Source organism: Plecotus auritus (assembly GCF_963455305.1).
Source record: "Plecotus auritus genome assembly, chromosome: 7".
Lineage (NCBI taxonomy): Eukaryota > Metazoa > Chordata > Mammalia > Chiroptera > Vespertilionidae > Plecotus > Plecotus auritus.
In genome coordinates, this window is record NC_137774.1 from 171,629,292 (window position 1) to 171,692,876 (window position 63,585).

The window sequence follows — 63,585 nt, forward strand, 5'->3', positions numbered from 1 at the left end:
GAGGGTGTTTAGGGCAGTGAAGACACTGTGTGATGTCATAAAGATGGACACACGCCATTGCACATTTATCCAGGTCTACAGACCACGCAACACCAGCATGAACTGCGACATAAACCGTGGGCTTTGGGTGATGATACTACATCAGTGTAGATGCATCCATTGAAACAAGTACTCCCCTCTGGTGGGGGTGCTGGGAAAGGGGGAGCTTATGCATGTGTTGAAATAGGGGGTATATGCAAAATCTCTATGCCTTTTCCTCAATTTTGTTGTGAACCTAAAACTGCTCTAAAAAGAATTCTTCATTTAAAAAAAATCAACGTTCAAAATTATCATCTCATTAGAGTTATACAAATCCTAATAAAAATGACAACATATTGACTTTTTCAATAATAATAATCAAGGTGTTCATTTACAGTAGGTGGGAGTGTATATTGGCATATTCCTCGGGACAGTAATTTTGGCAAGATATATAATGAGCCTTTTGAAGAGTTCATGACCATATGTGCATAAAACATTTCTAAAAGATTATACAGTAAAGGGGTAACTGCTTTTTTAAAAAAAAAAAAATGAAGATTAGATCAATTCAAAATCCACGTCAAAGAAAGAAAACTTGTTTTCATGGCCCATGAGGCCTTTCCTTGTGGGGCAGCGTGGCCTGAACATCAATGAGTAGGGAGCATCCTACAGAGTTGCCTCAAATGCTCCCCACGATCCCAAACATCTCCCCCTCTTATACCCTTGTGTTATTGACCCCTCGGGGGTGGGGGAAGCAAAAACCCACTGGTTCACGTTGCCCAGGGAGCCTTAGAGGCCTGGTGGAAGGTGACCCTGATGCATGGAAATGGACAGAGGCCATAGGGTGGGTCTGCATGGTTCCTGGGGACCCGGTGGCAATGTGACCAAGGGCAATAGTAGATGCTCGAGGTAATGACAGTAAACTTTCGTTATGGAAAATTTCCTCAAGAGCCAGTACTTCCTGTTCTAAAAAAAATAATCTGGAGTAAAGAGATGACTTATTCCATGGGAAATCACCACATCTTAATTCTTTTCACATGTTGATGTGTTCTTAAAGATCCGTGATTCGAAGCACTGCTTTCACTTTTATTCCATTGCCCGATAAACACAAACTTGCTCTCCTCAACAAGCCCACTTGGTTGGCATTTGAAGGGTATTGACTTACTAGGGTCTGATCGCCCTAATTACAGTGGAACTTCCAAAAGCAAGGAACTCTGCTGATGCAAATAATCCCGCCCTAATATTTCCCTTCCGACTGGGCACCAGTGCATGGGAAACACATTTCCGGTGCAATCCTGCAAGGGCTCTTTTCGTTCTTATCGCATTAATCTTGCCGTCTTAACTTTTCCACTGGAAAGTCCGTTTCTTCTAGAAGTCCTTTTCTTAAAGCATTTTGGGAATGGCCTGAGATGCCTCATCAATGAGAAGGCCCAGAGCAGATGTGGGAGGAAGGAGGAGGAATCAATGACAATCGTCAACATTTGTTCTTTAATGACAAGCAGCATGACCCTCCTGCATAGAGCATTTGAATGAACTCCTCACTCCTGAAGCTGATGGGAATCATTCTGTCTGAAACAGAAGTCTTCATTATAATGTGGTTTTCATGAGCTGATATTGCCAGGGTGGGAGTGTGTGGAGGGGAGGGACTGGGAGATGTCAAAACACGGCATCAAACCTAACATTTTAAAGCCTAGAAAACTCATACGGCTTCAAGGTGGAGTCAGTCCCAATTCCCAGTATAACACAGAGACACTTCACAGATGGTCTGCATCACCCGTGTGATGCCCTCATGCACTGGGACCAGTTACTTCTGGCCTCTGAGTATCACTCCTCTTCCACACAAAGAAAAGGCTGAACTAAGGGACCTCTACGTCCATCACAACCTATCCCATTCTCGAATCCATACCTTGGTTCTCCCCTAGTGCTCATGCTTTGTCTCGGTGCCTTAATTCTCTGTGACATCACTCTTCCCAAGACTCCTCAAGGATATGTACTGTGATTTATTAAAAAAAAACACACAACCAAGTCTGAAATGCCAAGAGAGCACCTCTTCAGGTGCATGTTAAGGGTGGTTCATGGAGAGCAGTTGGTAAAGGCCTACTGTCTGCTGAAGGTGCCTTCTAAACACCATGTATGCAGAATGGCCCAGACCTGGGGAGTGATTTTGCCCCTCAGGGTACACCGGGCAATGTCTGGAGACATTTTTGTCACACTTGGGTGGGGAGGGATCAGGATATGATTTTGGCATCGAGTGGGTAGAAGCCAGAGAAGCTACTAGACATCCTACAATGCACAGGACAGCCACTGACAACAAAGACTTATCAGGCCCAAAGTGCCCACATGCCAAGGTTGAGAACCCCTAGTCCCCAGAATCAGTGGTGTGGTGCAGCCAGCTCCCACCAGCCCTTAAAGTCCACGTGTGCATCTCTTTCCAGTTCCCCATTCACAACGTGATTTGGTGGCTTGAAATTAGCCACTGTGGGAGTACTTACACCTGACAGTTAGCACAACCTACAGATGAAGGCAATATTATCTCTGAGAGCCTGGTGTTAAACATTTACCAACACACCACTACTCAGAACGCACACCTAAAAAAACTGATTCAAAACTCAAAAGTGCTTTCATCAAGAGGCTGAGCTAGAGATGACTGTACCCAGGGGCAAGGAGTCCAACCTCATAGCATCGCCATGACAACAATGACTAAGAGGAAAGGAACAGTACGAGGGGCCCTGTGGGCAGATGTTTGAAGACGCTCATGCCTTGTTATTCTGTTTGCTTACTCCTATATACCCCACTTTCTTCCAAGGAGTATTTGCAGGGACAATTTAAGAAACAAGCAACAGGCTTGTTTATTAGACTCCTCCGAGGAAAAGTATAATATAATAATAAATTAAATACATTTTATTTTGAAAATTAATCATACAAAACTAAAAATCAACACACAACGGGTGCAAGGCCTGAGGAGTACGTTTGTCAGTCCTTCTGCACCGGGCACGGCCAACTGTCAGATGCATTTCCTGATGGGAATGAAGTAAGCAAAGCTGCACTCCCCCTGCTCCCCCACGAGGAACCGCAGAGCCAGCTCTCGCCTTCCAGGGCTCTGCACAGACCATGGATGCCCTACAGAAGCTGAAGCCACATTGCAGGGAAACCCATGCCCCAGGTTTCCTAATGCTTTCTTGATATTTGCCTCTGGTTGCTATGACAAAATGTGGTGTTGAAATTTTTCTGGAAACAAATAGGAAATAGTTGTGGGGGGAGGTTCAAGACCCTACGCACATTTAGGTTTGGTTATAAACACTCCTAGCAAAATAAAGCATTGACTCATTAATACCAAAACAAACCCAAAAGATATTTTTTTAATCCCCATTCAAAAACTCTTGGTTTGTTCCAGAAGTGACCAGCTAGAAAGCTATTAGTTCTTGTGGACAAGATCACCAGCAAAGTGAATGAACAGGGTGGAGTACTGAGCAGTGGGGTACTGATCACCTTGTGCCAACTCACCCTCTGCCTTTGGTGTGTCTGATTTCTGGAGCTGGAAGTGCTAACCCCTCACAGCAGAGGTCTTCCACTTGTTAGAGCTGCTGATTCTGTCCAGCCTCACTGGAGAGAGAACCAGAGACGTGGCCATTGAAACTCTGGCTCCCAGGGTCTGGAAAATCTTACTAGGGCATGCAGGCCCGTGACACATCTCAGGCCCAGATGTGCTGGGGTGCCTCTTTGTTTTTGTCTATCTTCCCCTGAGGCCCTATGTCTGAATATTAGTTCCTGAGTCTCCACCTTCCACCTAAATCCCAATTAATCTCTCAGTTCACATCCACTGACTTGTCTTCTAGGGAGGACATAAAGCAGCTGCCACCTTTATGGAGTGACTTGAAGAGAGTGACTCTCTGTGGGCTGGCCAGTGTGAGCACATGTCCACAGCATGGAAGGCTGTTGTCTAACACAAAAGCTCTGAGGAGGAGAATTGGAGAAGTAGCCTATGGATCCTTCAAATGACCATCTGGCTCCAAGCCATTTCCCCCATCCTCTCCCCTAATGCTCTCTCACAAATACCTCCACTCCGGGCAGACTCGACCTCACTATCTCTTGCATTCACCATAAATACTCAGAAACCATGATAAAGACACATTACTACACACAGCAGTTTTCATCTCTCAGAACTCCACTCAAAAAAGAACAGATTTGCTTAGAGGAAATAGTTAGAAAAGCCACTTGGGGAGGAGAAGCAACAACTCAAAGGCTGTTCAAAGAGCAAACAGTAGTCACTGAACCACTATTCATATAATAAGGAAAAGAGGAAAAAGCAAAAGGCAGCAGGAGGCGGGGCCTGTGGGGAAGAGACTACACAGGTAATAACTATAAGATGAACTGCTTATCTAGTGCGTCCCTCTACTTGGCACTGTTCCAATCTCTTTACATATGTCAGCTCATTTAACTCTTACAACAACCCTAGGAAGCAGTTAGTAATAGTTATCCCCATTTCAAGAGGGAAACAAAGGCCAAGAGTGATTCAGTAATTTGTTCAAGGTCACTTGGCCAGTGAAGGGCAGAGCTAGTGAGCAATGGGCTGACTCTGGAATCTGTGCCTCAAACCACTCTCCTCGGTGACCTCAGTGGGGAAGCCTCTGGTGACAGCTGAGAAGGACAGCAAAGCAGAGGCTACAAGGGTTTCGTCAACTATAAGAAGGTGTCACTGTAAGACACACCATTATTTTACGTGCTGCTACAGATGTGCTGCCAATTATACGTATGCTGTGACACACCATTCCAGTAAGCCAGATTCTGGTTCAGAGGTAGCAGCTATCCTTGGGGCAGTGAACATACAACATAGTGTACAGAGGATGTGTTGTGGAATTGTGCACCTGAAACCTATATGATTTTGTTAACCAGTGTCATCCCAATTAAACCAATAAAAATTGAGGGGGAAACATAAAAATAGATAGCAAATATTCAAATGAAAATATGTGCATCTTAGAAATGATGAAATACAGTATTGAAGGGGGATTGTGAACCTGTTTGCTGTGGAGGGTGCAATGAACACTTCTTCATCTCACCTGGGAAATCCGCAGTCAAGTCTACATTTCTTACTAATGATCTGTGGGTACAGGTTCTTGGGGGGAAGAGGGGGAAAACTTATAGAAGTGCTATTTGTGTGTGTGTGTGTGTGTGTGTGTGTGTGCACGCATGTAGGCCTGGATGAACAGACACAAGAGAAATGCAGCTTCCTTATTTTCTATAATCGACCTAATCTTTCTCCTGAGCCCTTCACCTTACTATGTAGAGACGGAAAATCAAATGTCATTCAATCCAATCACTTAAACTTCCCCTGATATTTCCATCTTACCGTTTTCCTCGCCCACATTTCCATTCCTCTCCAACACGGCCCCTGGGGAAGAGTTCACTTTGCCTGGTGCTGGCCTGGAAGGGGCGGGAGGTCCTTGATGCACAGGATTCCTATGTGCAGGTCCGTGTGCCATCCCCCAAGTCCTGGGTCCACTCTGAAGGCCTCAGTGCTGAACCTGCGGCTGAGCAAGGTCCGCCATGAGCTCTCTGGGCATGGCCAGGCCCTGCTGTCTGAGCTCCAATTGGCCCTCCCAGGAGCCACAGACCCTGAGGTCTGGCTGTTTCCTACTTGATCTCTGTCCTGGGCAGTCCCCACGGCGGCAGCAACCGATGGTAAGTTCATCAGCTGGGTTTGCTCATGGCACTCTGGCTCAATGAGCCTGGCTGTGACCGCAGAACCCTCCCCATCAGTGTCCTACCAGCCACTGCACCAAAGTCAGCATTTTAAATAAGTTAATGTGATTCTCTAAGAGGCACACCTGCCGGCAGTTACCTGCGCCCAGAAGACCATAATCACCTGCAGAGGAACACAGGTGATTATGGTAGCATGCGTTCTAGCAAACACGGGCACACCTCGTTTTATTGCGCTTCATATTATTGTGCTTCAGAGATGTTGTATGTTTTATAAATTGAAGGCAAGACCCTCCAGCAGCAAAAAGATTATGATTTGCTCCATTGTGGTGATCTGGGACTGAACCTGCAACATCTCCAAGATGTGCCTGTATTAAGCCTTCATCTTCCACTGGCATGAACGTGTGCTATTCGGGTCAGACCATCTCTCTGACTCCCCCAGGATAATCTGGCCCAGCAGGCAAGCCTTGTGTCTGGGCGTGTCTCAGGAGTTTATCCAACACTTTGGTTATCGTGGCTAGAGAAGCAAATAGGAAGCGGAGCTGAAATCTCATCCATGTATAAAAGTCTGGGATGAGTCCATGAAGCTCTCAAGACTGAGCCTGGGGAGTCTATCTTCCTCTGTGGACTAGAGCTGCTGAGTGTGGAGAAGTGTGCCCATGCCTTCTCCACAAGCATGGTCCCGAGCCAATGCCAGGGCCTTCCCCAGGCAGCTTCTCTCAAGAGCTGGCCACAGCCTCAGTATGCACACCCCGAAGTCCAAATCATCGACCTACTCTTTCTTCGTGTGCAGGGACGGAGCTTGATGTGCAGGCTGGATGTCACACGTGTGTGTGCACCGCCCCTCCCGCGTGGGACTGCCAGGGAAGGCAGAGGTGGGGACAGGCGGCCTGGGCTGGGAGTCCACACTCCCCGAGCCACCACCTTCCTGCATGGCCCCCCAGGAGGCCACAGATGCTTAACTCAAACCTGCCTTCCGTGCAGGGATAGTTGCCGAGGCAGGAGAGTGAAGTATATTTTATTTAACAGTTTAGCAGCTTGATTTATAACTTCTAAATATTTAGGCATGGCATATGAGCCTCCCTTTATACACTTGCCAGAGCCCCACAAAAGTCAGGGGACAGCCTGGGGAAGGGAAAATGGTTTTTAAGGCGAGGATCGGGGCACTCTTGGGATCAAAAAGGATCAAATTGTTTCTTTGCTGTGTGGTGCTTAAAGCAGCATCTGGCGCATGTAAGTGCTCGAATATTTTTTGAGGGAGGGAGGGAGGTACGGGAAGGGAAGAAGGAGGGAGGGAGGGAGGGAGGAACAGAGGGAAGGATGGAGGGAGGGAGGGAAGGAGAAGGGAGGGAAGGAAAGAATGGAGAAAACAGACAGGGAAGGTCTGTGTTAAACCTTTTGTACTTTCAGCAGTCTGTGATATGGAGTCAGAAAGGCCAATCAAATCCTGTCTCTACCATCCCTCACCTGTGTGTCCTTGAGCAAGTTATTCAACACCTCTAACCCTCAGTTTCCTCATCTGGAAAATGGGGAGTCCATGGCTATCATACAGTGATATAAAAATAAGTAATAGTCCTAGCCAGTTTGGCTCAGTGGATAGATCATCGGCCTGTGGACTGAAAGGTCCTGGGATTGATTCCGGTCAAGAGCACATGCCCAGATTGGTGGCTCAGTCCCCAGTAAGGAGGCAGCCGATCAATGATTCTCTCTCATCATTGATGTTTCTCTTTCTCTCTCTCTCCCTCCCCCTCTAAAATCAATAAAAATATTTTAATAAAATAAAATAAGTAATAACTGCTTTCATTATTCTCATGGTCATCATCATTTTCATTATATACTGCACCCCCTCACTCCCATTTAACTGATGTCATATTCTGAGGACCAATTCGTTCCAAACAATCTCAGGAAGGCTGATGTGCCCAGTGCAGAGAGAGAAACACTTCATGGTCTCCATTTCAGTACCACTGACATTTCAAATGTCCCCCTAACCACCCTAGCAGGTGCTAGAGGCGCCCCACCCACACCCCTGGGTATCAGTACCCTGCAGGCTGACCTCCAATTGCCAAGAAGCAGCATCTCTTTGCATAAGGGCATCCTCAGTCCTCCAGAGGACTCTGCCCCTTGACTGGCAGGGCAGAAGTGCCGGAGAATTCATGCCCAGGAAGCAGCCTGCAGCTGGCGTCAGGGGGAGTGGGTATGAATACCCAGTGCTCTCGCTCCCAGGACACGAGAACTCCCAGGAGCATGTTCTACACTAAGTCCCAGCAAGGTCGCACTCCAGCTGCCCTCAGGGATGACTCGCTGGATGAGGACCCCTTTGGCTGCACACAGGCTGCAGGGGTGTGGCCACGCCAGTCACTGTGGCCACGCCAGTCACTGTGGCCGGTGCCTGCTCCTCCTCATCGCTCAGTGTCCATCCATGCCTCGCTATTGATAAATATTTCAGAAGCCACCCTTCATATTTAACCAATAAGTTGCTCCCACAAGTGCTTCTTGAGAAACACCAATATTCTATAAAACTAGGTGAACAGCAATGTCACCCAATAAACTAATAAGCATTATTTTTCCCTCCTTCTTCCGGCAATGTGTGGCATTAAACGTCAGTGGTTAAGTGGCAGAGAATAGAAAATAGAAGATCATTCAATGCCTCCACCACATCCAGAAACCAGAAAACACCATGGGTTGTTTTGTTTTTGTTGGACAATTTCCCATATGTTGAAGGGAGGGGCCATGACCCCACACAGTGTATCAAATAGAGCAGGGGTCGGCAAACTCCTTAGTCAACAGAGCCCAATATCAACAGGACAACGATTGAAATTTCTTTGGAGAGCCACATTTTTTAAACTTAAACTTCTTCTAACGCCACTCCTTCAAAATAGACTCACCCAGGCCGTGGTATTTGGTGGAAGAGCCACACTCAAGGGGCCAAAGAGCCGCATGTGGCTCGCGAGCCACGGTTTGCCGACCACTGAAATAGGGTATCAGTACCTGGCAGTGACCTCAGGGTCTGACAAGCATGTCGTTCATGTTTTATTCAATATCTCATACTCCTCTGGATGGCGGCACATTCTGAAACTCTAACAAACACGTTACCATCCCAACATGAACACAACGTAACCAGAAACGATGCCCAGCTCAGAGCGGGTGAACGCCAAGGCAAACAGAGGCGGCGCTGGGCAGCTGTTTGCAGTTGGGTCCAATTAGCACGCTGGAAGCACGGCGCGGCGGGAAGCCTCTTTGAAGTGTGTGCTCCGTGACGGTTTTTTTGGAAAGGGGTTTCCTGACGGGAAGCAGTCATAATCCACGGCTGAACCACCGACTTCCTAGGCGGACTTGTGTCCCAGGGAGTTACTGCGCAGCGTTAATTCGCTTCCCCCAGGTGGGTGTGCAAAGACTTCAAGCACGCCATGGAAAAGAACACGTGTAAAGCCGGGAGGAGGGGAGCAGGGGCGAGGCTCCGGGCTCTCATTTGCATCCTGTGGGGTTGCCAGTCTCTGCTGGAAGGGTAGACGGTAAAACCATGTCTGTGTTCAGGACGCATGTGGAGCATTGGCCACGCTGAGAGGAAAGCTCCATGCCGCGGTGCCCTGGCCTGGCCCGGCTGGCCTGCAGGAGACGCAGCTGGATGAAGGAGCAGGTGAATGTTTCTTTCTTTTTTTTTTTTTTTAATATATTTTATTGATATTTTACAGAGAGGAAGGGAGAGGGATAGAGAGCCAGAAACATCAATGAGAGAGAAACATCGATCAGCTGCCTCCTGCACACCCCCCACTGGGAATGTGCCCGCAACCAAGGTACATGCCCTTGACCGGAATCGAACCTGGGACCCTTCAGTCCGCAGGCCGACACTCTATCCACTGAGCCAAACCGGTTTCGGCAGGGGTGAATGTTTCTTGAACGAATAAGCACATGAATCAAGAAAGGGATAAATTATACGTGCATGGAAGACACAGGCTAACGTCCCTCGCCTACATATGTGTGTGTAGCACCAAGGCACTAAGTGGGACTTCACCTCAGCTCCCTCTTTGCAGTTCGACCAGCAGAGGAGGGGGGCAGCCAGCCTGGGGCCTGGCACTTAGTAAGCACTTAGGAAATACCTGAGGACAGAGGATGCCAAACTGCCTAGTCCCTGGCCAGAGGGGATCCAACACCTGTGCTCCCCAAGGTGTGTCTTTCCTGGCCTGTTCCCCGAATTCCTGCAGGCCCCTCTGTTCGCAGGCACTGGGCCCCGCCACACCCGGGGGTGTTGGGAGACGAGGCGGGCGAGGTCTTCCCTCCCCGGGCCGGTCCTGGCTCCTCTCTGGGTCCCAGGCTCTGCTGCAGGTGGGGAAGGTGGGAGCGCCCTCCAGTCAGGGGGTGATGCCTCAGGAGCCAGGGGTCCTCAGGCTGGGGCGCCCATTGAAAGGCGGGTCCCGGGCTCCCAGCCCCCACAGGCTCTGCTTCGGTGAGTCTGGGAGGTACAGGAAGCTGCTGAGGAGCTACCGCCCTGGTGACTGGGATTCGGATGATAAACTGTTGGCGACACTGGGCTGCAGGAAGAGTGTTCTAGAAGCAGAAATCGTTTCAGTCAGAGTACCTCCAGGGCAGCCATTTCCGCAGTGAGACACATACATTTCCAGCCCGGGACTCATCAGGGGGGGATCCTCAAGCACTCTCTAAACAACACTTCCACTTACTTTAATTTAAAAGAGAAACATAGTCCTGGCGGCTGGCTCAGTTGGTTGGAGCATCGTCCCGTACACCAAAAGGTTTGGGGTTTGATCCCCACTTGGGGCACGTCGGGGAGGCATCCAGCGTTGTTTCTCTCTCCCTTCCTCTCTCTCTGAAAATCAGTAAAAACATATCCTCAGTGGGGATTTGTTTAAAAAGAGGAGAAAAATACAGCACCTATTCTTTCTTTTCTGTGGTGGTAGGAGCCACACACACACACAGACACACACAGACACACACACACAGCCCAGCACCAAAGTGGGTTAGCTCCTGGAAAGACGGAAAACGAAAAACATCCTTGAGCACAATTTGGGAAGCGATCCACTTCTCCTGCCCCGAGGACCCACTTTCCCTTCAGGGCCAACCCGGTCCGGATGCATCCCGGAAACAGAAAGAAAGAAAGATAACGGCTGACGCTCAAGAAAAGCAATGGAGAGCAGCAGAGGCTGTGAGACCCGAAGCTCTGGGGAACTTGCCCAGGGACGTGTCAGGACAGAGGGAGGGAGACAGAGCTGGACCCATTAGCCTGGGGGTGACACGCTCCCGCGGCAGATCACGGCGAGACCTGCAGCGCCTCTGTCCACACGAGCCGATTGCAGGGCTGGTGGTGGCCTCCTTGAAGACAACCTGGACACCTGGAAAACCCAAGACGAACGGTCTGTTAGCATAAAGGACCCCGATGGTGTCACCCCCGATCCATGGCCGGCAGGGAAGGCTCCCCTGTGAGCACAGGAGCAGCACCACACGGCCCTGCATCAGACCTGTTCAGCTTGTTTAAAGGGGCGTGATCTTCCACGGGGCATGTGGTTTCTTCACAATCACACACACACACGCACACAGACACACACACGCTCACACACTCCCTGCCTGTGTGTGCACATGGCAGAATACTCTTAGAGCAGGTCCTCGAGTAATAACGGGCCTGGCCCTTCTAAGCTGAAAGCTACAGGCCAGACCGACACTTCGGCAGCATCAACCGGTCCACCTTCCATCTCTCTGGCGGCCGTCACTGTCCCTCCCCTTCCCAGCGCCTTCCCCCACCCCTGCACCCAGCCTGTTTGTCCTCAAAACTCTCTGAGTAAACTTATTTTTTGCTTATTTTTTGTTTACTTGCCATCGTAGGGTTTTTCGAGAACTAAATGGTAACTGTATATAAGCCTTTTATGTCCATGATGTAACATACAGAGATTCAAACCCATTTCTCTCGACTCCCCAGCATTAGGGTCAGGGCAAAGGCCGGGTGACTTCATGGATGGGTCTGGGTTAGTCACCCATACATGTCAGGAGGAGGGCGAGAGGAGAGGTCTGGCTTCCAGAACAAGCTGGTTTATGCTGTGGGAGCAGACACGGCCAGAATCTCAAAGGGGGAAAGGCACCTTTCTTGCTCCACCACCTCTCCAGCCTAGGAGCCAGCCACGGGGGAGAGCGAGAGCTCGCACAGCCTGCACCAGCGAGCGCAGGCTTGATCTGGTGCTGACACGTCACCTCCGCTCACAACTTATTCCCCAGAACTGGTCACCCAATTACAAGGGGGCCGGGAAGTGAAATCCTACCCTGTGCCCGGAAGGCAGAGAGCCAGAAAGATTTGGGGACCAGCACTAATGACCACCAAGACAGGAGGCGGGAGGAAGAAGAACGCAGCACGTGACTGCTGCTGAGGAGGACACCCCGCGAATCTCACCCACTGCACTGGCTGACCCTGGTCCTGAGCCTCCAGCATCTACCGTTGCCTAGGAAACCCTGCAGAGCAGAGAGTGTGTCCCAGACGTTTAAAGAAATAGCCATGCCCTTCTCTAAGATGAGGTTTTGGCAGCAGATAGGTGTTGCCTCATAAATATCCTAAATAATAAAAGGCTAATATGCAAATTGTTCCCAGGGGCGGGAGTTCGACCAACCGGGAGTTAGACTTGCGCTGACCACCAGGGGGTGGCATGGAACATGGCGGGTGTCGGCAACACAGCGCTGGCAGCGGGCAGCAGTGGAGGCCCTGCTGGCCCTGATGGACCCCAACAAGAACCAGACCGCGGTGGGATGGTGGAGCAGGTGAGGGGGTGGTGCTAGGCCAAGGCGGGTGCGAGCGGGGGCCCTGATCGCTCTGCCGGTTGGCCCACAGGTTGGTCCTGATCACCTGCCAGGCCTAAGGACCCTACCCGTGCACAAATTTCATGCACCAGGCCTCTAGTTTTTTATAGAGTTTTATTTTGTTTTATACATTTTTTGAAAGTTTCATTTGCCATGAAATAGGTATTGTCATACATTAAGTTTAGTTACAAAGTTGGTTGGGTCTTTCTGCAACGTTGCCATGTGTAAAAAGAATATTTTTAAAAAGATCATTATCCTTTGACTCTAACTCTACATCTAGAAATTGATACCAAGGAAATAAGCAGAAATGAAGATAAAGATTTCTGTACAAGGATATTTTCTACAGCATTACTGTTCATGCTTCACACTGTGCATTACATGACTGCCCAGTGAGAGGGGATTAGTCAATAAAGTCTAATACAGCCCAGCTGGTGTGGCTCAGTGGTTGAGCACTGACCCATGAACCAAGAGGTCATCGGATAGAGTCCCAGTCAGGGTACATGCCCAGGTTGTGGGCTTGATCCCCAGTAAGGAGTGTGCAGGAGGCAACCGATCAATGATTCTCTCTCATCATTGATATTTCTATTTCTCTCTCCTTCTCCTTTCCTCTCTGAAATCAATAAAAACATATTTAAAAATAAAGAAGTGAAAATAAAGTCTGCTCCATCCATGCTCTGGATTATCATCACATTAGGTGAGAGGGCGCAGCAAGCTGGTGTGTTAATAGACAGACTACTATGTTGACATTAGGAATCACAATTAGGAGGGTTACCTAGAAAGGTGGAAATAGCCACGTGAAGTAATAAACACAGGACAACACAGAACTCTTAGCAACAGAGACCTTACAGGGGTCCTCAAACTACAGCCCGCGGGCCACATGCGGCCCGCCGGGTGCCGCTGCCTGTCCTGCTTAGCAGCCGACTCATCCCGGGCCCGCAGTGTGCATAGGAATTTGTTCATAGTTCTTTTTTGAAACGATAGTCCGGCCCTCCAACGGTCTGAGGGACAGTGAACTGGCCCCAAGTTGGAGGACCCCTGCTTGATGATATAGGAGATAAATCGGGCCTCTCGTCAATTCAGAAGGGACTAGGGAACGGAAGATGTCTTGGGGCGGCGGGGCAGGGGGGTGAGCTTTTCTGGTGATTTCAAATTTATGTTCAGAGGTTTTGTTCAACTCTTGTTCAGCTGCAGAAAGGAGAAAAGCAAGGAGGAGGGGAGGAGGAGGAAAGGGAGAGGAAGCAGGAAAAGGGGAGAAAGTGGACATAGAAGTAGGAAGGGCAGCAAAGGGAGAGGAAGATGACTTAGAAAGCTCAGCGCAGCCACCACCTGTGTCCCCACCACCCGAGGAGGCTCCCCTGGGAGCTCCACACAGCGTGAGCCGAGTCCGGCGAAAGGTATAGGTGTTCGCTGTTTATTAAATACACGGGAAGGGTAGGAAAGACCCTCCCTACGTCCACGTCGCCCTCACCGACATTTGCCCGCAGGGGAAGGAGCCTCGGCAGCTAGGCAGTGTGGCCCCGGGGAAGGCCCACCGGCTCCCCGGGAACCGGCTGGTGTTTCTGCGGAATATGGTGCTTGGTGCGGCCAATGCCCAGCGGATACTGCCGTGGAGCCAGGCTGAGTGACAAGGGTGGGTCTGACTTCGTCAAACGTTTTGTGCTCTGTCCTTGAGGGTGAAACAGAGGACCTAGATACAGGAGTGGGCAAACTTTTTGACTCGAGGGCCACAATGGGTTCTTAAACTGGACCGGAGGGCCGGAACAAAAGCATGGATGGAGTGTTTGTGTGAACTAATATAAATTCAAAGTAAAGGAGCGGAGGGGAGAGCAAGAGAACCGGATAGAACAGCCGGATCCGGCCCGCGGGCCGTAGTTTGCCCACGGCTGAGTCCTAGAAGCTAGTGGTGAACATTTTCAAACAAGCAAGAAACTTTTTGCGGCTCAGTAGGCTGCAGCACTGAGCTACCAGCACACGCCCCGGGATGGGTTCAGGTAAAGACTCAGTGTCAGTGCCCGTGTTAGTACCACGGGGAGCCCTGGAACCTCACCTCACACGTGCCAGGGACCGTGGAAGATGGTGCGGCCACTGTGCAAAGCTGGCCCCTTTTCATGTGCGTCTGCTCCTAGGATCTGTTTAAAAGAAAGACATGCATATGCCCAGGAAAGAACTTGCACAAGAATGTGCATTACAGCCCTAACCGGTGTGGCTCAGTGGATAGAGCGTCGGCCTGGGGACTGAAGGGTCCCAGGTTCAATTCCGGTCAAGGGCATGTACCTTGGTTGCGGGCACATCCCCAATAGGGGGTGTGCAGGAGGCAGCTGATCGATGTTTCTCTCTCATCGGTGTTTCTAACTCTCTATCCCTCTCCCTTCCTCTCTGTAAAAAAGTCAATAAAATATATTAAAAAAAAAAAAAAAAGAATGTGCATTACAGTTTTCCTGACTCTGGGATAACTGAACGCCCACGACCTGTTTTCTCACGGCAGCATCCAGGAGCACACGAGAACACAGGACACTTCCATGCCTCTTGAAGTCCCACCCAGCGCTGACACGCGGTCACTTCTGTCCTCTTCCTGTTGGCCAAAGACACGTGGCAAAGCGTTCACGAGCATTTACTACAGGCCCGACTTTCTTCTGATGCATTTTCATCTTCACAAGCATGCAGGGAGGTGGTTACAACTATTATCCCCTTTTACAGGTGAGGAAACTGAGGCTTAGGGAGGTCAAACCGTTTTTCCAAGTTCACAAGGCAAGTAGATAGCAAGGCTTTGAGTGCAAACGCCGAAGCCCCTTGCACTGACCGGGAGTGAGAAGATCCTGGACCAGCTCGTGTGCTCCTTGCACGGCCATCGCGAAGCCCGTGGAGGCCGTTGGGGCATCACTTTTTAAGTTGCTTGAAAAAGTCACTTAACCCATCTGGCTTTCAATTTCTTCTTATGTGAAATGAGAATTATATTGGATCTCTAAACTCATTCCAGGTATAAATTTAACGCCAAGATTATGTGAACTCCGCGGAACATTTACCGTTAACCTGACAGCAGCCGTAAGTGGAAATTTGCCAATCACTGACAGCGAGCCCGGCTTCAGTGCGGGCAACCACCGCCTCGGAGGTCGCAGAGACGGCACAGTCTCTTGTGCAGAATAGATACCACTTTAATCGCCACTTTTTTAACATTGAATTTTGCTTTTCGGTTGATCCTAAAAGCACTAAAAAAAAAAGTAATTCGTTCTAAAATTAGATAAATTCCCCTGTTAATGCAGGCTTTTGCTTCAATTTTAACTGCAAATTGCAGTTCCCATGGAAGCAGTGTGCGGCTGCTGGCACACCGTCTCATCCTCTGCGCTCTGCGCCTTCTCCCCGGGAAGAAGCGAGGTCGGTACCGGGGGAGCTAGCGCTGGGTGTGCACTCAGGCAAATCCCATTCCAGGAAGAGCAGGAGGAAGGGCTGGAATTGCCTCACACCCGTTATTACTTAAACCTCCTACCATTTTCTGAGGGTTTTTAAAAACATGCACTTCCCTAGTCTCCCCAGGTGGACTTGCAGACTTAGGAAGCAGAGGCTATTTCTACTTGTTTGCAACCATGTGATCACTTGGTCTTGTAAAACAGGATGGATGGATGGATGGATGGATGGATGGATGGATGGATGGATGGATGGAAGGATGGATGGATGGATGGATGGATGGAAGGAAGGAAGGATGGATGGATGGATGGATGGATGGATGGATGGATGGATGGATGGAAGGATGGATGGATGGATGGATGGATGGATGGATGGAAGGAAGGAAGGATGGATGGATGGATGGATGGATGGATGGATGGATGGATGGCAGACGGGTGAATGCACACACTGTACTGTTAGAAATGCTCTTTCCATTCCACTCTGCCTTTCACCCATTAACTCTATCCACACATTGGTTCTCGGGTCAAGCACTGCTTCCTCCTAGAAGCCTTCCCTGATCCCCAGCACAGTCAGGTTCCTTCATTTCCTTTCACGGGACAGTTTGCCTTTCTTCAGAGCACTAATCTGTGTGTAGTTATGCATCAGTATAATCACATAGATGCTTACATTGCTCTCCTCATTCTAAGCTGTGAACTTCATGAGAGCAAAAACCAGGTATGAGCTTTGAAAAAAAAAAGAATAAACAAATAAATGAATGGATGGATAGGTGAATGTACAAACAGCTGGCTATGAGCTTAGAACTTGGTTAAAAAGACACTAGAGGCCCGGTGCATGACATTCATGCACTGGGGAGGGGGGTCCCTCAGCCCAGCCTGCACCCTCTCGCAGTCTGGGACCCCTCAGGGGATGTCCAACTGCCGGCTTAGGCCTGCTCTCCACCTAAGCCAGCAGTTGGACATCCCCCAAGGGGTCCTTAGCGCTGCTGTGGAGGCAGGAGAGGCTCCCACCACCTCCGCTGCGCTCACCAGCCGTGAGCCCGGCTTCTGGCTGAGCAGCACTCCTGCTGTGGGAGCGCTCTGACCACCAGGGGGAAGCTCCTGCATTGAGCGTCTGCCCCCTTGTGGTCAGTGCGCATCATAGCAACCGGTCGTTCCACCGTTTGATTGATTTGCATATAAGCCTTTTATTATATAGAATTTCTAATCATGGAAGTGCAGTATTAAGAAAAGAAGAGACCTTCAAGGTCAAAAGGTCCTCATAGAATGAAATATTCTTAGAGTTTTGAGGGAGCTCCGGTCAACCCCCCACACAATGTAGGAATCTCTGCCTTGTACTGAGATTTGACCTGTTTGTACAGAGGGTATAATTTGTATAAGCTTTTCTTCTTGGAGTAGGCATTTAATTTCTTGGGAAATGTCATTTATTCTAGCACCCTACAACTCTGAGATGTTTAATTTAGTGCACATCAGTGACAATGCATTCTAAAGAATTACCTTCCTCATGCTTTTTCAATCAATTTACATCTCTACCTAGTTCAGTGTAATGCAACAAGGGGTGTGTGTGTTTATGTGTGTGTGTGTGTGTGTAAGCCCATACATTAATTCTGTGAAAATCATATTTTCATCATTGAAATAATTTAAAGTATACCAAAGTATTTCACTATTAGAAGAGATTTTAAGGTAAATTCTTCTACAAAATGAAGAATATTTCAAACCTTAGGTATTGACTCCTAATTTGTATTTTGTGAGACTACATTTTTAAACTGAGCTTTTCGGAAATGAGACACACCTACAAAGGTACCTCTAGGACTGGGTTTTACAATAAAGAGATTCCTCAGAAAAATGACTGTGGAGCATGTTATCATAATACATTATAATAGATGAGGATTAAACTGGTTCTCTCGAGCATGTCCCAGAAGCCCTACGGAGGTGACCTTCAGGTTCCTCCCCTTTTTTGCTTCCTTCTCAGGTTAGTGCAGGTGAGTATGGAAATTCTGTCTCAACTCATAGCCAGACCCTGCCCACTCACTACAATGGCTTTTGTCTCTATGTGCCTCTGGGAACAGCTTGGATGGCACCTGAAAGCTTCATCCCTGAGCATTCCCAGGGGATTAGTTCATCAGCTACTCCCCCAGCCTGCCAGCCACACAATGTATAGTACAGAAAAAGAATGTGGCGGACACCATTCATTGCCAGCAGAACCCTGACTGTCCAGGCAGCATTGTACCACTTCCAGAAGCTGAGTCATGCTTGGTCTACAAGCCGAGCACATCTATCCTCTTCCCTTTTTCCAGTGGTGGGGCCAGGATGGGCAAGTGAACCAGTTCTGATCAGTGAGAGGTGAAGGGAAGGCTGCTGGAGGGGGGTTAGCAGAGACATAAGGGGGGGGGCTGGGAGAAGGCCCCTGTTCTCTCTGTTCCCATATTCCTCCCTTGGGACACTGTCGTGTGAGAACGTGAAGTTATGGCCCCATTGCACATTGGTCTTGAATGACATCATGGAGCCACTGTCCCAATCTTGGGACCTTATACATCCAGGTAAGTGAACAATAAATGTCTTTATGAGTTTAAGCCAGCCGTGAGCAAACTACGGCCCGTGGGCCGGATCCGGCCCATTCGGCTGTTCTATCCAGCCCGCGGAGCCGAAAGAGCGGAGGGTTCTCTTGCTCTCCCCTCCGCTCCTTTACTTTGAATTTATATTAGTTCACACAAACACTCCATCCATGCTTTTGATCCGGCCCTCCGGTCCAGTTTAAGAACCCATTGTGGCCCTCGAGTCAAAAAGTTTGCCCACCCCTGGTTTAAGCCAATGTTAATCCAGTTCTAGGCCTCCTTCAATTAAACACATTCTTTTTTTTTTTTTTTTTTTTTTTAAATATATTTTATTGATATTTTACAGAGAGGAAGGGAGAGGGATAGAGAGCTAGAAACATCGATGAGAGAGAAACATCGATCAGCTGCCTCCTGCACACCTCCCACTGGGGATGTGCCCGCAACCAATGTACATGCCCTTGACCGGAATCGAACCCGGGACCCTTCAGTCCGCAGGCCGACGCTCTATCCACTGAGCCAAACCGGTTTTGGCAATTAAACACATTCTTGATATAAATCACATCATCAGTATCTTACTTGAGCATAGCATTTCACTCTTCAAAATACTTTTCTATCCATTACTTCATTTAATCCTGCCAATGGTCCTAGGAAGACATGGTGCAACTACTATTATCCCTTATTTTACAAACATAGAAACTAAGACTTAAAAAGAATGAGTCTTGTATTTTTTAAAAAGAACCAGGACCAAAACTGATTCAAGATTCACTGTCAAGGGTGGCAAATTATTGGTCCATGAGGCAAATACACATCTGGCAAACTGAGAATTTCTTTTCATTTTTAAATGGCTGGATGAAAATTGAAAGGACGATAATGACATTTGAATTCCAATGTCCCACAAAGCCTAAAATATTTACTAGCTGGCCATTTACCGAAAAAATACGCTGACCCCTGTGTTATTCCTATCACGGACACTCAAGGAAACCATTGTTCCAGTCAAAACCAGGTAGAGTGACCAGACACCGTATTTCACACCCGAGCAGAGTGATCTGAGGTTGGGTTTGCTGTCATCTTTTTCATCATCTGGATTGAGCCTACTGACAGCTTCATGAACCCCAGACTGCCCAGAGAGGCGCAGGGCAACATCCTGACTAGCTGCTAATTAATCAGCCTGGCTTAAATTCTCCCTCAGTCAACACCAGGACACATCTGTTGGAAGCCATGTTTTGATGAAACAGTCCCTCGATCATAAAGAAAAAGCTGACATCCCAGGCCTGCCACGCTGCAGGAGTTTTTCATCTCTGAGCGTGGCCATCCCATGCGTGGGAATGAATCATGCAAAATCTGGTGCAAAGTGGGCAGACGACAAGATGCTGAGCAACCGCGTCATGCAAACCCAGACTCTGCAAACGGGGACGCGCAGCTGTAAAACACACACGTCGCCGAGCGTCCCAGTTGTCTTCTTGTTTTGATCTGTGTAACATCGCACTGTTCAATGAACGATAGATTTCACTGGGTGAGAAATTATACGGATGAACATTTAAAGCAGTACTTCGTACATACTTTGTTGAACTTGAAATGCCATGAATCGTGAGGAGGAATACTTTTAAACCATTTAATTATTAAAATGGATTTTTTGAAAAGTATGCATCTTTAACACAAACGCTAGGCCTCCGCAATGTACTGAAATTCATCTGAACATGCATTTTTCCTCATTTTTGTGGCTTTGGTTTAAACCACTTCATAGAAATATGCCTTAAAAGACACAATGCCAGCTTTATTGCAGCCAACACGGTTATGCCAACATGGCTTTGCCCGTTTACACATCTTTGCGTTGCTCTAAAGCAGAAACCACATGCTGGTTTGTAAAGATCCCTTTTAAGAGTTTTACATTAAAATTATGCTCACCTTACTGTCATCACACAGAGGCATGCGTTCTCCATGATGACAGGTTCTTTTGGGGGCTTCTGAACTGTGGGCTCCCTGGCACCAGGGAACCCAGTGTTTTGAGGTTATCTGCTCCCTCTGGTCCCGTGGTAATTACCCAGCCCCCGGAGCAGGGCTGACATCCGTGTTGGAAGCACACAGGCAAAGAAGTAAACATAAACAGCTGCGTTGATTCCAGCAGGAGCAGACCTAGCACAGGCTGAGGGAAAGTTCCTGAATCAGAAAGAAACAATCTCCGGGGCGGGGGGGTTGGGGGGACAGCTCACCCAACATTCTAGCAAAGAACCTAAGGGCTACATGCAAGAGACCCAACCTCTTAGATACAAAAGAAAATGGGCTATAAAATGTGCAGATTTTAAAAATATAATGGCTGGAAATGTTCTTTCTTTCCTAGCCAAAACTTTATTTTAAGGACTGCACATTCTCTGGAAGAATTGATAGGAATTCACTAGTTGTGTTACCAGGGAAGTGGATGGCTTGACAATAGCATGAGAGAAAAGGGATCACCGATCACTGAAAATACCTTTGCTTCTTTTGAAACACATGCGTGTATAATCTAGTCATTACGTTTTCAAGATTACATATTACACACCAAATACATGTTGTTGAGTAGACCAAAGTTGCTAAAAGCACACAATGCAAGTTACAGCTTCTAATGAAATTCTTCACTTTCCCTCACTTAACAAATACCATTTATGAATTAGATGCTAAAGATGCAAAAATAAAAGAAGTGGCTCCTGCCCTTGCAGAGCATTTGGGATGCATACAATGGGCATAAAGTACAGTAGGAACAGAGGAAGGGTGCCCAGGAAACACTGACACATACAGTCCTAAATGATTGTCACAGCCTCCCGGCCGTCACCTAGAGACAACCCTTGTTCTGGGAATGTTGTGCTTGTTCAATGTTGGGAGTTCCTCTTTTAGAATTTCGTTTACAAGCTGTGTCAGTTATCTACTGCCAGAACTGTGCTGCATAACACGAAGTCCCAGCAGCACACGAGACGTATACACTGCTCATCTCTCAGGAGGGGGGGCGGGGGGGCGAGGGGGGAAGGCAACTCTGCTGGTCTTCCCAGGCTCACCTGCATGTCTGAAGTGATGGTGGTGGTGCGGGGGTGGTCAGCTGGCTCTCTGCTGATCGAGGCTGGCCTTGGCTGTGACCAATGGAGCACTCCTCTGCACCATGTGCCTCTCATCCTTGGTCAGGCTAGCCCAAGCGTATCCTAATCATAATGGCAGAAGTTTCAGAGAGAAAATGGAAACATGTTAGCCTCCTGGGTCACAGGTACAAAAGCAGCACATCCTCACAGTCACTGCCTCCCACTGGCCAAGACAAGTCACGGTGCCCGTTCACATTAGAGGGATGAGGACATGGACACCACCTTTTTAGTAAGAGGACATGCAAAGTCACATGCCAAGAGCATGGATGCAGAGAAGGGGTAAGCACTGAGCCCATTATTGCAATTTACCCAGCCACACCAGAAGGGTAGTCTCTCAACGACCTTCCCTTGGTTTTTACCCACTTCTTTCACTAGATTTATTTCAGACTAGAGGCCGGATGCACGAAGATTCGTGCAAGAATAGGTCTTCCTTCCCCTGACTGCCAGCACCGCCTTCGGTCTGGCCAGAGCCACCTTCCACCTCTTGCCTTGTCACGTCAATTTGCATATTCCCTCCTTATTGGCTGTGGGCGCCGCCATCTTTGTCGTGGAGTTATGGTCAATTTGCATATTCCATCTTTATTAGATAGGATTGTTTGGTCTTTGCTCAAATGTAAATCCATCCAGACAATTGCCAGGACTGAATATAGGGATGCTATCTCATGCCTTTCTGGCCCTTGACAATGGCCAACACAGGACCTTATGAAGGGAGATGCCTACATGATATCTGTCGAATGAATGAACAAGTCCAGTCACACATCACAAGAGCGTTTGGAGCAATAGCTGCATATTATGGCATTCAGATAGTCTCCTCAGGCAGCCACTTGGATACTTTTGAATATGCATGTGCTCCTGTGTTTGTTTAAAAAACAAACTGATCCATAATATTAAGTTACATTCCTACTGTTCAACCTTGCAAAGCAGACACTTTATTACATTTACCTTACTTTTAGCTTTTGTGGGGTTTTTTTTACTAAGATTTCTAAAATGTACTTCCCAATCTTTCACCCATTTGTTCTCAAATGGTGAAGTCATCCTACAGGCATGCTACTCCCTAACCCCACGTTGGGTATGTCATGCACTGACCTCCCATTGGCTAGCGGATGATTGTGCAAAGGGTAACCACGACCCACCTGACTGAACTATTCTGGGGAAATGTGCACGAAGGATTCCTTGAGGAATGGCCTGCAAATGCGCCCTTTGTGATCTTAATTCCTTACATTTCTAGAGCTGACTTTCTCTCAAAGAGCTCCAAGCACTCCACATATGGTCAGCCAGGTCCTGTCCGAGTGTAAATTACGCCCCAGGAGTAAGTGAATTGCTTGGAGGAAGGCATTAACTCTTTCAGGTCACTGGGGTCCCACTTAAAGCACTGCAGGAGGCCAGTAATTTAGCAAATAGGACCCTGGTGGCCGGGAAGTATACGTGCAATATAAATGAGTCCCAGGGAGTAATTTATGAACTCAGAAAACCTGGTTTATTATCTCATCTATTCACACGGTATCCCAGTGCGGGAGAGAAAAAGCAAGAAGAGGAAAATAAGTGAGGCTGGGGATGCTAGAAATTTCCCAAGCTCCCATGGCTTGTCAAGGCCAGAGCACTAAATAGATTTTTTTTTCCTTCTTAAAAAGCCACAGATTGGCTTTTAGACATCCAATAGACAGGATGTGATCACAAAGGCACAAGGATATGATGGGGGGGGGGGGGGGCAAGAGAAAGAGAGAGGCTCAAGTTGCCTGATCATGGACATGATAATTTCCTAATTAGTGGATCAGGATTTGGGGCCTCAGTTTTCTCTCCAGTAGAATGAGGAGACTGGACTAAAAGCCTCGGGAATCTTCCAGGTCTGGAATGTCATAATTCTAGAACTGGTACATCTCCTGTAAGCTGCAACTTTCACCCGCTAGAACCAGCAAACCATAGCCAAGTCCTGCCTACCTTTGTATGGGCCACGAGCTAAGAGAGCTAAGAATGGTTTTCACATTTTTTAATGTTGGCGGGGGGGGGGGGGGAGGGATCAAAAGAATAGTATTTCATGACAGGTGAAAATTAAAGAAAACTAAAATTTCGTGTCCATAAATAAAGTTTTATGGGAGCACAGCCGCATCCAACAATTTATCTATCTGTGGCTGCTTCTGCAATGCAAGTGTAGAGCTCAGTGGTTATGACAGAGACGTATGGCCTGCAAAGCCGAAAGCATGTCCTGTTTGTGCAGAAAATGCTTGCCCTTCACAGGAAGCTTGCCGACCCCAGATCTCAGCGCAGGGGTGGGCAAACTTTTTGACTCTAGGGCCACAATGGGTTCTTAAACTGGACCGGAGGGCCGGAACAAAAGCATGGATGGAGTGTTTGTGTGAACTAATATAAATTCAAAGTAAAGGAGCGGAGGGGAGACCAAAAGAACCGGATAGAACAGCCGGATCCGGCCCGCGGGCCGTAGTTTGCCCACGGCTGTCTCAGCCTCTAGAACATCTGCATAGCAACAGAGTCTGGTGTTGTTTCCGCCTTACTGGATTAAAGTTTCCTTTCTGGGGAAAAAACAAACAAACAAAAAAAAGGAATCTCATAAAGTTATGTCAAAAACCAAACACAAAACGAATGGATAATTAGCCAATCTGATCCTCATAAAAGAAAGTGCTGGAAATCACTGATAAACCTACCATGTCAATGTCAGAATCAATTTCTCACGAGAAAACAATTTATTCCAAAAAAATGTGTCTCTTACTGCCACTTTGCAAAGGGGCCCTGCAGTCCACCACCCAGCACCCCCTTTCTCCCTCTTTCTTGGAGCGCTCTGAGGACAGCGCATTTGTCTTTCCTCTGTAATAGTATGACTGGTGAAAATGACTGTTAACGGGCGAGCAAGCATGAAACAAATCCCGGCCCAATAAAGTGGTGACTTTGAAAAGGAAATTGCCCTGCCCAAGTGATGGATTCTGTTTCAGCCGTCATGACCCAGGTTATGAGGGAGTCCAGGGACCCGAGTCCTGGCCCTTATCGGCAAAGCAGCTGCAAAGCCCCACTGGGAGGCGTGAGGGGCTCTGGGAATGACACAGGCTGACCCACAGCCCCACCGCCCTGCAGGCTGCAGCACTCAGCGTGGAGTCTGCGGAGACACTTTCCACCTAGCCTGGAACGCCCCCACGTGACCCGCCCCTCTGCTTACCTACCCAAACAAGGCCGTATTTGAGTTCCAAAAACTGTAATAGGTACTCAAGGCTCCTAGCCCATTCCTGTATTATTTTTCTCATTTTATACTTGTGTTTTCTCTTCGCCGGGACCCCAAGATCCTCAAGCACAGAGAGCACCCATCGTGTAGACATTCTTCCGTTAGAGACCCACAACAAATTCCAGGGGAGACGAAGATAACGGGAAATGAGTCACGTTTTGATCCTTTTTTCTGAAAGAGGAGATGAAATGCTTGAACAAGGCTTACTTCTCTCTTTCCGGTTCTCAGGCAGGGTTTACAGAGGAAGGGCTGAGGCCCAGGGATGATGTGTGTTGCTACTTGACCGCAGGACCATCTACCTATTCAGAACAGAAATGCTGCTGCCGGCTGTCCTCTCTGGACTTCACGGAGGGACACTTTCAAACCAAACATACCTTCCTTTCCTCGGGAAAAGAGGAGGCAGAGCCATGGGGCTACAGCGGTCCCAACTTTCAGCTTTGGGGGTGGGGGGCGCCTTTGAGATTGTGATCCAGCCGTCCCCTGTCCCCAGGACATCCAATACTTCCTTCCTGGCATCACTTCGGGAGAAACTTTGCTGTTCATTGTCTGTAAAGGCGGATCTGAGCAGATGTTTGTCAATATCGATTACAGTCATTTAAATGTTGGGCTCTGTAGGCGGGGAGCTTGAGCATTTCAGATCTTTTCCCCTTTTCTGCAGCCACTGGCATGTTGTAAAAATGCAAATAAGTGTTCTTTCAGAACTAGCAGTATTTGCTTTATCTCTAAATTAACATTTCCATTTTCCTTTTTATTACTGTTTCAGGATAATTAGTAGTATTTCAAAAGGAATTTTCTATTTTGGAACAGTCGGTCCTAGAACCTATCAAAATAAGTGCATTTTTTAGTTTTGCTCTGAAAAAGAATCATAAGGTGATCATGATCATTGACAATAAACCAAGTTACTTGACACCTCAACTCTGTTGTTACGTGGAACAACCTGGGGGACGTTTCAACGTTTTAAAAGTACCAACCCCTGGGCTCCAGTGCCCAAGAGATCCGCATTTAGTCACTGAGGCTCAGGGCTGAGACGTGGGTATATTTTGTCCTCTCCCCAGGGTTTTGCTGACCGTATGGAGATTAACCCTGAGCCGCTCATACAGACCTTTATTAGACTATTTCTCATGTCATCCTATGCCCATTGTGTACATGGCTTTCTCTCTTTACAGACAGTCAGCTTATTTTAGAGCCGCCAGGAGCTGTATCTTAGTCATCCTTGAGTCTTGTAAGAGACAGAAGTTTGTGAAACTCCAAGTGCCTGCCATGGGGGCACAAATCCTGTGCAAGGAAGACAAGGAGGAGCCCTCGGAAGTGTCTTAAGCAAAGATGTCCAGGCTCTGTACCCTGTGACCGGACAATGTGGACCTGGGTGATTAGATAGCCCTGACCAAGGTCTACGGGGTGTCCCAGGACCCATAGGAGGCCTGACACAAAAGCTCAGTCCAACTCTAGCACTGGTTAGTGCCCAGCAGGGCCCATTAGGTCCTTCCACTACAGGCGTTTAAATGTGAGATCCACAGAGAGCTGAGCAGTTGGTAGCAGGAGCAGAAGCCAAGAGACACCCGGAGAAAAACAGCAAGCGAGAGAGAGAGGAGCTCAATCACCTGGCGGCTAAGCCTGTCAGGCGGCATCGGAGGCAGGCGCCTGCTGCTTCGGGGCAGCAGATAACCCAGGCACAGACCTGTATCCTGAATGACCTTCCAGTTCCTGAACTTCAATCCAGTTTTCGTGAGGCCTGGCCGGGTGGCCTGGCCGGAAGGCTTTTCGGAGGCACGTGGCCGAGTGGTGGAGATTCCGGTCAGCCTTGCTTCCACAGCAAACTCCCGTGACTTGGGGTAAACTCGGGGCTCTCTGCTCTTCGCAGCCCCAAGCAGCACAGTCCGCAGGGGCTAGCGCTTTGCCTGGCACGGAACCAGCGCCAGATCACTGCAGGTGTTTGGATGGCATGGCCATCCCCAGTGAAAACCTTTGTGAAAATGAAAGCATTCGCGGTTAGAACACTCATGAGTGTGGCCTGCGCATTCCAGAAACCATGCTAAACTAGGATAAATGGATTAAGCTTTATTCCGCCCTCCCGATTCCAAATCCATCTGCACTCCTGCCATGAGTCTACCAAAGGACACGCGCCTTCTGCAGAGCCCTGTCGAAGGCTGCCCCATCCTCCTGTCAGCCACGGTGCGTTTGGGTGACTCGACTTCCATTCCACTGAATCTGCAAACCACAGGAACGACAGCAAGAACCATTTCCCTCCCACACCAGCTTCACTGACAAACCTCCAGAGTAGCTGGTCTTTGATTTTCACGTTAAATAATATGTGATCATCCCCCCCACACACACATATTTCCCCTCGCCTATTGTCTGTATCAGCGACTTAAGGATCACATACTCCCCAACAACCGGATGAGTCATCAAAGCAGAGGTCCGTGGATGTAAACTAAGCCTGTTTATGCTTTCCCTGGCTCCAGCTAACAAAGCCAAAGAGGTCCCTCCGAATCCAGGGCCGGTGGCTTCCGGAAAGCGGGATTCTGCTTAGCAGAGTCATACCTGGCGAGGTCCCTTATGTTAAAGGTAGAGCTCCCTTCGTGCCCTGTGTGAAGGAAGCCTGTTTGTGGGTAGAGTCGTGTGCAGGGTGCAAGGACTTACCCTCCTCGCCGCCTCTACAGAACAAGGCTCTTGCTGCTTCTGGTGGCAATTAACCAACAAAAGGCACGCCTAGAGGGTCTCCTGGAGATTGGGGACCGGAGCTGCGTCCCCACGCACTGGAGCTCAGCCCCCATGGGAGGGCCCGCTTAGGTGTCCCATCTACATTTTTTTGAAAATCTGGATGAAAGCAAGTTTAGCTCAACCTCCCTGCCCTGTTCCCCACCAAGGGATCTTGCGCTTCTGGGATTGGGATTTTGAATGTATGTGCCTACCCCGCGTCTGGTATTCTGTTACACCAGCATGAAATGGAGCCTAGGACGGGGGAGCCGGTCAGCCTCAGAAGCCTCCTTCCTCGCCTGCCATGTAATACATGATATGCAAAGCCTCTGACTTCAGCCAGCAGATATTTGGAGACCGTGTTGGCCCCGTATGGGACTCAACTAATGTGTGTTTAGGTCGGAAAGCGAATCAGAGAAGCCACCGGAGGGCACGTCACGGAGTGAGCGCCCTATAAATGCATCCCCGCTCGCAGCGTCCCCTGGCAAACACTGGGCTCGCTCCCTGGCTGCTCCACACCTCTCCTTCGCCGAGCTGGGAGAACTCCGCCCGCAGCTCCTCTCCTCGCCACCGCCTTCTTCTGCCCGCAGAGCAGCCCGAGGGCTGGATACCGAGGAGGAAGGACAGCCTTCGACAGGCGACCGGCGGGAGGATCGCTCAGATAGCCCTCCACCCGGCAGCGCGCCCTCCTTCCGCGCGCGGGACGCAGCCAGGGCGCACGCCCTAGTCAAGTTCGGATTGCCCCCTCCGGTGGGACTGCGCAACGCTCCGCACACTCCTCCGGATCTACCCCGGGAGGAGGAGGCGCGAGCCCGGCAGCGTCTCCAGGCGCTGAGTGCTCGCCCTGCACCCCGGGAGGGGCGCCTCGAATCGCCCACTTGCACCGGGAGCCCCCGCCGCGGGAGCTCGGGCGCCTCCTCGCTGCTCTCCTTTTACCTCTTCCACCGCCGCCTCCCGACCCCTCCCCTCCAGGGGCCCCGCGCCTCCCCTCCCCCACCCGGCCCCCGGCCCCCGGCCCCCGGGCCGGGCTTTCAAGGACCAGCCTGCGCTCTTGGCGCCCTCATGTCTTCAACAGACTCCCTGCGCTGGTTGACGTGGTGTCTCGTTCGGATTTCCAGGCCAGATCTCAGCTGCGGCCGCTGCATCAGCCCGGCCCATCTCGTGCACCCAGGCGCTGCGCCCCGAGAAGGCGCAGAGCGCGGCCACCACCGCTGAGCCGCACGCCGCGCCCAGGGCCCGCGCAGCCCCAGCCGAGAGCGCCGCGCTCGCAGCGGTGCCACCCCCCCGACCCAAGGCAGCGGCGGCTGCTCGGACCTCGGCCTCTGGGGGTGCGGGGGCCGGCGGGGGAGCTGTCGGCATCTTTCGCCCTTCTGGCGGCGGCGGCGGCAGCAGGAGCCTTAGCCGCCGCCTCCCGCGCGCCCTCGCAGCCGGGAGCGGCCCCAGGATTGGGAACTCGTCGCGCCCCTGACCTGTGGGGCGGGGCTCCGCGCTCCTGCCCGCGGCCCGGATGGGTGTACTGGCTGGGACTTGGGGCTCCTGGAGTTAATGTCCAACCGGGGGTCTGCGGAGACCGGATCCGAGGTAAGTGGAGGCGCGGGCCCGGGTGGAGGGGGCGGGTGGTGCCTGGAGTCGCCGGCGGGCACGGCAGGCAGCGGGGCGCCGGAGGCAGGGGGCGCGGCTAGACCCCTGGGCAGGCGGCGGGATTGGAAAGGGGAAAGACGAGAGGGAACCGAGGCGCAGGGCGACGAGAAGGGAGAGAAGTTGAACGCGAGAGAGGCCGGCTTTGCGGAGGGGCAAGTTGCCCTCCCGCGTGAGCAGAGATCTGGTGCCTGTGGACCCCGGAATGTTCGAGAGGGGCAGTTTTCCTCCCCGACTCGGCGGGGCGCTCTCCTGCCAACTGCGCGGTTGGGGGTCTTCTTTGGACCCACAGCGATCAGAGACAGTCCTCCGGGGACGTGCGTCTGCATAGATACTGCTGGGAGTGAAACTTACTGATGATCTTGTTCCGTCTGTTCCGAGGGGACGCTGCGAAGGTGCCGAGGACCTAAAATAGAGGGTTCCCTTCCTCCGGGCGCGGGCGGGCTTACATTCCTCGCCCTTTTCGGAACCCGGCGGCTTGAACGATGCTAAAGCCTGCAACCCCAACTATCCATCCCGTCGGGGTTAGGAGAGGGTCTCCCTGGACAGGTCAGGACTCGGGCCTCCACCTCAGACACACACTTGAACCTCCCCAAGGCCTCCGCCGGCCAGCGACGTGTTATTTTAATGACCTCTTTCCTCCTGTGCTCTATGCCACTTTCCCCATAGCCGCCCCCCGCCGCCCCCCCCCCCCCCCCCCGCCACCACCTTGCATCCCCTCGGGGCAGATTTCCTGGCGGTTTGATTTCCAGCCCCACCCGGTGAAAACGAGCCCTCATCACGGCAGGGAATGTACTTTCGCTGGACCACCACCACCCACCCCACCCAGCCTTTGGCGCCCCCCTAGTTTGGGCTGTGGAAAACCCGCCCGCAGAGCCGACGCGCGCGCGCCCCAGGGGGGCGGGGGCTGCCCAACCCCACGCTCCCTACTTTCTGCTTATTGGCGGGACTCGCACCGTCTTCCGGCCTCTGCCACGGGTATGTCAGCGCGCGCTCGGCTCCTCGGGATTTTGAATCTAGGCTCAAAGTATCCCAAGGGAGAGATGCCGCTTCCAAATCACGCACAAAGCTCTTCCCGCAAAACCCTCCAAGCCAGAGCCACTGCGCTCCCGCCCGGCCCGGCCAGGTCTCGCTCCCGCGGTTTCGCAAACGCCTTCGCCTTGCGGGGAGGGAGGGACAGAGCTGCCTTTTCCACAAGTGTTAGGTGTCCGGGAAGCCCGCAGCGTCCTCACTCACACTCTCTCAAGGGGTTCAGGTGACCCCGAACCTGAAACCCGGCCTCGGGCCTTTTAACAGAAAGACCCCTCTCCAGAAAGCACCCCTCATTCTTTTCCTTCCCCCAGTCTTGGGTCCCAACACTGGGAGAATAAGTCCTCTGACAGTCTGGGCGGGACACGAGGCACAGTGAAGTAAAGCAGTCCATTTCCGCAACTTCTGTCCTTACCCCAAAGGCAAACCCCGCGCCACCTCCCTTTTCTCTGCCTGAGATCTGGATCTTGAGGGCAAAGCCCCAAGAAACCTCCCAGCCTGCCAGACGCAAGAAGGCGCGGAGGCTTTGGCGGCGGGAGCGCTCACCCGCGGCGAAGCTGTCACCCCGACTCCCGGGATCTGGGGGGCGGATTCTAAATGTAGGTTGCGGGAAAACCAGCCCCGGTGCGGTGAACAGAGAAAAACTAGGGAGAGAGGATGGAGAGGTGGGAGCCCGGAAAGCGGGGATGCTGGTGAGGACACCCAGAAGTTCCGGGAGTCATATGGATTTGGGGCGGAGGGTAGGGGGAGCGCTTGTTCACCGGCCGGTTTTCTGTTGAAAATGACAGCGCAGCCTCCCCGCCTGTGTGGGCGCTGCGGGCCTCCGGCGGTTTCTGGTGCCCCCTGGTGCCGGGAACTCAGAAGCGCCCCGGGCGAGCGGCTGCTTCTGCGGGCCCTGCAGCTCTCGGGGCGGAAAGGACCACCAGGGGCCGGCGCCCGCTACGCCCCTTTGGCCCTGCGGGGACCGGCCTGAGGGGTACAAGAAGGGGTGCGGAGGCACCCGGCGAGGCCGACTCGGGAGGAGAGCTTGGGGACCGCACGTGGCAGCTGGTTAAGCAACTCGCGCGCATAGGAAAGGCGGCAGAAATGCGTCGGGCAGATGTGCCTTGAGAAAGTGACCGAGACAGGGAAGCCGCGGGCCGGCGGGCGGGGCAGGGGGCCGAAGGGCGCAGAGAATGCCTCCTTGTAGGCCGCTGCGTGTGCCCAGGTCCCAGACGCCCCCCCTCCGGGAACTAAAGAGCCGCTCTGGCCCGAGCCGCCCCCACGGCGCTCGGAGGGGAGAATTCGCCCTCCCCAGTCCGGCTGGTGGGGGAGCTCTTTCGGGGCCTGCGCCGCACCAGCCGAGGGCGGGACGTGAGCCCGCAGCCTCCCCTGGCGAGGCGGGAGTTTTCTCCCGGAGCCTCTTCTGCCAGCCTCGCCACACTTCTAATTGAGGATCTCCACGTCCCATTTAAAAAGCCCTCCGTCGGCCAAGCCGGAGAAAAGGAAAGCCCCTCTTCATGCGGAAGAGAACTCTGGTGCCTCTGTCGCTTCCTGCTGGCGAGCATCGCGAGCTGGGATGGCGCTTTAACCCCGCGCCTGCCCGCTCCTAGGGGCCGCCAGCCACCTCGCACGCACCTGGGAGCTGGCCCCGCGAGTGGGGCCCGAAGGCCTCGCGCCCCCAGTCCTCGCTGCGAACGCGCGTGGCTGCGCTCCTGCTGCCCGGCCCGGGTGCGGTGCCGCCGGGGCCGTGCGCCTTGCCTTTCCCCGGGGTTGTGAACCACCCAGCGCGGCGCGAGGCGCCCGGAGCTGCAGGTTGTCCGAGTTCCTAGTCCCTAGCGACTCCGGGAGCCCAGCAGCTGCGTGGCGACCCAGCAGACGCGCTAGGGATGGAAAATGCATTAGTCTCCGCGGCGGTGGGTGGGAGGTGGCTGCCCAGTTAAGCGCTCCCCGGGGTGGCCTGCACAGGAACGCCGGCGGGAGCGCTGGGTGGACGGGAGGAAGAAGGGGCGGCTGCTGGAAGGAGGCGGCGAGCCTGGGAATTCAGAGCGAGGACAGGCGCGCGGGTCGTTGCACCACCTGGAAACCGCCTTACTCTTTCCCATGGAAAAAGTTCGGGGGTTTTCCCAGAACCCGTTTTATTTGGAGGAGAGGGGATAACCGACTTGAGAATTCCCTTGGAAACTGGAACACTGGCTTTGGGAAGGTCCTGGATAACACGCACCCCGAGGTGCCGGCGTTCCCTCCCACCTCCTCATTGGGTGGAGTTTAGCCCCGAGGTGACCAAGCCTTTTCCTGGCCCGTCCCGGGTTGCGTGGCCCTCCTCTCTGGGGGTGTGAGGGCCGTGAAGCCTAAAGGAGCCCCCAACTCATGGGCGGCCTAGGCCTTCCGAGGCCGGTGCACCCCCCCTCCCTGCCCCCCCCCCCCCACACACACACACAGAGGCCAGGACTCGGGTACAATCGTCCAGGAGTGACTATGATAGGGCGCGGGGAACTGGAGACTCATTTGGGAAGGGAAGGGAGTGTAGACGCGAAATCTCGCAAAACTGCAACATTAAAAGTGTCCCGTATACCACGAAGGATTAACATTTTCCAGACAAACGCCGGCCCTCCCCGTGCAAGCTGCAGCACGGCTTGCGCGCTTGCTTTTTGCTCCTCGGGGCTTTCGCAGACGTTGGTGCATGTGCATGCCTTTAAGAGGGGGAACTGGTATTTTAAACCGAGTGGATGCTTCGGGGAGTTATGTAACTTAATACAGATAATCCCACACCGGCCCACAGTCTCCACGTCTCTACTAACGCCTGCTTCCCACCACCAAACAGGTGGGATGAGGTGTGGGCGGCCGGTGGGGTCGGAGGTGTCACCGCGCCTGCCGCCGCTTAGCGGGGCGCAGGATCCGGACCCCGGGCCCAGGGGCGCTGGCTTTTATTCTAAAATACAAGATCTGGTCGCTTATTTGGGCTGAGAGCCGCTTTCCCCGCAGCTGTCTGGAGAGGTCTCTGGCTGGGGCGGCGCGAAACGCAGCGTGGGGGCTTCCTGGTCGCCGCAGAGAATGGGGGTGGGGGGCGGGGGCGCGCCGGAAATAGGGACTGATCAGGAGTCCTGGCGTCCTCGAGGTGCCCCGGGGTCCTGGTGCCGTCGTATGGGGCCTGGCGGGGCAGCGGCCCTGGTCAACCATAAGACCCCGGGACAGGGTGCCGGAAGGGAAAGGCGGCTGCGTGTGGACCCCGAGAGAGGGTCGCTCGGGTCGCACCTGGACGGGGAGCGAGTAGGAGAGGCCCAGAGCGCCGCGGGACTGCGGAGGCCTTGGAGGGGGGCGGGGGCAGATGTGGGGGGCGCGGGGCTGCTGCGCCCAGGGCGCCCGGGCCTAACCGCGCTCTCCGGTTCTCTCGCCCGCGGGCGCAGGTGCGGCCGCCGGACGGGACTCAAGGATGAAGTTATGGGATGTCGTGGCTGTCTGCCTGGCGCTGCTCCACACCGCGTCCGCCTTCCCGCTGCCCGCCGGTAAGAGGCCTCCCGAGGCGCCCGCCGAAGACCGCTCCCCCGGCCGCCGCGCGCCCTTCGCGCTGAGCAGTGACTGTAAGAACCGTTCCCTCCCCGCGGGGGGCCCACCGGCGGACCCCCACGCACCCCACCCACCGCCCGCACGCACCCCGGGCCAGCCCAAAGGCAGCATTACCTCCCGACTCGCGCAGGCGCTTCAGGCTGCTGCCCAGAGGCCCCAGCCTAGGCTGTAGATGACACGTGCTGGTTTGCCCAGGACAGAGGGTGTCACACTGTGTGCTGTGCTTTCAGCATTCCGATGGACAGGTATCTTCTAGATCGCCACCAACCACAGAACACACAGTCCTCTCCTCTCTCTCTCTCTCTCTCTCTCTCTCTCTCTCACACACACACACACACACACACACACACACACACACACACACACGTGTTTTGTTTCCTTTTTCCTTTCTTCCAAAGCCCTTGCCTGAAAGCAATTGCGTCTCCATCCTAAGCGCCCTTGCCAGGGAAGAGGCTGGGGTTTCACAAGCCAAACCCGCCTCAGAGGAAACACAGGAGGGACAGGATTTCCAGAGCAAGAGCTGGGCGGTGTCAGACCTGCTGGGAAAAGCGCCTGCTCTGGGAGGACAGGGTAACCGTGCTGGCCGGAGCTGGGGGGAGCGCTGCAGTTCACCCCACGCAGGACAATGTTAACTCTTAAGACAAGAAACCAGGTTGTGCCAATTAGAAGATACGTCTGTGATGGCGCCTCTCACAGGTGTTTTAGAGGGCACTTTATTAGGCGTCAGCTGTGGTTTAATTTACCCTCCGCTCTCCAGAGGTGTATCTGTTGCCTGAAGCCAGGCATGCTACATTACAGGTTAGAGGTCATGAGTGGGGGAGGCGGGATGTAGGTAACGAAGGCATAACATTTGACACAATCCCCAAATAAAGCAATAGTGAGCTCTAGCCAGGACGTCATTCTGGCTACTCCCCCTCCCATGGCCCCCCAGCTAGTTTGCACTTGAAATATTCTGTGGTCACAGGCACAGCAGAAGTAGTCAGCTGTGTGGTAAGAGTCCCCCAAACCCTGAAGCCTTGGGCTAAGAACAGCCAAAATGGGATGCCTTTATTATATGCTTCTTTACAACAATAAAAGCATCTTCTGCCAGCCGTCCCCAAAAAGTTCATTTTCCAAGGCAAATGAAGACTTCAAGAGTGACTTAGGTTAGAAAGAGGACATCCTTGAAATTAAAGTAACCGCTCCGAGAGTTTCCGTCACTCAGTTGTACTGCAGAAACCTATTCTTCAAGGCTTTGGTCTCCAGCGCGAGTTTCCGTCTCAGTCTCTCTAAGTGATTCTGCAATAGGACCTTAAATGTAAAATGCCCCTCAGTGCCAGTGTCTTTCAAATGGCGCCCGTGTGAGCTAAGTGGCTTTTCATTCATTCGTGTAGCTTAGGCCGGGGACCGGAGACACCGTGGTAGCTTAGGCCGGGGACCTGAGACACCGTGGTAGACGATGGTTCTCTAACCGGGACGTGCAGGAGGGAACAGTGGCTGCCAGATGATTCAGCCCCTGATTCCTGGAGCCCAAGGTAGCAAATCAGTGTCCTGCCTACCTGGGCTTAGTAAACGCTGGCGCCTGGTCCTGGCTCTGCTTCCACGGACTCTGTGACTTTGGGCAGTTACTGACTTGCTTGAGAACTCAAGAAACCATTTAAAACTGTAAAGGGAGGACTTTCTACTCCCACATGCCAGTGGCTGTGAGTTTTGCCCCCGGCCCTCCTGCCCCTGCCCTAGTGTCCTTTGGGAAAAGTCTCCTAAGAGACCCCTGCTCCTTGGAATCACCGGGGGGGGGGGGGGGGGCGGGGAAGGGGGGGAGGGATGTGAATGACTGTTGACACTGTGCCTCACATGAGAGGTTCTGACTTACTGACTTAATGGGTTTGGGGGGTGGCCTGGGCCTCTGGAGACTCTGGTCTTCCCCGGGTGAGTCTGATGTGCAGTCAGGGTTGGAATCACTATGACCTGCTAATACCCTAAGAAAATCTGTGCCTCCAAGGTACAGCCAATCACACAGCAAGGCAGCATTATTCCTGCTGACGGGGGAGGGGGGAGCCTGTTGTGGGGGGAGGGAGATTCCTTCTCCTTTCCAAAACGGATGTTGAGTCACAGTGGACAGGACTCTGACTACTCCGCTTACATCCGAACCAGCAGAACCCACCCAGTGCTGCTGTCTCTATGGGAAGACCCAGTAGATCCTAGAGCAGCCGTGGGCAAACTACGGCCCGCGGGCCGGATCCGGCTGTTCTATGTGGTTCTCTTGCTCTCCACTCCGCTCCTTTACTTTGAATTTATATTAGTTCACACAAACACTCCATCCATGCTTTTGTTCCGGCCCTCCGGTCCAGTTTAAGAACCCATTGTGGCCCTCGAGTCAAAAAGTTTGCCCACCCCTGGCCTAGAGGAAAGTTGCAGAGAAACTGGGCTGCCTTCTAAGCCAAACTGACTTCTTTCCAGGTATGTTCAGTTCGGTAGCAAGCTGTCAGCGCAGGGAAAGCGGGATCCTGACAGTGTGCAGGCTCTGAACACTCGACCATGTCAGCACGGCCCTGTCACGGTGCTGACATTTATATCCTGCACTGTACACCGTGCCACTGGGTAAGGCTTACGCAGAAAAACATTAAGTCACTTGTTCCATTTGAAAACATAACGTGCCATAAATCCTGGCCCCTCTTCCTTTCGAATGCGGTAACTTAGTGACGGAGCAAAGGCTCTTTGACGCCGCCGGTCATTCTGTGCTGCTCAGAGGGGACTGGGCTGCGCCCCGTCCATGTACTCGCCCTGGCGCTGCCTGTGTCCCGCTGGTCCCAGTGTCCGCGAAGCAGTCGGGATTCGATTCCGAGGATGAACTACCCAAGTGGAAGTGGTCAGTGGCTCACTTGCTTCCCTAGAGGTTGGCTACAAAGTAAATGGGCTGTGGCCGCCCCTTCTAGCAACTTCCAACGTGTGGAAACCACGGACTTGTGATTTTCCTTGTGGGGCACCCAAGACGCTTCTTCCCTTTAGCTCTCTTTGTTCTTTTATTTTGCTTTTTGCCCGTATCTTCTCCAAAGGGGGTTAAGGTGGGCATGAGGAATCGAGAAGGTGGAACCCACAGGCGGCATAGCACTTTGGAGCCACAAAAAAGCCCAAAAAACAGACTGTCCAAGAGTTCCAGGGTGGCAGGAGGCGGGTCCGCTGGAGCTGGGGCCAGAGTTTCCCCAAACCACGGACAGCCCTTTATGGGGGCGGAAGGACTTCAACCATCGACTAAAACCATCTTGCACAGCTTGCGTGAATGTATTAGTTCATCACAGTCACATACCGGGTCTCAGCTGTGGGCGACAGCTCTAACGGTGTTTCACAGAAAAGGCATAAAATGTAAGTGGTTTTAAAAAGCTGTGATCTGACAGCGTGATTCACTTAACGAAGAGTTCATGTGTGGCTGTCTGTGCCAGGCACTGTCCTCGGTGCTGGGAGCCCTTGGGGACACATAAAAGACAGAGGCCCCTGCCCTCATGGAACACACTATCACGTATGTAGAGGTGCGGTCCGATTTGGTAGCATTGCAAACTAAGAGTAAATGTGAAAAACCCTGGACTGACTGGTAAAGTGGGCTTTTTGGTGGGACTGGAAGCGGCTAGAGGAGACACTGAGCATTGTTAAGCTGTAATTACAGGTCATCCATCCACAGTTTGTTGTAATATAATGGAATTACTGGCGGCCAAGTCACAAAATGGCCTAGAGCAGTGGTCGGCAAACTCGTTAGTCAACAGAGCCACATATCAACAGGACAACGATTGAAATTTCTTTTGAGAGCCACATTTTTTAAACTTAAACTTCTTCTAACGCCACTTCTTCAAAATAGACTCGCCCAGGCCGTGGTATTTTGTGGAAGAGCCACACTCAAGGGGCCAAAGAGCCGCATGTGGCTCACGAGCCGCAGTTTGCCGACCACTGGCCTATAGGAACAATCTTCTAAATCAAGCTAGCAAGTAAAGCACGATACAACTGAAATATAATTCACAATATTATTAGGCTAGAGCAGGGGTGGGCAAACTTTTTGACTCGAGGGCCACAATGGATTCTTAAACTGGACCGGAGGGCCGGAACAAAAGCATGGATGGAGTGTTTGTGTGAACTAATATAAATTCAAAGTAAAGGAGCAGAGGGGAGAGCAAGAGAACCACATAGAACAGCCGGATCCGGCCCGCGGGCCGTAGTTTGCCCACGGCTGGGCTAGAGTCTCTTCCTGGGCTGCAGGAGGTCCTTCATCTGTAGGAGGGCAGAGAGCAAGAAATTAGGGCATTTCAATAGCAAGAGCTCAAGTCCCCCCATTCAGTTCAGACTATGGTTTGGATCCCAGCTTGCCACTTACCCAGCTGTTACTTCACATCTCTTAAACCTCAGCTTCCCCGTCGGTAAAATAGGGGTGACATTAAGCCTGCCTCGTGGGTGGCTGTGAAGGTTAAATGAGGCAATGCTCCAGAGATGAGAATTGTAGTGGCTGTTTGTCACCCTCCTGTTTCCAATGGCCCATCGCCCTGCACCCAAAGAGCGCCTTTTCTCCCACCACCTCAGCCAAGAGGCCACTCTGCACGGCGGAATTTCAAGCAGCGCAGCATAATTCGGAGAGTGAAAGCAATGCAGGCCTTGGGGGGAGGCTATTTTGGGCCCCACCGTCATGGGGTTGGTCAGCCTTGCCTGGGAGTCTGCCCCTGGGTCAGCTCCCCCTGGCGCTTCCCAGGTTCTGCTTCCCCCATCTTCTAAGCTCACATAGTTCCTATGGAATTTTCCCCATCAGATCCCCATAGTCATGTTGGGGAGACCCTCTTTCCAATGGAGAGAAAGGAGCCAGGGCAAGCTAAGAGCTTTCTATGTGAGCGGTCATGGGGCTGTGAGTTGGAGGCCACCTGTATTGAGAGACTGTGTTTCTGTTCTGAGTGATCCCAGCTGGATATTTAATTTAAGATGTTTCATAAACCCAGCAAAAAACTTTAGTGAACTTTAGTAAATGTTCAGCCCTTGGTTATCCAGCTAAGGACATTTCTGGTGCAACCAGCTGGTTAAATGGTAAGTTTTCAAATGTAATGTGATGGGATATAGAATAAATACACCACCCATCTATTGCTTCGTGTAGCTCTAGGGACTATAGGAATGAGCAATACTGTAATAAAGTGACTATCTGAGCTACAAAGGGGCTCTTGGGATCAAGAAATTGCATGTTGAAGGAGAAAAAAAATTTTTAAATAAATACAGGGGCTGGGGGAAGAAATTGCATGTCAGACTTTTAGGAGTCACTGATTCCTCACTTGAGATCTGAGTCCACCATCTCACTCTGGCCTCAGGCTCAAGACCTATTTCAAACTGTGGCTGTTTAGAGAAATCTATTTCAGGCTTAATTTGAATTGGCCCGTCTTAGGACCTTCGGCTGATCCAACAGCCAAAGAATTCTGCTCAAAAGATTCTACTTTTGCTGATATGAAAATAAGAGCTTTCTGGCATGTTCCCCTTCCAACATCCCTTTCATCTTTGTTTATTCAGTACCAACCTTTATTCAGTGAAAACACTTGCTCTTTAATTAATCACTTGAGCTCCATCAAGAAGCAAGTATTAAGTATCTCTTGCGCCAGGCCCTATGTGGCATCTAAAGGCAAAACTGTGAACTTAAATAGCTTATGATCTAGTTGTAAACTGTGGATGGGCAGATGGGTGGGTGGGTGGGCGGTTGTCAGTCTGACAGATACCTTTGTCTGCCAGAGGTTTATGTTAGCTGCGGTCACGGTAAGAATTCCTAGCAATGAGGTCACTGGAGTTTGGAGATCACAGCAGGAAAGGATTGGGGGAGAGGGAGGATCTGAGCTGGTACTTGAAAGATGGGTATTAGGAAGGGGAGGAAGAAGGAAAAGAGCACATTTCAGACCAAGGAGAGGCATGGGCAAATTTGTGGCCGCCATATGGGGAGGGGGTAGGTGGTGGATACAGGAAGAGGCCAGACCCGTCGCCAAGCACTGGGAACAGGTGGCGGGAAGTGGTGTGAAATTTAGGATATCTCCGTAGGTGATACCCAGATTATGAGATGCTGTGAAATCCAGGAAAAGAAGGTGCTTGCTCTGTTCTTTGATGGCCGTGGGCGCCCCTGAAGCTCCTGGCGCAGGCAGGTGGCAGCGAGTGGGATCTGGCTGTAAGCCACCTCACCCTGTGAAAGTTACACAGGTGGCCGGCTGCTCACGAGTGGGGTCTACAGCACAGGTGCAGTCTTCACTTTGAAATGTGGTGCCTTGTGTTTCAAAAGCTTCTAGGTACAAGCACAATTGAGTCCACCTGTCAGGGGTGGGCAAACTTTTTGACTCGAGGGTCACAATGGGTTCTTAAACTGGACCGGAGGGCCGGAACAAAAGCATGGATGGAGTGTTTGTGTGAACTAATATAAATTCAAAGTAAAGGAGCGGAGGGGAGAGCAAGAGAACCAGATAGAACAGCCGGATCCAGCCCGTGGGCCATAGTTTGCCCAAGGCTGGACTAGCTAGTACCTCTTAGTTACCCCCATGCTAACCCTGCTTTTAACAAATAGGTTTTATGTCTTGTCCTAAAATCGAAGGTGTTTGAGCCCCAGCAGACGAGAGAAGATATTAGTATCCCCATTTTGCAGATGAAGAAATGAGACCTAGAGAGTTGTTCAAGGTCACAAATTCAGGAATGGTGAATCCAGAATTCAACCCCCCAACTTATAGCGCCAAAGCCGGTGATTTGGGCTCCACATAGACTGTGCTCCCCTATCAGAAGACTAAGGTAACACAAACACTGGTTTGTTAAAATCACATCCACTGCCCTGCTGGTGTGGCTCAATTGTTGGAGCATCGACCCAAGCACCAAGAGGTCACCAGTTCAATTCTCGGTCAGGGCATATGCCTGGGTTTCAGACTCGATTCCGTTTCTCTCTCTTTCTCCCTCTCCCTTCTTCTCTCCCCCAAAATCAATAGAAACATAAATTTTTAAAAAATCTCTACCCTTTAAAAAAAATACATTGACCAACACCGAAGCACAGATTCCCAGGAAAATCAAGCAAGCAAGCCAATAAATCCCTTGCAGGCCCTTTCCGTGATTTTGTTTGGGCTGCGTGGGGTCTGGGCTCATATTATTAACGGCCACTTCACAGACCAGGTCAGCGTGTTTTAAGGAGAGAAACGTGAATTTCTCTACGTACTCCGGTAACACCGATGCCTTGGGCAATGAGAGAAGGCTCCCTAACTGTTAGGGACATAGCAAGGTCTCCTCAAAGCTTGCTAGGCTTACGCCTTTGGGAAGCTTCTGGAAGATGCTTCTTCTCAGATCCCTCCTCCTCTGCCCAGGGAATGGGGAGTTCACATGGGAACACGCGCCAGTGACTACCACAGGGGAAGCAGGAGTGGGTGTGCACGGGCAGTGAGGGTCGCCATGGGAAACACCTAGTCAGCTCGGTGGACACAGAACCCACTTTTGTACGACTTTAATAACTGAGGTGGGGAGTCATGGTTTTTAATGTGTCAGCCTTTTTATGCTTCGGGAACTTGCGCCCAGGATGTTGTAAACCATTGCATACGTCTAAGATGATGTCTATAGCTTTTTATCATAAGATCAGTTACTTGTTTTTTTTGTTTTTTTTTTTTGTTTTTTAAATATATTTTATTGATATTTTACAGAGGGAAAGGGAGAGGGATAGAGAATTAGAAACATCAATGAGAGAGAAACATCGATCAGCTGCCTCCTGCACACCTCCTACTGGGGATGTGCCCGCAACCAAGGTATGTGCCCTTGACCGGAATCGAACCTGGGACCTTTCAGTCCGCAGGCTGACGCTCTATCCATTGAGCCAAACCGGTTTCGGCAAGATCAGTTACTTGTACCCGATGCAATGTCCAGCCCATTTGGGAACTGTATCTGTGCTTCCCATATATTTTTGGAAAAACCTTGACCCTGCAAATTTAGCTTATTCAACTCCTAGAGAAATATTAAACTAATCGGCCCAAATAAATTGACTTTTTGGTCAGAAAAGGGCCAAGTTCATTTTCAAGTCAAATACACATGTTAACATACATCCATAAAAACCATCGCACTTGTAGATCTTAATTATAGGATGGATGGATGGATGGATGGATGGATGGATGGATGGATGGATAGCCAGACAGGGAGATAAAGCACCAAGCCTCGCCAGAATGAAATACAGCACCACCTGCTTCAATATTTCTTGGGTTATTCATCCGGGACCTTCCCTCAGTAAGTGTTCATAGCACAGTGAGTCCTCACGTCCCCTTCACCAAGTCTCTTGTTGGCATTCTGCTTTGTTTTTATTTTCTGAACCATTTGAGAATTAGTTCCCAGCAAACCATCAAGTAGCTCAGCAGGTACCTCCTAAGAATAGGGAGATGATCTTATGGAACCACAATCCAGTTACCAGTCTCAGGGAATTTAACATCAATACAACACTGTTATCTAACAGATAGTCCGTAGTGAATTCCCCCAGTTCTGCCAATCATGTCTTTTATGGTTGTTTTCTTAATCGGGGGTCACATTTGATCGCCATGTCTCTTTATTCTAGAATAGCCCCCAAGCCTTTTTTTCTCCTGACACTGACATTTTTTAAAGGCCCAGGCTGTCTCGCCTGCTGCCCTGCAGACTTCCCTTCCGTGTGGATTTGTGATGGTTCCAGGTGATCAGGGTGAGTCAACCTCAGGACGCTAAGTTCACGGTGCTGGGCTCTCCCAGCAGGAGCTCTGGCCTCGGCTTGTCCCCAGGAGCCACGCCAGCCTGATTGTCCTTCCCTGCACCTTCAGTGTTACCCCCGGGCCGTGCCTCCCCACAGAAGGAGTGAGATGGGGGAGAAGCACAGCTCTCCCAGTGAGCAGGAGGGCGATTGAGAAAGGGGGGCCCGCTGCAGGGGTGTTCGCAGGCAGGCCAGTTCTGGGAGAGACAGCACGTGTGCAAGTTTGAGGATCTCGAAATTGATTCTCTTAAAATGACCGACAGGCACCCTGGAAAGTGTTCCTGGGACCCCAGAGGGGGGCCAGCCTCAGTCCCAAGGCACTACTGATCTGAGCCAGGGGGCACACAAAATGATTCTTCGTGGGCCGAGGAATCCACTGATGCCTGAAGGTTCATGTTCGGGCATTCTGAGAAACACAGAAGACACGGCACAGACTCCCAAGACAGGCCTGCTCTTCTGCCCACAGAACACAGACCACCATGCGAGGGGCCCAGGCCTCTCCCGGGGAGCAGCGGGACCAGGGTCTCATCCCCTGGGGGAAACCTTGCTTTGTCTACAGCCGGTGGAGAGGATCTTCGCGCCGTTGCCTCTGTGTAGACATCACTGAGGAATTGCCACAGACGTGATGACCATGTGGACTTCCTGAGCTGAAACCTTTCCTTCCATCCGGGGAAAGGGGTGGCCATCCCCGTTTTCAGGGGCAGTTGGGACTCTGTGTGGTTGAGCAGCTTAGCCCGACTCCAGACCAGAGCCCAGCACTGGCTCTTGCAACCATGTCACAAGATCGCGTCCCGCCAGCCCAGCACACGGCGACACGGCGACACGGCGACAGAGCTCTCTGGCTACGACAGAACATCAGCCAGGAGAAGAGCCAGGCGCTGGGGTTTCGTGAAGGGGGACGTTTCTGAATGAAACTTAGAACTGATTATATGAAGGGGCACGAGATTCATTCCAATAAATGTGCTCACTGCGGGCAGGGGTCGGAAGGCCTTCCTCACGCCTGGCCACAGGGCCTACCCAACAGGCGCAAATGATGGAGAACACCTTTCTCTCGCCCCCTCGCTTTTCCTTTCTTCTTCTCTTCGTCCCTCCTCTTCTTGCCCAGGTCCCCCAGGCCTCTTCCCCACAGCTCAGCTGGCCGCCGGGGAGGGCTGGGGGTCCCCGGGAACCCTGGCCTCTCGGCCACAGGCAGGCTCGGGTTCCATTGCTCCTGGGTTCCACTGGGGTTCCCTCAAACTGCCTGCCTCTGATGACACCACAGGGATTACTTTCCCCAGGGGCCTGCTGTGCACTTAATCTGATGGGGTCACCTTCTCCCCCTTCCCCGCGAAGGTGATTCCGAGGGCAGTAGCCGAGGCCCTGGGGCGCACTCCGCACTCATTAGCATGCAGGGTCATTGCTGACTGCGAGTGCTTTTTGCTCACCCCAGGTGTGCGTGGATTAGCTAACAAATGGACACCCTGTTGGCTGTTTTCCTGACTTAAAAGCAGGAGAAAGGACATTTTCCCCCCAGGGGAGCCATGCTCTATTACTGTAAAATTATTAGCATCACTAAAATAAAAGTATGGACACAGGTGGAAATCAGAGCAGGGTAATTAGAATCCGAGGAACAAAATGGATATAGCCTGTCTGCCTGAGTGACGGTTGGGTTTGGGGGAGGGGGAGGGACAGGGGTAGGTGGGGGTTGTTTTTTGGCTGTTGGTATCATGCAGCAATTTCCATTATAATTCGGACAAGTTTTTTTAGTTAAGTGGTAGGATTTAAAAAATTCAAGATACAGTATAACAAATAAGTGTGTGCGATACTGGTCCAAGTAGGTGGAGATGGGAAAGAAAATGACGTTGTGGTGGGCGAAGCGGCTGTTAAAAGTGTACCCCGGGCCCCGATTTCTGTTTCTGAAATGGTTTACAGTCTGGTTGGTCTTTTTCTTCTGCTTTGAGAAGGTCCAGAAATGCAGTTTTAAAACAGCAAAACACTGGTGTTTTTACAACGCAAATACTTTTCAAATAAACCCATGTCATTATGCCTTATTGTCAACAAACCACTGGTTGTGGAGGGCCGCACTGGTAGCTCTGGCAGTGGCCACGGTGGCTTCGTAGACTGCTCTGTGGGTGATTATTCTTAGCAAGGAGGTGCTGGGGACCCTCGCGAAGTTAACCCAAGAGGAGCACCGGGTCAGGGTGGTCTGCTCGCACTAGACAAATGCTCCATCCAAAACAAGGCAAGGACGCTTGTTACATAATGTGAGACGCACCACACTCCAGGGCTTAGTGACGGACGGATGGACTGTTTTTTTAATTTGTTCAAATAAATGGCCAAATTAACACTTTTAAGTAATAGCAGATGACAGAACTTGGTGGAATTTTCCAGGGAACCGGAACATTCTCAGGGACTAACATTATCTATTTCAGAAGTCAATGAAGGTCAAATGAGGACTAGGGTCGGCCGTGTCCAGGACAAGCTGTGGGGCTCTCGCGATCCTCTCGGTGGCTCCAGCCTCGGGGACATGAGCTGAGTCTGACCCACACATACTTCAAGTAGCAAAATCAGAGATGAATAAGAGAAGAGATTTTAGGGAAGTGGCAAGTTTCCTGTTTGGCTTTTGGATGCTGGAGACTGAAGGATGGCGGTATAGGCTGTTCTCTCGGGGGTCAGATGGAGACTGAGGTGGGGGGATGTCTCCCACTAGAATCTGGGGGTTTTGAGGCTCAAATGCAGGACCCGTTCTGTACATTTCTTCACCTCTCCTGATCAGGGCACAGGAAGAGGGCTGGATGTGTTGACAGATGCTTGGTGGTGATTATTTCAAATGCAACTGCGATGTTGAGCCAAGAGGGAAACTGAAAAGGTTGAGAATTAGAACCTGCAATACTTCCCGTGCAGTTTCCCGGCCCCTCGACAGTGGAATGCTGGGGGACACCCCGAGGTGGCCCCTCCCGGACAGAGGTGACCAAAAATCAAGGTTGGGCAGCACTGTCCACCAAGACTCTGTCCACATCTTTGGCTTTTAGGCCTGGGAGGGGCCCAGAGGGTCTGGTTGACCTCAGCAGGCTTTGAGTGACTAGTCCAAGGTCATGAGGCTGGGCAGGGCTGACCCAGACTGGCATCCCGGGCTCTGTCCTCTCCGGCTCTGCCACAAGAGCCCGCACTTGGTGCCAGGGTGCGTTTGAGGAGCTTCCGGAGACGGGGCCGCTGTGTCTGAATCTGCCGCTGCCCTTGGCTGCCGGTTTTCCGGTTTCAGCTGGGCCGCCGCCAGCTCTGCCTGTGCCCGAGGTGCAGGTGCCAGGACCGGGGAGAGAGGCCCCTGAGGCCACGCTCTGCCTTCGTGGGGACAGGGTGCTGAGTTCCGTGGGCAAGGCCGCCCAATATTAGAATGCATGCTGAATTTTCAACAGAAGGTGCAGTTCTCACTCCCTGCTCTGGATTTGGCGGCTGACCATGCGCAGGTGGAGTCAGCTGTTTGACTCTTGGGTGCTGGAGAGGGAAGGTCAGTGGCATAGGACGCCCGCTCTGTTCGAAAGCTGCGGGGTAGACACAGCTTTACCTGGAGACAGACAGGCGTCATGGAGAACTACATCGAGTTTGAGCTTTGACACCAAATCAGCTGGGTCCACATTTACGAGCCCCGTGGCCCTGGGCAAATGCTGATCTTCGCTGAGCCCCACTTTCCCGGTCTGTGAAGTGGAGAGAATATTCAGTCCCTACGTTAGCCTTGCAGAGATGTGGCTGGGTTTAAAGTTAGCTCTGTGTGGAAGTCGGCGTCCACCCTTGGTAAGGTGGTTTTTTTAAGTGCATCAAGGAAGCTGTTTTTTAAAATATGGAATGAAATGTTGCCATGTGAGGAATTATAAAAGACCCCACTATGTGATTCTGATAATATCTCAATAGTAGTGAAAGAAACTCATGTGTGTACCTGATTGAAAAAATAGTTAAAGAATGACATGAGCCCGGCTGGTGTGGCCCAATGGTTGAGCGCTGACCTATGGACCAGAAGGTCACAGGGCATATGCCCAGATTGCAGACTCGATCCCTGGGGCATGCAGGAGGCAGCCGATCAATGACTCTTATCATTGATGTTTCTGTCTCTCCCTCTCCTTTCCTCTCTGAAATCAATAAATATATATATATATTTTTTTTTTAAATGAATGACGTTAGTTGGGAATTTTCTTGAGAGGTTATATGAATCTTATACTGATCTTTTCATATAAGCATGCATGTGTTTATATATACATATATGTGTAGTTATCTATATCTATATAACTACATATAATATATATATGTATACACACACACACAAAAGCTGGCGGCAGTTCAGTAGAGAGAGAGAGAGAGAGAGAGAGAATACTATTTTTCATATACTTGGTCTACAGAGCAATGTGGACTTTACCTGGGTACAGGTAGGCAAAGAATATTAGGTTAAATGTCCCCCACTTGGGGGTTCCCACTTGCCTCCTGTCTGCGGGCAGCCCCTAGGGGAGCCTCTCACATGAGCAGGGGCTGCCCAGCACCTCCGCACAGCACACCCAGGGGCTCGCCCACCCAGCGCGGGGCACTGCCTGGCGTGCGGGCATCCAGGCGCTGGCTCCAGGCCGTCTCACCTTCCTGGCCTCGCGTGGGCAGCAGCTCAGCCCTGGGGTCCTCGGTGCGCTCACCCTTGCCCGTGCCCAACACGGATGCCGGGCGCTTTACAAGTACAGAGGCCGGTCCTCTCCAGAGCAAGCCACACCTCGGCCTGGGGCCCTGAGCCCCCGCGGCCTCCAGCTGGCTGGGAAGATGGCTCCTGCTTCCTGGGACCCTCGGGGACCTTCCCTTGGTCCTCCAAGCCCCCTTCCACTCTGGTCAGGGGGTCGTCCCCTCGCGCTTGTAGACAACCTTGCCCAGCCTCTCTCTTGGGCCCACGGCTTGAAGACAGGCTGAAGGCCGGCCTAGCCCCCAGCCTGGCGGGATGAGAGGGGGACAGCTCTACGAATATGACATGACCCCTGTAATTGAAACCCAGCTCACCTGGCCTGTGGTTAAGCGAAATCTGGCATCGGGAGACTACGCGGTCCAGCCAAGGCCAGCCTCCGCAAGGCAGCATCTGAGTTCTGTACTTTCAGCATCGCTGTTGCAGGGAATTCTCTGAGGCCTCACCGTTGTTCCTGTAAAAACTCAGTTAACTTTAAAAAATAGTCACTGTCCCAGCCCCTTGTTCCCGAGGGGACGTATTTTCCTCCATAATCAAGGGAGGCAGAGTGTGCCGTGAGCGGCTTGTTCTGGGAGTCGTGCCCCCGCACAAGGTCCCGCGTGTTTAAATAACTGTGTATACAAAGGGCACATCGACGTGGAAATAGTTTAAATAGAACGATGCCAGGATAATCGGTTGCAAACTGAAAAAAAATGACTTAAATGCATTTGGGTATTTTGATTTTTCAACAACTTGAGCTTTTACTTATTTATTTTAAATATTTTTTATTGATTTCAGAGAGGAAGGGAGAGATAGAAACATCGATGATGAGAGAGGATCAATGACTGGCTGCCTCCTGCAGGGCTGTCCCTGGGGATCGAGCCCACAACCCGGGCATATGCCCTTGACCAGAATCAAGCCCGGGACCCTTCAGTCCACAGGCCGACGCTCTATCCACTGAGCCAAACCAGCTAGGGCAAAAACTTGAGCTTTCAGATGGACCTGTTTTCCAACCGAGATCTCTCCCCCAAGTTGGTCTGGGAAGTGAGCAAGTGTTTTGTTGGTGGCTGTGTGTTTTTTTAAAGATTGTCCTCTTTTGTGGTTTGCAGGTATTTTACTATCGAAGTTAATACGAAGGAGGGCCATTCGTGTGGCTGGCAGTCTGCCAAGCCCTTTATAGCATAAAGAACAAAATGATATGACTTCAAGCCTTAATGTAGGGAACCATCCCAGACCCCAGTGCCTTTCGTCCCCTCGGCTGGGTGAGTTCCTGGAACACTGAGGCAGCTCTGGGCTCCGGCATTCGCCTGCCTGGGCCAGGTTTAAGGCCTCAGCAGGATGTCCGAGGACAGGCTCAGTGAGGTGTATGGCTCCTGGCACCCCCAGATACCCAGGGCTGAGGCCGCTCTATGAATGACCTCAGTCAGCATCAAAGGGCCCAGAATTGGGAATTTAGTTACAAGGGACAGGATTATTTGCTCTGTGGTTTAGAAAATATAATGTTGCCCTTTTCTGGTTTCCAAAATTTATATCCTTATAAAACTCCCAGCATAAATATTTTTGTCTCTATTTTTCAATAAGAAGAAAGGGGAGGAGGGGAACTCCTCAGCTCAATAAGAGTCACCTGTGGCCTGAACTTGGGACTTAAATACATATTTCCACATTAACAACAAGTATGAGGGAGGTTTTCCCACAGAAAGGAGAAGTCCTCATTAACGATACTCCTCCGCTGAACACATCGAACGTTTCTCAACTGCTTCCCAGTGCCAGGAGGCCTCTGAATTCAGGGTGCCCCTCACCCAAAAGCCTCCGTCGTTGGTGCAGTTACCCTGCCACTTGCATCATCCCCAAAAGGCCAAGTGGCCCTTGAAATAGAGAAAAGGGTCCCTGGCCAGTGTAGCTCAGCTGGCTGAGTGTTGTCCCATGCACCTAGAGGTCACTGATTTGATCCCAGTCAGGGCACATGCCCAGTTTTGGGCTCCATCTCCAGTTGGGGGGCATGCAGGAGGCAGCTGATTGATGTTTATCTCTCTCCCTCTCCCTTCCTCTCTCTCTAAAATCGATAAAAACATATTTTTTTAAAAAAAGATAAAAGGACTAAACAGTCTCATAATAAAGTATAAGTATGTCCCAAACATTATGGAGGAATGCTTATACTGAAAATCTATCTACTATTTACCTGAAACTCACGTTTAACTAGGTGTTCTGTGTTTTGTCTGGCGAGCAAAGCCAATGGAAAAAGACATGCAGTCAAAATGTCTTAAAAAGGAGGGACCATGTTTGTCAGAAACGTTGAAAGTATCTGGTAATAAATAAGAACATTATAAATGCTGATTCAAATCATTATTATAACCCTAGTCACATGAAATTGTAATTTATCATGTTATATAAAGTAATGAGTCTCTAAACCAGCGTAAGTTGAACTTTAGTAAATCAAATGTTTCCCCATTAGTTTATGTTAACATCTTAGTAATGTTTCATCCTCATTGATAATTAATCTTCAGTTGATTCTGAACTGATTTTAACTTTGTGTGTTCCCAGGTTTTTAAGTTAATGATCTATTTGGGAATTCTTCAATGGCTCTGGGACCCCATCCTGGGAGTCCTTTGTAAAACAAAGAGTCTTTTTTGCAATTTGAAGACTTTTCTTGATTAATCGCCCTTTGAATACAGCCGTTTTAGAAGTTCAAGCATGGATGTCTGAAACTGAGCACACCTAATTTCCCCTTTTATAGCTTATTACTGAAAAAAAAAATCACAAACAGCATAAGCAGCTCATTTTTCAAAATAAGGAGTTCATTTCTTTTAATTAGAGAGATTTAAAGTTTTGTTTTAAGAAAAAAAGAAAGCTTCCTAGGGAAGTGCAGTTAGGAAGTGTCGGAGGAAGTGACAGCTCAGCACCCTCTCCCTCCTCAGTCCTGCTGGGCAAACCGGGACTGGGGGGCAGGAGGTGGGCGTGCGCCCTAACGCCGGAAAGCTGCAGGAGGCTGGGGGGGGGGGGGGGAAGGTTCCACTTGGAGATGGCTCTCAGGTGGAAAATGACTGTGCCGATTGGTGGGTGGGGCACCATGGCACCCCTGTGAGGTGGGTGTTGGAGCCTTTCATTTCATAAGGGTGTGGTTCACAGCAGAAGCCAGAGTGCCCCCTGGAAAGATGGGCTCTTTCTGTCCCCCTCTTAATGTGAAGGAGTTCACTCCAAAAGTACTGAGGGCCTCCGGGGACCAGATGCTATTTCAGGCCTTGGGGCCCGTTGGTGAGCAAGCAAGCAAAGGCCCCTACCTGCTGGGGTTCACATCTGTCAGAACAGACGGGCTGAGTCATCCCGTGTGATGGCGGGCAGGAGGGTCAGGAGGGCAGGAGGGCCTGGGTCGGGGCTTGGGGAAGACTGCGTTCTAAACAGGAGGTGAGGGTGGGACTTGGTGGGGGGACATTTGAGAAAGGAGTTGAAGGGGACGTGGGAAGGGAGCCACGAGGTGCTCTGAGGAACAGTGTTCCAGCAGAGAGAAAACAGTCCGAGTCCCTGCTCGAGTATGGTTTATGGTTCTCAGCCCACACGATGTTGTCACCAGGAGCATTTGGCCTTTCTGGAGGCACTTTAGTCTGTCACTGAATGGGGGGTGGGGGGGCACACTACTGGCATCTAGTGGATAGAGACCAGAGATGCAGTTAAATATCCTACTATGCACCGGACAGCCCCCAACAGCCAAGAATGAATGATCTGGCCCAAAATGCCAGTAGTACTGAGGCTGAGAAACCCTGTGTTTGAGGAACGGTGAGGAGGCCAGGGATGCTGGAGGGAGGCTGGGAGGAGAAGGTGAGGTCGGAGGGAGCAAGGGCTGGGGGAGAGGCAGTGCTGGGTCAGGTAGGGCCTCAGGCCCTTGTGGACTTTGGCTTTTCCCCCAAGAGAAATGGGGAGCCATTGGAGGGTGTGGAGCAGAGCAGGGGTGTGAGCAGCATGAGCAGTTTTAAGAGTGCTGCTCTGGCCGCAGGTGGAAAATGGTCGGGAGGAGGGTAAGGTTGGGACGAGGGAGTCATCCTGGCAGGAGATGAGATGGGGCATAGGCCAGGGTGGAGTAGCTTCAGGACTTCTGGGCAACAGAACCGTCCAGTGCCAAATTTCAGACATTGGGCACCGGGGTGCTCTGGAGATGTCACACGATCCCACTCTGTTCATTACTATAGTTCATATATTATATAATATACTAGAGGCCCAGTGCACGCAATTCGTGCAGGGGCGGGGCGGGGGGGAGTGTGTGTCCCTCAGCCCAGCCTGCACCCTCTCCAATCTGGGACCCCTTGAGGGATGTCCAGCTGCCCGTTTAGGCCCGATCCCGGTAGGCTCGGGCCTAAACGGGCAGTCGGACATCCCTCTCACAATCCAGGACTGCTGGCTCCCAACTGCCCGCCTGCCTCCCTTCCTGATTGCCCCTAACCGCTTCTGCCTGCCAGCCTGATCACCCCCTAACCACTCCTCTGCCAGCCTGATTGATGCCTAACTGCTTCCCTGCCAGCCTGTTTGCCCCTAACTGCCCTCCCCTGCAGGTCCGGTCACCCCCAATTTCCATCCTCTGCCGGCCTGGTCACCCCTAACTGCCCTCCCCTGCAGGCTTGATCGCCCCCAACTGCCCTCCCCTGCTGGCCTGATCGCACAACTGCCCTCCCTTGCATACCTGGTCCCTCCCAACTTCCCTCCCCTGCTAGCCATCTTGTGGTGGCCATCTTGTGGTGGCCATCTTGTGTGTTGGAGTGATGGTCAATTTGCATATTACTCTTTTATTAGATAGGATATATAGTCTATAGATAGATAGATAGATAGATAGATAGCTGGCTGTGGTTAAGTAATGTCAGCTGGATTTTGTTTTACACAATAGGATACCTGATACGTGTTTTAACAATCTGTTCATGACAGAACAATTGGACCTGGGGTAGGCACAATGTAATCCTTCCCTGCTCTATCACAGTCTTGGAAGAAAACATTCCCTTTGCTAACAACTTTTTTGTGGTATATTTTGTGAAGGCACGTATAACCCTAAACAGACTCAATCTCCTGAAATGGGATGAGGGGAGCATAAAAGGCCTGGTACCTAATAAATGGGCATTCGAATTACTCGCCTCTTTCAGAAATGCATTAACTTGTTTAAATGGTTCATCCTCTCTCACTTGACCAGCGAAAGCAAATGCCGAAACACAGCAGAAAACACCAAAAGATAGCGAATTCCTGCTTCTACCCAAAGGGCTCAGACATCGTAGCAGGGGCCTCCTCGTTCCTCCATGCGATGGACGTCCCTAAGGTGCACAGGTCTTGTCCTATTTTAACCAAAGACAGTGGAGTCACGTGACAGCCTGCCGCAGCGGCTGGACCCACCCAGGGGTCACACTCCACGTGTGCACACACCGCATCTCCTTCCACTCACGGCCGACATGTCATTGTCATCTTGCAAAATTACCATATTTTTTTGTGTCTCATGCTGTTGCAAGAAAGTGGTAAATTAGCTTCTTTGTTGGTGAAAAGTAATCTGTTCTGCAGTCTCTTCGTGGTTTTTTCAGGAAGTTTTAAAATAGACTTGCCTTCATGAGCTTTTCATTTGGCTCAGTGGCTAGAGCGTCAGCCTGCAGACTGAAAGGTCCCGGGTTTGATTCCGGTCAAGGGCATGTACCTTGGTTGCGGGCACATCCCCAGTGGGAGGTGTGCAGGAGGCAGCTGATCGATGTTTCTCTCTCATCGATGTTTCTAACTCTATTCCTCTCCCTTCCTCTCTGTGAAATATCAATAAAATATATTTAAAAAGAAAAAAAGAACGATTCCGGCCCCCTCCACCGATTCCGGCCCCCTCCACCGATTCCAGCCCCCTCCACCGCGCAGAGGTGTCAGGTTGGGGAGATTTCAGGGAGGAGCCCTGGGTGGTAGCCATGCTGGGAGACTTCCCATCCAAAAACTCCTTTGTTCAGGATTTCCATGCATCGCCTACTTCAGCATCCCTCCAGGGCTTGGTAAAAGCGGCAGACTCCTTGGTCCCCTCCCACGCCCACCCCTAAGGATAGGACTCTGCCGTTCAGGTGAGCATCTTGGCTCATTCTCAGTGTCTGTGATTGCTACTCTGGGCTATGTTTTTAGTCTAGAAAACGGGCTCTGAGGACCAGCCTGCTCACAGCAACATGTTAAAAACGGACACGTTATTCCAACGAAAGCCGTGCCTCTAAGGATGTGTTTTCTACAAGGAAGTGTGTCAGCCACGGCGCAGTCTCTCTCCACAGAACCGTTTTCCTCCTGCGGAGTGTTGGAGGGTGCCTGTCGGCTCTGTTCTGGGGGGAACAGTGGTCATTCGCTGGCCGGGCGGCTGGCTTTGCTGTGCGTCCCGTCCTGGCGGAGTTTAGGCGACACTTTGGTCTGGAAGACGCCGGCAATGATCGTGGTCGCTGTCTCACATTTTCTCTTGTCTCTTTTCTCGTTGAACAGCCAGTATGCCCGAGGATTATCCTGACCAGTTTGACGACGTCATGGACTTTATTCAGGCCACCATTAAAAGACTGAAAAGGTCCCCGGACAAACAGATGGCCGTGCTGCCCAGAAGGGAGCGCAATCGGCAGGCCGCCGCTGCCCACCCGGAGAACCCCAGGGGGAAGGGCCGGCGGGGCCCCAGGGGCAGAAACCGGGGTTGCGTCCTAACCTCCATCCACCTGAATGTCACGGACCTGGGTTTGGGCTACGAAACCAAGGAGGAACTGATCTTCCGGTACTGCAGCGGCTCCTGCGAGGCCGCTGAGACGATGTACGACAAAATATTAAAAAACTTATCCAGGAGCAGGAGGCTGGTGAGTGACAAGGCGGGGCAGGCCTGTTGCAGGCCCATCGCCTTCGACGACGACCTGTCGTTTTTAGATGATAACCTGGTTTACCATATTCTAAGGAAGCATTCCGCCAAAAGATGTGGATGTATCTGACTCCGGCTCCAGAGACCGCTGTGTATTGCATTCCTGCTGCGGTGCAAAGAAAGGGACCAAGGTTCCCAGGAGCTTTGTTTGCCCGGAATGGAAGATGAGGACCAAGGTGGAGGCGGAGGAGGAGGAGGAGGAGGAGGAGGAGGAGGAGGAGGAGGAGGAGGAGGAGGAGGAGGAAGAAGAAGACAGCCATGTGGGAGCCTGGGACAGAGAGATCCAGCTACACAGACCTGGGCAGGAGAGAGGAAACAGCGTCTGGATTCTCCCGGACAACAGCTGATGCCATCAGAAGCCCAGGGCTGGTGTCCCTGGGGCGGGGGTGGGGTGGGGGTTGCCATGGTTTCATCTGCTGCAGCCCGCCGGCACCAGCCCACCAGTCACGGGCACAGTTGCGGATGCACTTGAAACTAAACCAGTGTGTCTCCTGTGGTTTGTTTTCACACATCTGGAGACACCGGGGAAACGGAATCCTGGTGTCATTCCTGGTCGTTACGTTTTACTGCTGAAAGCAAGAAAGGTTTATTGTTCTGTCACTCAGTGGAGACATACCCCGGAAAGCAGGGGGGTGGGCGGGAAGCAAAGACACAGAGACAGTAACCTTTGCATCTGAAAGGTGAGGCCTGAGGGTTACTACCACCAGCGTGCAGGGAGCGGCTGGCTGGTGATTCATTTTGAGCTTGGTGTGTGGGGTGGGAAGAAGTTGGCTAGGAACCAAAAAGGCTGTCCTCAAGACTAAAACCAACCTGCACGTATTTCCTCTAAGGCTTGGAAACAGGAAACGGGTTGCAGTTTTCGGCAGCGTTCTTGCAGGAGAGCGAGCGGGGAAGGCCCCCGCCGCCCGGGGCAGGGAGACCCGGCCGCGGCTGTCGGTTTACAGAGAGACACGTTACATACACCCCAGCTCCGGCTGTACGTGGTCACCAGTGACCAGAGAAGCTACTCGATGCAATGCATCTGTTTCAGATACGGAAATAGAGAAAGATATTTATTGAGATTTAAGTTATTGTTATTTATTACCGTTCACTAATGAGTTTCTCTTTCGTCCCTTATTTATTAAAGTTTCTTTTCAAAGGTGCCAAAGTATATGTGCTCGCAAAATGCAAAGAAGGGTGACAAAGAAAAGTTTAATTGGGAACAAAGGGTCCATGCTTTTCAAAGTATTAAAACATTTTTCGCTAGGCAAAAATCACTTACTTTACCTTTTTAAGAAAAGCCTTCATTCATTTCCCCAGATTGCAGCATCTCCTCTGTTTTTCTTTCTTTCTTCCTTTCTTTTTACAAAAGAAATGTGTCCGAAGGAGCGTGTCTGGCAGTTTCCCTTTCCGGGAGGCGCGTGAAGAGACCCTGCACTTGGTTTTATGTCTTTGTTGCTCCGGCTCTTACGCTCCATGGATTTAAGGTCTTATTCCCCGCCACATATAGCTACCTATGACATGCATAACCATATATATGAAAGGTTAAGTTCCTTTTAGTGGGCGATTCGGGCTCCAACATTGACCTAAAAGTAACATCCTGTCAGGTCGCCAGGGTTCCACTCTGAACGGAGACTCTGCCTCCGTCCTTCCCACTGTTCCTGAGAGCATGCAGGTGCCCAGCGTGGCCAAGGAGCGCGCTGCTGGCCTTCCAGAACGGGGGTCTGCGGGTCGCCATCAAAGCCCCTTGGATGTCCTCTCGGGTGACAGTGGCTGTCCCTGTACACCAACCCCTCCCGTGGAAGAAGGTAGCCCAGAAGGGTGGACACGCTCCCCGAGTGTGCCACCCTTCCAATGAACGCCCTGGAGGGGAGACAGGCGGGATGGGGACCTCCTAGAGCCCAGACCCCCCCAGACCGTGGGCTGCTGGCAGCTGATGCCTGCGCAGAGCACCGGGCCCTATACCAGAGCGTGGGACACATTTCATGGAAGGCATTTTTGCCAAGGAGGTCATCTGTCACTCCCTGAGTGGCTATTAGCCCCCACGTCTGACAGGTTTCGCAATTAAAAGACCCCACTGGCCTCCCTCAAATCATATTAATTTCACCAAGTAACCAAGAGGCAGCAGTTACCAGACATCCCTCCCCCCTCACCCCAAACACCCAAGCTCGCCATCCTTCTCCCCGTCTCCGTCCCTTCTTGCACAACTTGGAAATGGAGGGAAAGCGCTTCCTCTCCCCAACCCTCCCCTGGGGCCAGAGCGGGGCACCCAGCTCAGCCCTCGGTCACTCAGGAAGCAGCTAGATGCCACCCCACCCAGAGGCATCTGTCCCATTCAGAGGCCTGGCAGGCTTGGTGGCTGGTGTCCCGGGGGTCCACTCAGTGAGCCCCAGCTCCCCGTGGGGAGTCCCTGCCCAGAGGGCTGTAGGACTCGGTGGGTGTCCTACCCACACGCCCTAGCATCGCCTACACACCGTAGCCGGTTCTAACGGAAGCCAGTCCTCCACCAAGTGCACGAAAGGGTAAAGTTTGTGATTTTTCTCTGTCGTTGCGATCACCGCCTGGTCCAGTGAGGAGGGCCCTTCTTTGGAAGTTCTGACTTCTCTGATCTGTCTCGGTCGTTTGTGTTATTCAACCAAAGTTCTCTACAGACTTTATTTTTGTACAATATCATTTTGTAACTTTTTACAAATAAAAACTCATTTCTATTGCTCTCTGTACTTCTGTACTTCCTCACGTGCCTGGGACCAGGGCTGGGCCAGGCAGCCGTCCACGAGCCTCTGTCCCCTTCACCACCACGGAGCCTGCTGGTTGGTCCATGGCCTTGCCTATCAACTCTCCACAGCCAATCACCACCCAAGTAGGAAAAAACATCCTTTGTTCATTCAACAGATAGTTAGGGGATGTCTACACTGTGCCAGGCGCTGTTCAAGGCATCAGCCCCCCCAAAGTGGCCAGAACATAAGCCTCTGCCTCGTGGAGTCGCTATTTCATTTGAGTGGAGAAGGACAACATGCAAAAAAGGAAGACTATGTAGCGATCCGGGTGGTGACAAATGCTATCAGGAAATCAGTTAGGATGTTAGAGTAGAAGATAACACAGCGCCTGCTTTAGAGGTGACACTGAGGCGGTACTTGAGGAGTAGATTGTGCCAACCATGAGCATCCTGGCCAACCCTGCAGGGCAAACCCTGGGATGGAGCCCTGTCTTGCACAAACTTGAGTAACGCCACTCACACCAGTTCTCTGTGCACGGCGGCAGCACCCCCGGAATTGTGCAGATGGGGGCCCCGAGCTTAGTGTGTTCTGGGGCAAGAAAAACGCACTGAAAAGAGGAATGGTTGGGGAGGAGAGCACGCCTCCTCCTCCGATGGCACGCCCCGTGGATGGCTGTTCAAAGGTGGCCTTGGGTGGTGTTTTCGATCCCAAACAAAACCCAGGTGCTCTTAACTCTCTCTGAGTGGCCACCAGCCCAGGCTCCCAGCACAGGGCAGGGCTTGCCTGAGCCACCTTCCCTCCCCATAACTCCCCGACTCCCCGACCGTGGGCTCGGCCAGGGCGTCACTGAGGCCTGCCAGGCTTTCTCTCGCCATATTGTGGAATGACGTTAGGGACTTGCAGAGGGAATGAAAGATTGCAGAGCACTTGCTTACTTCCACTCCCCCGACGTGTGCTCCCAGGGGGACTGACCAAGTAGGATGCCCCTCAGAAAAAGGAGGGCGGGAGGGTGGTTCCCTGATCAAATAGGTTTAGAAAACATTTGAGTTCGATAAGATCAAACAGCTGTTGTTGTTTGTTTTGTTTTTTAATTAAAAAGAGGAGTGTGGGCCCTGGCCAGCTAGCTCCGTTGGTTAGAGCATCATCCAGATAGGCCAAGGCTGCAGGCTCCGTCCCCAGTTGGGGCGTGCAGGAGGCAGCGGGACAATGACTCTCTCTCACCATGGATGTTTCCATCTCTCTCCCTCTCCCTTCCTCTCTGAAATCAATAAAAATATGTATATTTTTTAAAAGAGGCGGACACTCCAGGGCAGCTCCAACGGAAAAGCCACCCTCCCCACGCCCCACCCCCCCCCCCGCAAACGCATGAGAGCACGCGCACGCACACACACACACACACACACTCACACTCACACACACACACACACACACACACACACAGGACACTGGGGCACTGTGGTTTCTTGCTCAGCATGATTAACCAGCGATCCACTTGGGAAATTTCAATTCCACAGGGAGACTGTAGAATGAATTGCTCCGGGAAGGGGAGGATGTGTGCAAGCGGGACATTCCTAGCAATCAGAAGGGGACTTGGGCCCCATGTCCTGGAGACCCTGGCCGGGCTCCGGGGTTTGAACCGCAGGCGCTTTGGCTGGTCTGCAGCCCGAGGAATGGGCCCCTCGCAGGTTCCCCAGCAGGAGTGCCTTCTCTGGGCCTCAGCTCCCAACCCCCTGCTACTGGGAATCGCTTTGGAGCACTGAACCCACAGTCACAGTTGGCTCATGCCCATGAGCTCATCTCAAGCCGGCTTTCTCCACTGCAGCCCAGCAAAGGTTTAAAAGAACTTCTCAAAGAATCGATCCTCTCCTAAGGTCAAGGTGGGCGATCAGATGAGCCTAAGTCCCCAAAACAGAAAGCCTCCCCCTCACCGCAGGGTCCTGCTTGGGCCACTGTTGATTTGCTGTTTGACCCCAGACTGGCAGGGGCCGGGAGCCCGAGAGCCCACACTGACCACCTCTCAGGACTGCGGCAGGGAGGGTGCAGGTGTCGGCCACGGGCTGGGCTCGGCTCAGGCCTTTGTCCACCAGGTAATGAAATGTCTGAGCCCAGAGCGGCCGCCTGGGACACGTGTCTGTTCACAGCAGTGTTGCCGTGATCCTATGCAAGAGTTAACTCCCCCGTCTCATCACAAACATCCTGAATGAAAATAAACCCGAAGCGATGATGCCGCCACGTCATCCCCGAGAGTAACCGGATCGGGGAAAGCACCATTTACTCATGTGTGACAGCTACGGCATTGCCACATCCCGCCCGTGGCAGGTGAGGGGACGATGACACAGACGGGTGCGGAGAGTGCGGTGACAGGTGCATAGAAAGTGCTGGAACGCCTCCGGGAGCAGCAGGTGGGAAGAAAACCTGAGCGGAAAAGGAGTCAGGGACAGCGAGGAGGGGAGCCAGCTCACTGGAATCTCAGATAAACGCGCACCATTTCTTCCTCGGACTCTGTCTCGTGCGAGATCTGGGACGTGAGATATTTGGGACAGACTTAGGCTAAAATGATTACTCATTGTTTATCTGAAATTCAGCTGGGCATCCTGTGTTTTAATTTGCTAAATCTGGCAAGAGACAGTGACATTCGAGCTGGGCCTTGAGTCCAAGCAGGCATCTGTCAGGTGGACGGGGCAAAGGCTGCAGCTGGGATGAGGGACACATTCCAGGTGGAAGGAACAGTGCGACCCAAAAAGACCAGAGGGCCCAGTGTGGGGCATGCAGGAGGCAGCCGATCAATGATTCTCTCTCGTTGTTGATGTTTCTCTCTCTCCCTCTCCCTTCCTCTCTGAAAGCAATAAAAATACTTAAAAGAAAATAAAGAAAGGACACACAGAAGTCTTGGTGCTGCTGGTAAACTTTCTGTGTCTCTACTCTGGTCTTCCCTTTCTCACGCCATCACTAAAGCCAACCTCCTCTTAAAAACAACAACAACAAACACCTCCCCACCCTCCCAGATTGTCTTCTGGAGACACATGCATGTAACTTCCTACTTAGGGAAACAGCCTCAGCAGGCCATTCACAATCCAAACCCATTCACCTCCCGCCCGGGAGAGGACAGGTGGCCCCCCAGCCTGGCGGGAGATGACAAGGAGGAAGGGACAGGTCAGAGAGAAGGCGATGCTGAGAGGAGAGGCCGCAGGCTCCGGGAAACAAGAGAACCAGAAGGTAACGAACAACGATGAGGTGTTTCAATGGGCGGAGTAGATTATTTCAATTTGGGAAATCCTCTACCGTGGTGTATGCTCCGTGCCTGCGCCTCATTCATTCAACTAATTATTGGGCATCTATCTCCTGCCACGGGAAGATTTAAAGATAAAGCCCTAATCTGAGGGGCTCTCGGATTAGAAGGACAGACATAGATGTGAAAATACATGTGATGAGGGCAGTAATAAGATTCAGTCTGTGATGGGCGGTTTGAGTCCAGACAAGAAATCCTGCTGTGTCTGGGGGCAGGGCAAGGTATCAGGGCAGGGAAAGTATCAGGCCTCCTCCCTTTTGGACCTGCGCCTCCCGGACCACTGTCTCGAGTCCCACTCCATCAGGGCCCTGCCTGCACTGCTTTCCTTCTCCCGGGAAAAGCCACGCCCCCTCCCAGGACACCTACTTTCCACAGGGGACTCAGTAGGACTGAAAAGGCCTCCAGACCAGCATTTCCCGAGCCACCTGGTTGACCACTAGGGAGGGATTGAGGAAATGCACATGTTGGTCCCCTCACAGGAGAGAACACACATTAGCATGTTAGACACGGCCCTGAGAAGGCCTGCAGAGGAAACACCAGTTTGATTTTGATCAGCCTAGCCTCTCATGTTCTTCTTGACCAAGGAGTCCTGGTAACCTCTAAGAGCAGAGTTCTGCAGGACACAACTTGGAAAATGGCATTTTAGCAGCAAAGGAATGAACCGCTCATGGAAGAATCGCAGACCTCAGAAGCTAAGTACCAGGCGCCTTGGCCTGAAGGACCTGACCAATGGCCACCGCGTTTGCTTCCATGCAACCATTGGACTGGTCCAGCCAAACTCAGTCTTGTTCTTCTTTCTCCCTGAGCTTGAGCGGAGGTAACCACCCCTCCCCCACAGTCCTCATTCTCCACCACCTTCTATACCCTAACCCCGCCGGGCTGACCTGCCACAGCTGGCAATCCCTGGGTTGGAAGATACTCCAAGGCATTTTATCAATGCCACACACACAGAAAAATCAGACCTCACAGTCATCACCAGTGCTGTCTATCAATAGTGGCCGACCCCTTCCACTCCCGGCCACGAGGTAAGATTACATGTTGGGGTCCCTTGTGGTTGAGAGCCAGTGGCTGGACAAAGCATGTGCAGAAATGGCAGGTCTTTCTTCTGAGCCTAACATTCCATTGCCATGACAAGCCTCTTGAGAATCTTTTCCTGCAGGACAGCAACCTGCGATATTCCAGAGGGTGGCTATGACTGACGGACAGAGCCCCTCTCTCCACCGACAACCGTGGCACAGTGAGAGAGAAATCGCCCTTTGTGATCGGAGCCACTGAGATCTGGAGGTCGTTGGTTACTGCAGCATAGCTGAGCCTATCCTGACCGATACAAGCTTTTATTAGGATGAAGCATGTCATGGGCCATGAAGAGAATGAGACCAGCCCGCAGCGGCCGGGAGAGTAGCGGCATAAAGGCTCACAGGATGGGGCAGTGGCAACAGAGGCAGCCACGGGTCAGACCACGACAAGTCTGATCGAGTCTTCGGGGCCACATTAGGGATTTCAGGCTTTATTTGGAATCAGGCAGAAAGCCATCAGGGGGTTTAAAGAATAGGAGTGACAGGATCTGGCTTGTGATTTTAAAGGACTGTTCTGGATGCTTTGTTGAGTCCAGATGACAGAGAGACAGAAGGAGAAGCAGGGAGACCAGCGAGGCCACGGCCAAGGTCCACGTGAGTGGTGATGGTGACCTGGACCAGAGTTAGCAGGGGCAGGTCGTGCTCCAGGACTGGGCGTGACGAGGGAGAGAACTCGAGAGGACCCAGGGTGACCAGAACAGCACCGAGTCTGAAGCTGCAGCCGTGGCATCCCTCAAAGACCAAACTGTATGTGTCTCGTGTGGGGGAGGCCTGGAGTCTCGTCCTGGGCCTTTTCTGCGGGGAAGGTCACGAGGGGGATAGCCGCTCCCTCCTGACACCTCAGCTCTGGATCAGGCAGGAGCCGGTGCAGGCAGGGATCGAGGGAGTGTGCCAGGCCCCGCGGGCTGGAATGCCATTAAAAGTGTGCGTGCCAGGCCGGCTGGCTCCCGCTCAGGACGATCTGCCAGTGCTCCCTCTGACAATGTTTAGCATGAAATAAAAAGTATGGCTTTCAGATGAGACCACGAGGAAGATTCTTGAGCAAATATGGCCAAAGCCTCTCTGCAGAATGCTGGCGAGGCTGGGATTCCACCGCCTCCAGCCCTCTTTTTCCGTCTGGCCCTTCCCAGCCCTGCGCTGAGGTCCAAGCAGACCACGGCACTGGCCGCCTCTCCCCTGTCCCCACCCCGCCCCCTACCCCCATCCCAGCCCTGCTCACTGCTGCCACAGCAATCTTCCTCATCCTTCCCCCCGACTCAGATCCCCTCTACCGTCCTGACCCCAGGCACTGCCCATCCCTCACACCGCCCATCAGAGCCTCCACAGTTTGTTTCAAACAAATCTTTTCTCTCGTTTTCTTTTTGTCCCCCAACCTCTGCCCTCAGTCTCTAGGGATGACCTACAGAAGCTCAAAGAACACAATGCGGTTTTTATACTTTCCACGGCTGACCCTGGCCCAGCTTTTCTCTCCGTGGGGAATGAGGTCCCTCGTCTCTGGAGCGCTCCGAGTCCTCCCCAGTTGATACCCATCCCTCTTCACTGTGGTCCTGCAGCCAGCCATGCTCCGCGGGCGAGGATCAGGCTGAGGGCCTGGCGCTTTGCTTGTGATGATCACACACTGATCTCCATGTTCTGAGGGGTGCAGGGGCCCTTGGGTGCAGGGCCATATCTGGCTCCTCTCTGAATCCTGGAGAGCCACAAGAAGGTGCCTTCACCTGTAGCAGATGCTCAAAAAGCAGCTGTATTTGCCAGGACTTTGGGTTCCAAGTAACAGAAACTCAACTTCAGCTGCTGTACACAATGAAGGAGAACTGATTGTCTCAAATCCTGGGGTAGGCCGGCTTCAGGAAAAGCCAGATCCAGGGCAGGAAGTTCTAAGCGAAAGGAACATCCGAAGGTCTTGAGGGAGGAGTGTTCTGGATGTATTTGAGTTGCTGATTGGGCTGGAAAGCTGGTCGCCAGGGAGCGAGTGACGTGACCTGAGGTTCGAGATACAGACAGGCCCAGATCATGCGGGGTCTTGTAGGTCAAGATGAGGAATCTGGGCTTCACCCTAAGAGCACAGAGATGCCCTGGAAAGTTTTAAGCTAGAGGATATGTTCCAAGTGACTGTCCAGAAAGATCACTGCGGAAGCCACACGCCTAAGGCACAGAGGGGTGGAGGTGTGAGTGCAGTGACACCGTCAACAGACAAGGGTCGTGGTCCAAGGCAAGAGAGGACGGTGGCTGGGGCCGGACGGTGGCCGTGGAGAGAGAGAAACGTGGGAGGAGTTGAGAGATACTTAAGACGTGGACCGCTCAGGGGTCCTCAGACTTTTTAAACAGGGGCCAGTTCACTGTCCCTCAGACCGTTGGAGGGCCGGACTATAGTTTAAAAAAAAAACTATGAACAAATTCCTATGCGCACTGCGGGCCCGGGACGAGTCGGCTGCTAAGCAGGACAGGCAGCGGCACCCGGTGGGCCGGATAAATGTCCTCGGCGGGCCAATGTGGCCCGCGGGCCGTAGTTTGAGGACGCCTGGTTAGGATGTGGGCACTGACTGGGTGTGAAGGGAGAGAGAGGGAGCCAGCTTACACACCAGA

At 51.8% G+C, this 63,585-nt stretch overlaps 1 protein-coding gene across 3 annotated transcripts; it reads left to right on the plus strand.

Annotated features, from left to right (window-relative positions):
- Positions 1-29,031: 29,031 nt before the first annotated feature.
- On the plus strand, positions 29,032-54,011 carry GDNF (glial cell derived neurotrophic factor; the record flags this gene model as incomplete). 3 transcript variants are annotated; one of them, XM_080679346.1, is made up of 3 exons in its annotated part: positions 29,032-29,068; positions 33,541-33,639; positions 53,527-54,011. In XM_080679346.1, exons 2-3 carry the CDS (start codon positions 33,567-33,569, stop codon positions 54,009-54,011), a joined length of 558 nt encoding a protein of 185 aa, XP_080535472.1. In that variant the 5' UTR covers positions 29,032-29,068; positions 33,541-33,566. The 3 variants fall into 3 exon arrangements, with proteins under 3 accessions (XP_080535472.1, XP_080535471.1, XP_080535470.1); XM_080679345.1 differs by lacking the exon at positions 29,032-29,068 and adding an exon at positions 31,850-31,948 and having other exon boundaries at positions 33,541-33,714; XM_080679344.1 differs by lacking the exon at positions 29,032-29,068 and adding an exon at positions 32,937-32,957 and having other exon boundaries at positions 33,541-33,714.
- Positions 54,012-63,585: the final 9,574 nt, after the last annotated feature.